General features: G+C 46.7%; 1 protein-coding gene across 1 annotated transcript; it reads left to right on the top strand.

Annotated features, from left to right (window-relative positions):
* The first annotated feature begins 28,657 nt into the window (after nucleotides 1–28,657).
* On the top strand, nucleotides 28,658–69,926 carry LOC142791329 (solute carrier organic anion transporter family member 4A1-like). Its single transcript, XM_075885482.1, has 10 exons — nucleotides 28,658–29,865; nucleotides 42,042–42,166; nucleotides 43,744–43,843; nucleotides 45,082–45,203; nucleotides 57,116–57,283; nucleotides 57,863–57,952; nucleotides 65,519–65,714; nucleotides 66,864–67,011; nucleotides 69,023–69,228; nucleotides 69,902–69,926. Exons 1-10 carry the CDS (start codon nucleotides 28,658–28,660, stop codon nucleotides 69,924–69,926), a joined length of 2,388 nt encoding a protein of 795 aa, XP_075741597.1.
* The last annotated feature ends 2,163 nt before the right edge of the window (nucleotides 69,927–72,089 follow it).

The following is a 72,089-nucleotide window of genomic DNA, read 5'->3' as shown; positions in this document are numbered from 1 at the left end:
AAGACAAGTTCATGCTATGCTTCGCTTGACTAACTTGCTGTGAGTGGAAGAAAAAGGAAGTAAAGGTTTCTGCGCACGTGGTTCATAACACCAACAGATGTGCCGTGAGCTGAAAAACAAACTTGTATTTTCGGGCATTTCATGTGTCAGCACAAGAGGCTTTAAACAATCTTCAAACACACCTATAGTTTGAGTCGCAATCGAGTGGACCATTGAAGAGTTACAATTTATGAGAACCAAGAAATCATCCACGTATCTGAATACTTTGATGATATGCGAGCCTTCTGAATTTTCTGCAGTATTTTGTCCATTTTTGCCAATAAAAGATCACTGAGTAGAGATGCTATGCATGAGCCGATTGAAACACCCTTTTTCTGCAGATAAATGCTATAATTACATTGAAGGAAAGTAGAGGTAAGGTACAGCAAAAGCAGCTGTTCAAGAAAGTTTCACGCACTGATACCAGTTTTTAACTGGAAGTTCGAATCCCCGAAGAATTCCATGTTACCCCTTATACATTCTTATACCTCATCGTGAGGGAGAGAGTAATATAGGTCCTTTATGTCAATTGAACAACCGAAAACTATTAATTGATTTCACTGTTTGAAAAATTTTATCAGTGCCTGCGAGTTTTTTATTAGCAATCGGTTATTATTCTTTAGACACTTTAGTTGAGTCTGAATAAACAAGTCGAGTGGCTTTTGCCACGTACCACTTTCTGTCACAATAACACAGAATGGCATGTTAACCTAATGTGTTTTGGCAAAAAAAAAACTTGCTCAGCCCATTTTTGTCACTTTTGCTAACATGCTGTGCTAACTGTTTCTACTCTAGTTTACGACACATTTCCTTGGCCTGCGTTTTTACCATATCTAGACGAATGACGGTACAACATTTGAAAACAGAGCCAGTAGGTTGACCACCTTTACTAGGTAGAGGCAATTAGGAAGAACGGCGAAACCACCCTCCTTATCTGACGGCACGACACAAAGTTCATTGTCTCTCAGAAACTTGGTCGTCTTCTGCACCGGAAGGTGGGTGCTGGTAGGCTTACCCCGTAGGATCACGTCGACGCCTTCTGAGATGCATCTGTCCGAATCCTCTGGTGAGGCGCGGCCAGCAATCGAGCGCACCATTGAAACAAGCTCGGGTGCTGACCTTTCTCAATCGACGGCGAACTTCGAACCTAGGGCAAGGGTGTTGTGGACGTAGTCTGGCAGGACGACATCACTGCAGGAGTGGACCACACCTGATTGCCGGTGCTTGGTTGAGCACTGCACGTGAAGGCTAGTGAGCTCACGTGACCACGAGCTGTTTGCATTGTGTTCGATTCAATCGCAGTACTCTCGTCATTTTCTTTTCTTCACTACCAGTGTAAGATCTGTTTGTTGAAGCTGGAAATACAGGGCTGCATGGTACTTGCGCTCTTGTCGGTGTCATTCATACTGAAGAATTTGCACACCCGTATGCCATGGCCGATAGAGGGGTGATAACGTCCAAACAAGGCTCTAACGTCTAGAGGGAGCTGCTTGGTGCGAATGCAGAAAGTAATAATGCGCGCACGGTAAATGGAGACCGCGATGAGGATTACGAGGACTGAATGATGAAGAGAAACACACGAAAAAGAGCCCGAATACCTTGAAATGTAACTTAGAAGTGTGGCAGCTTGGGATAGTTGGTATGGCATGACGATAGTTATAGCGCGAGAACAAAACGACGACACAGAGACAGGAAGGACAGGAAGGACACGATCGCTAACTTTCAACTGAGGTTATTGCTCAGAGCGCTATAATATATAGAGGAGACAGTAACCATTTGACAAAAACTGTATGGCACAAAGAGCTAAACACACACTAAACGAAAATGACCTGAAATAACCTCAAAAACTGGGTAAACCATTTGTCCTCTAGCGCACTACCTTTCCTGGTTTTTTTTTACTACCTACTATCGAGGTAAAAATTTACTCTCGTGCTGACTGAGTTTTTGAACGTAGGGAGAGTAGTAATTATTTACCCCAGTGAGGTTTTGAGCGAGTATAGGGAGATTAAATTTTTACTGCCTTCACAAGATTTTTGAGGCGATTTCTGGGAGTTATTTCCTGTGGTAAAAAATAAAAATTGACAGGTGCATTCGCCCAGAGTCGACAAACTTATTGAATAGCAGAATTGATAGAATTTATTAAACGGCAGAATTGGTGACACATAGATTCACATACAGACATACAGCAACATACAACAAATGCAGAATAATACACCACTCGAACAGACGGCACGCGTTTTCAACTACAGTTTGACAATCCGGTATATATAGGCACGACTTTCTGACCGGCCCTGTAGGACCGGTAGGACCGGTAGGAGACCTCTTTTTTTGCATTGATTAACAACAACGCTTGAAGCTGCAAGCGTAAACTTAAGGTGGGCTGCAGGGAACTAAATGTCACACCGACCTTTTATTATAAATCTACCCAATCTCACCTTTTTGAGTATCCAATGATTACTTGGCACACCGAGCTCTCGGCCCCACGTGTGTTAGCACTGCTGATGCACAAGTGCATAATATATACCTAAGTACGCACAAACCATGGTAGCTCAATGATTTTCATTAAGCGACGGTGCACAAACACTGTAGCAGCACGTATTCATCGCAACGGGCGTAGAGGAGCGGTGCACGCATGCACACAAGCTTCTTACCGACGGCGTACTAGGCCTTTTCGAGGAGCACGGCTATCCGATGAAACACAGCTGGTGATCACAGAACACATATCATGCGCGAATTTCGTCGTTATTTCACACACAAATGAACACGTGACCGCTATCTTACGGGGACGGGGCGGTGTATGCATACTTCCAACGAAAGACCACCGTCCGGGTATTCTTCGTGCTCACCAGCAGCCGCTTGTTGGTTCCGTCTGCGTCGTATCGGCTTCACGCTACATGTTTGAGAACTGTTGGTACATGAGGTGGGCAATTCGGGCAGTACTTTACTCATGCAGACATCGCTTACTATGGAACAAAATATATGCGATGCTTCCTTCACCTGCCCCGGCGACACACTCCCACTGGTCACTGGCGGCCGCGGCTCGGGGCCGACGACAGAGTGAAGCATTTTGCCTACTGCTTCTCCAGTAGGCAAGCACGGACGATGACACCAGATTGATTTTGTTACCACTGGCAGATCTTCGCGATTCGGCACGGAAGCGAAGTATCCGCGACGTGCAGGTTCGGAGGCACTCAAAATCGCACGGTCGCTCGATGATGTAGGAAACACGTGAGATCCATCAGCCCAACCAGACACACAGATACCGAGCTTCTTGTACCGTCTCTCTCCAAAGCCCCTGCCGAGCAAAAGCCAACAATTTGCGAAAAGATGCAGGACAACTTTCCACAGCAGGTTTTCTTTCTTTTTTTTCTTTTTTGAAAGCCCGCCCCCCCCCCCCTCCCGTCTTTTTTTTTTCGTTCACAGAATGCAGTTGTCGCTTGTTGGGCTTATGCTGCCCCCAGTTCCAGTGAAAGTGCGTTGACTCGAGGTCAGTCTTGAGGCACGGCGATGCCAAAAAAAAAGAACAAAAAACATCTGTCGTCCTCGCGTACCTTCAGGGTTCACTGAGAGCGTCACAAGGGGGGTATGGAGCAAAAGCCACCAAAGCACCTGCACCTTGCAGTCACGTGGTAATAAACTCTGAAACGCGGGTTAAAAATCACGTGATATAAAACTCCCTACGTGGTAAAACTGGATTTTGACATCCTTTTCCTACTTGCCTGAGAGGTGGTGGTAAAACTATGTCATGTACTATCGTTTATTCCTACACGAGGTAGTAAATTTAAACGCGAGAGAGTTTTCAGAGGTCATGAGCCGCAAAAAACCCAAACTCGGATAGTTTTTGCTTACAGTGCATGAGTAGGAGAAAAGCAAGAAAAAAAAACAAAAGCACAGAAAAAGGCAAAGTCTATAAGGAAACGAAACAGAAAAGTAAAGGCAATATAACTCCTGGCACACACCAAAACCTTCGAGGAACCTTAGTTCCTTCTCGGACAGAGACACGGATGGCTTGCTAATGCAAGACACCTGTTCGCGTGCCATCTACGCGGCCTCGACAATGCCTCAGGTGCGCTCATCTTTGGGCGTGTAAAGCGTGGCTGTGTCCTTGAAAAGGGGCACACAGTTGCACTCAGTGCAGTGCTGAGCAAGAAAACCATCTTTCCCAGTTCTAACATTGTTAGCGTGTTCTCTCAGCCGATCGTTCAGACACCTTCCGGTCGTTTCGACATAACAAGCACCGCATGAAAGGGGGTCCTATAGACAACTTCCTGGGAGCATGCCGCATACCTGTTTCTATGCTGAACTCTGCATTCTGTTGATGACTGCATTTTCAGGAGGTTTGTAGATTTGGTGAGGCTGATTAATTTGAACGGTGCAGAGAACAGGACACGAACTCCAACACGTTTTCTGATTTGCGTGAGCCTGTGTCATAAGACAGGCTCAAGAAAGCACAGACTGTTTTGATAACACAGGCTTTCAATTAACACAATCACGTTAAAAATCGAGTGGATGCGTAGCAACACGGATTGCAGGTGTCTGTAATGATGAATTAGTTTACCGGTGCAAGAGGGTGACACTACCCCGCTGACCAAGAGAACTGCGAGAGGACAGTGGATAGTGGGCTCGGCATCTGTCGCTGCGGACCAAGAGTTCATTGGTTAGATGCCATGTTGATGATAAATTTGTCTTTTACATCTGGGTGTGTACATTTTTTGGACGTGATTTTCGTGAAAGAAATTCGTTATTAAGGTCTCGGTGGACCCCGGCAAAAGTTACTTTAGTGTGAAAAAAAAAGTATGCATCAATATGAGTAAGCAGAGTGCAAACTAATAGATTGGCAGTCCACCGAGCGGATCCACCGCTCCCTCATCGCTGGCAGTTCATGGCTGGCGGTGCCGTCGTCGGCACCAGTTACTCCGCAATGAGATTCCCCAGCCTGTGCACATCACCGTCGGCACCGTCGCACGAACCGCCGCTAAGTATCGCTGCACTTTCACACCTCATTATGTGTCCTAGTCTAGCCAGTTCTTGTTCGCATATACTACAGACCGGGCTTGCGAACATCTCGGGACATGTGGCACACCATCGCTGGGGTTTGCGCGCACTTCACTTGTAGGTGGCGGAGCAACACCGACTCCGCTCGGGGAAGTTCTCGATGTGGGGCCGGGTATTCTCTTCTTCCCTGTGTTTCCTGAGTATCGCGCCGTAGTTGACTAGGGGTTCGGGGTCTTGTTCGTCGCCAATATCAAAAATGGGTGATCCAGTGGCTCGAGGGGGTCCTGGCCAGGCAGAGGAGAACGGAAATTCGTGACCCACCAGCGCGGGGCGAGGGATATCCTCTGTCTGGTCAGCTTCAACACTCGAGCTCTTGGTCCAGTGTTTCTAGGACTGTATAGACTAGAACATTAGAATAGTAGACCGCGCCCTGCGAGGCCAGCCCCTACCCCACGCAGGATCCTGTGAATAAAGTCTTTTCTCTCTCTCTGCAAACTATGAAACTAGTCAGTCAGCGTTTTTTTTATTGGTTGAGCTGCGCGGATGGACTAAAGACGAATAACGAAGGAAGACAAACTGCGCTTGTTTAGTCTCTTTTGCGTATCTCACCGCACTGTGCGGTTCGACAGAAATGCATATATATGCCCGTGTATAAACATAGAACGCACACAGCAGAGGTGTTAGCACAGCCTTATTCACAGCCGCTGGTATGTGAAAAGTACTCTAAAAGCACGGATAATAGAAAAAGGCTCATGCATGACCCATAGACTTGCCACAAATACAGCATGAGTGTCACGGTGCTTGTTTCAGGTGTACTGTTATGCCTGCGAGTCGAAAGCGAACGTCTGTGCCTCTGAAAAAGGCAATCTGTGTCAAGGACATCCCGCAAGTCCGCCTGAAGCGAACAACTCAACGGCGTCAACAGGCGACGGCGCCTTTCTGGCATGCACGTGCAGTGAGTCACCTCAGTAAGCGAGCCCGTCGAGTAAACAACCGGCGTTTTCCTGTCTGGGGGTCTGACGCAATGAGCGGCGACGTCACTCGTCCTTGGGTGCAGCCACCTGCAGCGCAGCCTCTCCAGATTCGATGAGAAAGAACGACGTGGCCTAGCGGCGACCCCCATTGGAGGAGTCTGACCTGATGACCAGCGGCGCCTCTGGTTGGACATTTGGGTTGGAGCCGGTGCATATAAAAGAAGCCCTGCGGCGCGTCGCGAGGAGGAGACGTGTTGGAGAGCAGACATGTGTGGCGCAGCAGTCCTATTTGAGAGCAGACCTATGTGTTTGAAAGGAGAGCTCGGCTCTTCGAGTCTCTGTTGGCCCCAGTGCCGAATTTGTAACGCCTCTGTATATATGCTGTACATAAACCTTGTTTAACTCACCGTCGTCTCGTCCGCTCGTCTATCAGCTCTGCGCAGAAGCAGTCGCGAGCTGAGAAGCCCACGCTACCAAACGGTTGGGGACCTTCCCTGCGGAGTTCGAAGCAGTGGCGCCTTCGGGACCGTGTTGGCGTCGCCGTCTTTTGAAACAGTGGTTGCAGCGAAGAGATTTCGAAGCGCCCTTCGTAACGTCGTCGCAACAATACCTATAGAGCAGTCGTAATTTAATACTGCTGTTGCTTCTCGGGCGGGCTGCTCATCCATAATCGATGTGTGTGTGTCGGCCCTGCTTCTTTTTTAGATTTGCCGTGCTGATAGACATTGCGATTATGAAGCGTCAAAGACGAGGACACTTCTGAGTTATGACGCATCAGCAAAAAGATGCTTGAGTAGCTCGCTTGTTTGTGTTGTGTCCAACCACGCTCACCGGAACACAGAAAGAATGAGGAGGTGGCAACCACGAAGGCGTATGCATAATTGAGCATCTGAGGCCTTTTCTCAAAGATATTTATAGTAAGTAGATGTGCGGAGTGCACCGCATGGAATCGGTAGGGACTCGATACAGGAATGATGTTTGAAACAAAGGGGAATAGATTTTGTGGATAAAGCTCAAAATAGATGAAAGGACAACGGACCACATAAGTTCTGGAGACGGGTAGCCAAAGCTCTGGTTCATTGCCGTGAAGTTTACGAAGAAAGCAATCGCAGGCGCGTGTGAATCTTTCCTTCCTGTGAAAAAAAATGTACCTCTTTGACGGGTGATGAGAGAATAATATGTGATTGTGATTATTTTCCGACATAAAATCAAGCAGTTGAACTGAAGTTGCCGCAGTGTGTTATGTCGCTGAAAGCACATGCAGTTTTTCGGCCGTGGAAACATGCCATGTGGTCAGTACTTTCAACCTCTCCACAGAATATATATTCAGCGGAAGCCACCTATATTGCACGTGACAACAACCATTATCACATCAATGCAAGCACTTTGTGGGGTCCTACTTGTATGGTGGTATCATTATTATGTCATCGGCTTTCTTTTATTGTAACAAAAGCAAAACAAGTCTTTTCAAGAAATAATCGTATTAATCTTTCTTTTCATGAGTTATTTGCTTCTTTAAATTGATTGTTCGTGTATACTTTATTACACATTCACTTTTCTAACATGTTTGTTCATGTAAAATTGTGACGTCAAAGCATATTTGTGGCGTAACTGCAAGTGGCTCCTCACGGGAGGCATTGGGCGAAATGTTGTTGTCCCCCCTTGACAACAGCATAGAAAACTGCGCAACTGTTGCAAGAGTGCTGTGGTAATACTTTCACTGTTGATTTTAGAAATGGCAAGTTTTTTCTGCTACTTTAGAATACATTTATGAATATCTGAACTTTCAAAAATGTTTCTTTTGCCAAATGTTTATTTTATTTATTTATTTATTGAACATCATGACGATCTTATTAGACTTGATTGCAGGAGGAACACATGTTAAAATGTCAAATAAAAGTCAAACAAAAATTTAACGAAAGAGATACTCTATCATACACTGAAAACAAGTTTGAACAAGACTACCTCGAGGCTCCTGCAATAACTATACAATACCGTCCACACATAGCCACATCAATTTGAACAGTAGAATATAAATTTCGCACGATAATGCGCATTTGCAAATACGTACATATAAAACATGAGAGGGAGAAAAAATACAGCTAATGAGCCACAGCCACTATATTTGAATACACTTAGTGTAACACTACTTAATGTCGTATACATATTAACAAAACCGCAAAATGGTTGAGAAAAAAGACGGCACCACAGAAAAGCGTGCATGTATGGACAAAAGCAAAAAATGAAAGTAATAAATATAAGGGGGTTTATTGAATAAAACCAACTGCCTAGGTTCAAGAGGCGTCAGTCAGTGTCACGAGCTCAGCTCTTCGTCGTAGTCGTCTTTCAGGTGCTCCAACTAGATACTGTCTCTCTCCCTCTTCCCCACTACATTTGCCCCGGTGGTGAAGAGGAGCCATCCTGGTGACTCACGGCGAAGCAAGCACAAGGGGATCATAGTAAGGTTTTAGGCGGCTGATGCGGACTGTCTCACGACCACGGCATCGTCTGTTCTCGTCAGGTGTCTTTGGTTCGACGACGTAGTTTACCGGTGACGTGCATTGAACGATGCGGTACGGACCATTGTACTTGGGTGCAAACTTTCGGGAGAGGCCGGGGGACTGGAATGGAACCGAAAGCCATACAAACGAGCCTACGGGGAAGCTGTGGCAGGCTTGTCTTGGTCAAGTCGTTCTTTTTGGAGACTTTGTGTGACGGACGTAATAGAACGCGCTAATTAGCGGCACTCTTTGGCACACTGAACAACTTCGGTGGCTGGGCGGTATTCTGAAGCATCTGGGTGGAAGTAAGTATCGTGTCAAGCGTAGAAGAGGGCTCACGTCCGTACAATAGAAAAAAAGGTGAAAACCCATTAGTTGCTTGCGTGGCCGTAGTATACGCATACGTCACGAAAGGGAGCACCAAGTTCCAATTAGAATGGTCGGAGGATATGTACATAGAAAGCATATCACTGAGCGTGCGGTTAAAGCGCTCTGTCAAACCGTTTGTCTGTGGGTGATAGCTTGTAGTAGTGCGATGAATAATATTGCACTCACTGAGAAGCTCCTGGACGACTTGCGATAGAAACGCACGCCCACGGTTGCTACCAGTTCACTTGGCGCGCCATGGCGAAGTAAAAAGCTACGCAAGATGAACAAGGCGACATCAAGAGCAGCAGCGGCTGGCAAAGCAACGGTTTCAGCGTAACGGGCTAGGTGGCCAACGGCCACAATAATCCAGCGATTTCCTACAGGAGTACAAGGTAGTGGGCCGTAGAGGTCGATGCCGATTCTATGAAACGGCCGAGCTGGACACGGCAATGGTTGTAGTTCGCCAGAGGCATGACAAGTTGTTTTCCGTCGCTGAGACTTAGTGCAGGAGCGTATGTACTTGCGAACGTACGAGTACATTCCACGCCAGAAAAATCGCTGACGAAGCCGGTCTTAAGTTTTCAAAACGCCAGCGTGCGCGTTTTGAGGGTCTGCGTGGAAGTACGCGGACATGTTGGAGCGCAAATGGCGAGGTATAACAAGAAGCCATTTCCTACCATCCAGCTGATAGTTGCGACGGTACAACATGGCATCCCGTATTGCATAATGGGGAATTAGCCGACGTAGTGCACGAGATAGACGCTGGCGTGGTGTCACCGAAGACGAGGAGAGAACATCGATGAGCGAGGCTATCCAAGGGTCCTTGCGTTGTTCCGAAAACATATCAGCGGTATCGATGCTGCCGATGGTAGCTTCGGCGAAGGAAACAGGTGCAACGGCTGAAGGAAGGGGCGAACGAGAAAGAGCATCTGCGTCGGGGTACTGGGATTCCCCACTACATGACACAATTACGAGCTTCTTAAAATACGTACACATGCACAAATAAAAAAGAATACGCAGTCGATACAATTCGTGTAAAAAAATTCCAACATACACAAGAGCATTGTTTAACCATGCTGATTCCTATTCAATGTAATGAATAATTGTCTTATCTGAACGAGTGACAAACAACTTTTGCACTCCTTTCATTCTGTCTAGGGTGTCTTTTCTTTTTTCTTTCTTTTTTTCTGGTGGGTGGTCTCGATATTGAAAAAAAAAATCTTACTTAAGTCATCGATTCTTGGCCGATCACCCTGAGTGGGTATGAGCCATGGCTGTGGAATCATCATCATCATCATCAATTAGGTACATTCAAAAGAGCACGGTACTGCATTGCACCTTTGTATTCGCGTTTGCAATAGGATAACTTTAAAAAAATTAAGGAAAAAAGGAGCTTACATATTGTTCGGATAATAACACTGCACAGTAAGGTATAATTTCTAAACAGGAAATGACGACAGGAGGAGGAGGAATAAATGAGGAAGGACAGGGAGGTTAGCCAGTTCTGCATCTGCGTGGTAATCAGTGCTTTTTGCTATTGATGAGGATTAAATTTTGATAGCTTTCTCTTAGCCATATGATGCTGACTCGTCATGGGGATCTAGTGGTTAAAACACTGCTGAGACGCAGGTGACAGAATTGAATCCTGGTCATGGCGGCTACATTTTCTATGCAGGCAAAATGCTTCAGGCCCATGGGCTCAGATTTCGGTGCACATCAAAAAAGCCGCGGTGGCGAAAATTTCCGGAGCACTCCACTCCACTCTCATAGTCATCTCGTGGTTTTGAGGCGTCAAACGCCAACAGTTATTATTATTATTATTACTAGCCAAAGGATCGCACCTGTACCGGCCTAGGAAAATTTCACTGAATCAAGTTGTTTCTGCCTGTTCCAATCCGTAACCAGACCCGTCGCAGGAAATACGTGTGTCTGCTGGAGTACGTAGGTCTCGGGGCCGTAGAAGTGCGCAGTTTTCCGTTGTGGAGCGGCGGAGGAAGACAAAGTTTCATCGTTGTGCTCCCTTCCTCCATTTCTTCACTGTTTGTAGCACGAAAAAAAAACAAAGTTTGGAAATGGACGCAAAAATGAAAGTGAAGAGACTACGTGTTTCTCACTGCAGATCTGCTTTTGATACATTGTAGGGTTAAAGGTGCGAGGTGAACTGTCCCTGGAATGCAACGACAGTCACCCTCGGTCGCCAGTGCCGTCAAATAAATGCAAGGCACCATAACTCTGTGCGCTGAACTTCAGGACTGTGCAACCAGAAGGCATTCGTCCAACTGAGTGAACCTAATAAGCAAACTTTACTTGGCCTTTCCCATACGGCCTTTCCTGCCCCCTTTTTCCACATGGGGGCTCAAAGTTTCTTACAGTTTTCTAAGGAAATTCTGGCACTGCAATCATCCAGCCACCATGGAAATTATGGGTAGCATGCGAATATGCCTGATCTTCGTGCTTACCGCTTCAATGTCACTTATGGCATAGTTTGTTGTGGTGTTTGCACGCTTGTTTCAGATAAAAGATAGATTGCTTTGAAATTCGTGAGCTCATTTGAATTGGATGTCATCATAAGGTGGTGAAGTCCAAGAGCTGAACATTTGCCGAACTTAGTCTTGAGACATAGCAGCTCCAGATCACACGGAGCGAAACGGAGCCGGAAGGAAGAAGCTTGGACAAAACTGTGTACAGACCTTAATTCCCATACCGGCCGGAGCACATTGCGTTTCAGCTCCCATACAGACCACCGCAAGAGTTCCCTCTAGTAGATATCGTATGCCCGTGAGCCCGGCAATCATCATGGTGATTGTCATTATCATCGCCACAGAAGCATTTGAGTCGCGTGAACGCACTGTGCCAGCTCATGCGACAGCGCTTTGCAGCTCGAGCTTGTGCAGGTCACGCGCGGCTCGCTCGTCGTTCGCACTACGAAGAAGAAAGCAGCAGTTTACGCTGTCCTGGCCATCATCCCCTTTGGTGGGTTGCTTCAGGAATCTAAGGGCTAACCCACCACTCTGCTGATCACCTGGTAAGCTCAGATAGAACGAAAAGCGCTCGGTTGGCGAGCTTGTAGGCATGTAGGTTTATAGCGGGGACAATTCGGCCATTCTAGCGACGCAGGCGGCGCCATGTATCCGTGCTCCGAAGCTGTCACACGGTGATAAACTGCAACGCTAGTTAGGTCTCTCAGTAGTCATGAAACAATGAACGAGTCATCACGTTCTGCAACGCTTACTTGCACGCTCGCGACATCACCGTCTCGTCCGTCATTTCGACCTAGCGCTGCGCCGCATATAGTCGCTGGAATCATCGAATTGAGCGTTGCTTAGGCACACTCTGCGACTATAGGTTGAATCGGGTCGACTTTAGACTCAGCTCAGATGTGCACGCCCAGCTCCTTTAAATGAATAATCAACCCGCCATGGTGGTCTAGCAGTGATGGTGTTCGACTGCTGACCCGCAGGTCACGGGATCGAATCCGGGCGGTGGAGGCTTCATTTTCGATAAAGGCGAAATAGCTTGAGGCCCGCGTAGTGAGATTTAGGTGGACGTTAGAAAACACTTGATCGTCAAAATTGCTGCAGCCCACCCCTACGGAGTCTCATAGTCATATAGTGGCCTTGAAAGTAACGCTCAGATATATCCATTCGGAGATCGTCATTTTCGGATAATGCAACAGTTGTCGCTATCTGTCTTGAGGCCTTTTCTTTGCTTAAACGCCACACTCTCCGTACGTACAGGTCACGAGCGGTGCGTGGGCCGTCAGCCTCACATGACATCTCTAGTAGGCAACCGAAGGCAATTTAGATGATGATTCCTATTGTGCCCCATCATAGATTACTGGAGAGAGCTGCTGTGTTCTCAGTGCGTATGAATCTGCCATATTGCCGAATTCACCTCCTGGCAAGTTCTCATTCACCCAACATGCAGCTACTTGCGACTTGCTGAATAGAAACTGAGTTAAAACTCAGTAAAACAATCTACAATTTCAGAATTTCCGCATCGAATTTTTCAATATAAATTTGGGTGCACTGAATACCCGGAACTCTGCACCTGGTCCAATAGTCTCAACAGCGGAGTTTTTTCGGAAACGCTCAACTTCTTTTCATTTACGCATAAACAGTGTGCAGTGAAGTGGAAAGCAGGAAACAAAATTCCGGCTCGTCTCGTAGCTTTCTAGGGTGCATCGCCGGCGGATTGCCGACAATGCATGTGCCGAGCACAACGCTCTCAATTAGTTTTCAATGCATCATTGTGCATTCTGTGCAATATTACGACGCGATACGTAAATGTACACGTTGCTAATAGATTGTTCACACTTTGCATTCCATAACGACGGGTTCCAATGAAGCGACAAGCGTGAACCTGCGATGTCGTGCGGTCGGTGAGAAACTCGGCGATTGTTGAGTCGTAAATACATTACTTCTGTCGTGCTGACATTACTGTGCACCTACACTCGCAGGTAGCTGGACAGGATGGCAAGTCCGACGCAGAGACCTGGCGAGGAACTTCCTCTGGCTGAAGACAGCAGCCACAAAGCGGCGAAGAAGTCGCACAGACACAAAAAACTGAAGAAACCTAGGCACAAAGGTATCATGCATTGATTACTGCGTATTTCATACGACGGCGACGGCAAGTATGTTTCATGCAGCTAGTGTATGGACAAAACTACTGTTCTAATATGCACGCTCCTCAGTTCTTCAGTTAGTCATAGGCATGAAACGAAAAATTGTTGCCCAGCCGTGCTTATGAATAAACAAAGTCCTGTGTGGTGGTTCGTATAGGTACACATAGAGTATTCGTGGGCATATCCTGGCTACCAAATGAGTAGGTTACAGTCGTGCGTAACGTGTATTCACATCAAAGCATACACTTCACTTTTGTCGAAATGAATTGTACGATACCACATGGTGTGCATATAACAAGTGGCGGCCGTTGGCGTATTACTCTGATGTGGAGCAACGCTTGACTTTAGATTGAAGTCATATGAGTGTATAGTGTCGTTTATTGAAGTGAGATAATGGCGAGCGGGGTATATAAAGAGATATAGATAGCTAGCACTGTAAACACTGTTCATGCTGCCCTAGCATGACAATATATTATCACGTTTCTGATGCTAAACTTGCTTTAATAGGCTGTTTGAGTAGACCAGCCAAGAAGCAGCTCAGGTAGATCTTATTTATTCTCTTCCACTAGTGGGTTTCACGCAAGCAGACCATGAGGCAATAGCCCTCCTCTTTGAAAGCATGAACTCTATGCTCGTAAAGTAGAAAAAAAATGAAGGCATGCACACGCAGATGTAGAGAACCAAATAGCGAGAGAGCCAGTACCCGCAGCGCAAATAAGAAAATTGCCCCAACACTTGCGCCAAGCGCAAATGAAAAAGGCATAAAACGCAGATGAATAAAAACAGTAGCAGCAATGCAAAGTCACGGCACGTTGTAACACGTGAAATTCAAAGGGCTACTGCCTGAAGTAACGCTTCAGCCGAACGACATGCATGCACAGTTTCGGGCCGAAGCCGTTAACGAGAACACACTGCGCCTTCTGGAAATACCTCGTAGGTAAGGTCTGTGGCACGTCTTATAACCTAGTACGGTCAAAAATAACGACTTAGAAGTTTTTCGGATTAGCATGAGCGCCGGGCGGGGATGCGCACCCATGCTCGGTCACCAGTGTGGTAGGCGACGTTTTGACGGCGGAAGTTGTAACGTCATGCGTCTGCACCTTGTTGGTGACTGGTGTTTATGCGAGCTTGCTGACGAGCTTCGTCGGCGTGCTGAGTATATTGCTCAGCGTCTGGAGCAAGCTTATCGCTTTGGTCGCAGGGAAGCATGGCAACGAGCATGGTTCGCGCATTGCGTCCGCAAACAAGGGGGAAAGGCGGACATCGCGTTGTTTCTTGCGTTGCCGTATTGTACGCAAATGTGATGTATGGAACAACCTCGTCCCAGGTTTTGTGTTGTACGTCCACGTATATCGACAGCACGTCTGCTATGGTCTTGCTTAGTCTCTTTCAGTCCATTAGATAGCGGGTGATAAGCCGTCATTTTTCGATGTTTTGTGCAGCTTAATTTCGAATTGTGCTGCATAATTTGCGCTCTAAACGACGTCCCTCTGTCCGTGAACACGCATGATGGGACGCCTTGTCGTAGGATACTTTGGTGAGAACTTCGCGGCTTCAGAGGCCGTGCCACGGGGAAAACTATGGTTTCACCATAACGAGTGAGATAATCTGTCACAACTATATTTCATTCGTTCTCGGAGGAGGACAAAGAGAAGGGTCCGAGAAGGTCCATTCCACGAGGTCAAAGGGTATCTGCGGTGGTTCGATCGGCTGGAGCAGACCCGCGGATCTTACAGGCAGAGTCTTGCGGCGCTGGCACCCACGGCAGTCTTTCACATAGCGACGTAGAGTATAGTTGATAGTCTCCGCCAGTAATACTGTAGGCACACTTTGGCGAGATGTCGTGAATAGGCCAAATACACTGACGTGGGTTCGTCGTGGCACGCAAGGAAGATGTCATTACGCATGTCGGTAGGGACAACGTGTAGGAAGGCTTTGTCACTACCACGAGCGTTTTTCTTGTGAAGAATGCCTCTTCTTAGACAAAAATTCCCAAGCATTTCCCCGAGGGTGAACATGGTTAAGTGCGAATGCACGGGGTGATGCTATGAGGGGTATTTATTAATTCGCACTATTATATTTATTAATCACACTATGGTGCCTTTATGGTGTAATGGTTCCTGGGAATCGCAATTTGATCACACGGGGGAGTTTACGTTAACTTACTGGCGAATGCCAACGGATTTTAACTTTACTCCCCCTCATAGCATCACCCCGTGCATTCGCACTTAACCATGTTCACCCTCGGGGAAATGCTTGGAAGTTGTATTACTGATGATGATGATTAAAGTTTAAATAATGAATTTAAGGGTTGTTTGTCATGAAGCATTTGTACACAGATACATTATATACGAAGTATTATTTATTTACACTTCACGACGCGTCCGGACGAGCAACGTCCAGGGCTCGCACCCTCTCCCGCGCGGCACGTTCACTGGCTCGAACGGCTTCGGGAACGTCCACTTGCCGTTGACGATTGCGAGCGGCGTCTTGACGCCGGCCTTCATCGCCATTCTCCACGTGAGGCTTGCGTTGTCGTTCCGCTTCTTGGGCCGCGTTCGCGGCTCGAGGCTGACGCCTCATCTCGGCCTCGCGAGCGCGCAGTTCACCATCCGCTGCACGCTTCGCCCGCTTGTCTTCGGCCTCGCGAGCGCGAAGTTCGGCATCCTCTGCACGCTTCACCCTCTTGTCCTCGGCCTCGAGAGCGCGCAGTTCGTCATCCGCTGCACGCTTCGCCCGCTTGCACTCGGCCTCGCGAGCATGCAGTTCGGCATTCGCTTCGCTTCGCCCAATTACGTTCGGTCTCACGAGCCCTTCGCAGCGCCGCCTTGTCTTCCAACGTCGGCGAAACCACCGCGGTACCGTCCCCTCCAACGACGGGTGCAGTGCTGGCATTCGGTTGTACTGCATTCGTTGTTGATGGTAGCGTAGCCTCCGGGACATTCATCGCACGACCCGCTCTCGACGGGAGACTGAGAGAGAAGGCGGGCGCGCGAGAGAGAGGATGCGCTCGCAGCTGCAGCGAGCGAGGAGAGCGGAGGAGTGAGCGAAGGGGGAGGGGGTATAAGGCGCGTTACTGACACCGATATCAGCGTCGCGTCCTTGGTTATTCGGTAGAGCGTCGCGCTGCGGCCCGCCAAGTCCTCTTTCTTTTAAAGATAGAGAGAAGACTGCGGACGCCGCCGATGGCGGTGGATGGTTTGGGGTCGCTTATAAAGTGTATTCACACTTAAAAGGAGGACAGCTCGCGAGCGATGTGTCGAGGAACCTGGGAGTTCCGGCCTTCCAGGAAATCAATAACTTGGCGTAATTCTTGGTCTACCCGCTTCTTTTCAAAGCATTTCGAGCACTGGCGGGGCTATGGGGTAGAATACTTGACTGCCACGCAGAATGCCTGGGTTCGGTCCGAACTCAGAACGCGAATGTAAGGGACGCGAGTACTGAGTGATTATTTGCGCTCTTTCAGAGCACTCGGTCACGCGCCAGTGCGAGTTGTCACAAAATCCAGATGTAGATATACAGGCCCTAATAAAAACATACAAAAATGTATAAAGAAAAGCAACTATCATAATTAAGGTTTGTATGCAATAGATATGACAATAAAGTACGCCATGAAACAAAAGAACAGATATATATATATATATATATATATATATATATATATTATATCTCTTGTGGAAATTAGCGTAAACGGCAATTAACATCCTAGAAACACATCGAAAATTTGATCTTTAAGGTGCCCTGAGGGACCCTATAGTCCTTCAGGGTAACTAACACTTGAGTACACTCGAATATCACCGAGGTACTTGTTTCAGTGTCATCGTAAGTGTTCTTGCACCTGTAATGAAATGTTGGTTAACGCACATAATGCTGACACTTCTCGAGTGTCATGCGCTCGTAGTATGGAAGATATTATTATTGAACTGAATTGAAGTTTATTTGTCCTAAAATTCTTATAGGAGTTGGAGCAGAGGCTAAAGGCTATATAGCCTGACATGGGGCGTCTGCTTCTAAATACAGTTGGCACGCAGGCCGCTCAGTCTGTCACATATGTTTTCAGAAATAAGTATATAACACAACAATTAACACAAAGAAATAAATAAATAACGCAATAAATAAACCATAACACAACAAAATTTAGTATCGTCTCTTTGCACAGTTTCAGGGAAAACATTAGAAAATCACTTCATCACAAAAGCGTCAACTGAAAAGAAACTTCATCAGTACAAAATGTAAAATAAAGCATAAGAAAAGAAACTACAACACATAACTCAAATTGATAGATAGGATGTAACAAATCAAGTACAGAAACTTTAATAAGCATACTCATTATCATGGTTCATTAGGATGGACCTAATAATGGTGTTCGAAGGTACGGAATTGAAATTTATGAGACCGCGTAAACGATTTAACATTGTGGGTATTTGATACTGAACGTGTTGCTTGCCATAACTTGTCCTTATTGCTGGGATTTTCCGGCGTTGCTGACGCATGGTATAATGAGTGTTGTCAGGCGGGTTCTGAAGACACTGTGGCTTGTTTTGTTTAAATCACTGCAGAAGTTTGAAATGATACAGTTTTGTTACCGTTAGTAATGCGTATTTTTCAAAGAGTGGTTTGGTTTTCAAGTCCCTGATAATACTATGGTATTGATCGAATGCTCGCAAAACCCTTTTTTGAAAAACTAGTAATTTTTGATAGTTTGTGTAGTAGTACCCCATACCAAGATACCGTATGTCATTTTAGTGTAGAAAAGGGCATAATATATTTCTATTTGTAACCATTTTGGTAAGACTGGGCTGAGCTTATATAAACATCCAACGGTTTTACTGAGTTCTACCGTTAGTTTTTCTATATGTGTGTTCCATGTCAAGCTTTCAGAAAACCATACACCTAGGAACTTCCGGCTGGTGACTTGCTCTATCTCTTTGCCCTAAAAAAAAACAGTTGAACTATAGTAACGCGGCTTATTAGGTGGGGCAAAGACAATGTATTTCGTTTACTAAAATTTAGTTGCAGTTTATTCAAACTAAGATACACGGACAACTTTCGTAGGTAGTTATTAACATGGTGTTCAAGCTCTAGAATAGATGTGCCGCTAAAGAATGTGTTAGTGTCATCTGCATACATTATTAACTTAGGAGAACATGGGATATCTCACAGGTCGTTTATATAAATTTTGAACAATAGAGGACCAAGAATCGACCCTTGGGGTACTCCTCTTGTTATGTTTAAGTAAGTCGATGCACTTTTGTTGACGCAAAAATATTGATGGTGGTTTGTTACTTAGTCTTTCATTAACTCAAAAAACACACCACGTCCACCATACTTGCTAAGTTTAGCCGGTAGTACTTCATGACATAGCGAATCAAACACCTTTCTAAAGTCTATGAACAAACCTAGTGAGTACAGTCTATGTTCGATGTTTGTGATCAGTTCATGTTTAATATTAAGCAAAGCTGCTTCACAAGATTTATTTTTTTCAAAACCATATTGAGCCACTGTGATCACATTATACTTGTCAAAAATTTGTACAAGCGTACGTTTACTGCATCCTCAAATACCTTAGATAAAACAGGAAGAACGGATAATGGCCTGTAGTTTGTGAATAGCCGTTTATCACCACCCTTGAAGACTGGGCATACTCTCGCTATTTTTTGGCTGTCTGGGAAAATGCCAGTTTCGAACATTCTATTTATTATATAAACAATCACTGTAGCTATAACATCAACTACGTATTTTAGCGGAGTTGCCTTGATCTCATCAAAGCCAGCGGCTACGTTATTTTTAATCTGGTTTATTAATTGTATTACTTCCTCTGATGTCACTGGGGATAGTGACACGGAATTTATAAGCACACACTCTCCTATTGTAACACAGGGAGCTATATTGCTATCGTTTTTGTATTGTGCACTGGTGACAAAGTAATCATTCATCTTATTCGCTGCGTCACTATCAGATAAGGTACCTGCATTAGTATGAAAACATAGCGCCGGTGGTTTTTTTTTCTCCGACATTAGATTCTTAACCTCGTCCCACACCTTCCTAGAGTCATTTTTTTTATTTTCATGAATTATTTTCATATTATGTTTCCCTCGCACGCTTTAAGTCGGTGTTCAAACCTATTTCGGTATTTTTCAAACTCTGACAACGCCTCCAAGTTCCGTGGCCGAACAAATATGTGGTACATTTTATTTTTTGTTTTATTCATTTTCAATAGCTTTTCATCAATCCGCAGCTTCCTTGCACGTTTGGGTTTTGATTTTCGCAAGGTAAATGGAAATGCTTGATTATAACATAGTCTAAGTTTTTCGAAAAATGCCTCGTATGCTGCATTTGGGTTTCTTTTCTCAAACACGCCTGTTCAATTGACTGATTGAATATGTGAGCGAAACACTTCCAAGCCTGCAGCACTTAATGCTGCGAGATAAGGCTTCCACTGTGGTTTCGCGTTTGACTTGCATATTTGGCAGTAAGCAAGAAATTGGTAAATGGTCGCTTACGTCAGCCGTTAGCAGTCCAGAAAAACAGTCTCGGGAATGAATGTTTGTTACACATATGTCGAGTGAAGTTGCACTCTTTCCTGTTAATATTGTGGCTTCCGTAATAAGATTGGTGCATGCAAAGGAGTGTATGATTTCAATAAACTTTTTAGCTGCAGTGTTACTCGATAACATATTTATGTACGTCCCCCATTATTACAAAAGGCATCGAAAATTGACATAGAAAAGAAAGCATACGCTCTAAATACTGAAAAAAGTCTAGTTTGTTGCCCATTGGTGGTTGATATATTTCTACAACTATTAATTTCTGTAAACGAACCGACATACATTCAACGCTGCTGTTTATTACTGAAAACTCGGAAATAATTGCATGCCTTAATGACGTTTTAACATAAATTGCTATGCCATCACCTCTACCGCTTGACCGCACGAAACCATTGTATGAGTAACCGTGGAAATGTGGTGGTTTTTCCGCTTCTGTTAGCCAGGTTTCCGTGTACATCAGATTATCAAAGCTGTGGGTGATAGAGGCATACGAGTCACTAAGTTTTCGCTCTTTATTTCTAATACTACGCGTGTTTAGGTGTAGGGTTTTAAACGGTTTAGAATCACATGAGAAAGTTTCGTTAACAGTGGCAACATCGTAATAGCTACACGCTTCAGGACTGTAAATTACGTATGCGACACTCTACAAGTACACTCAGAAGACCGCGCACTACATTCCTTCGTTCATCGTCAGTGTCGCCAACGCATGCAATCCTCAACACAGGTGAGTTTTCATCTTTCCTTGCAGACATTTTGCCGCCTGCAGTCGACACAAATTTTCATCGTAGTTCCTTTTTACTTTGTACTGTGGCACAGAGAAGTTGCTAGCCATAGCCGGGTTAGGTGTTCATTCACATAAACTCTGGAAGGGGATTGGAATCCAAGTTGCTTTGCATCTAATTTTGATTTCTCCACTTTGCTGAGGAAAGCATCTCTCTTTGTTCTACGGATGAACCGGACTATTATGTTTAATTCATCATGCCGAGCAGTAGGCACACGATGACAAACATCAATGTCAGCTTCCGTTACTTCCTCCTGTATGACTACACCAATTTGTTTGATTATATCGACTGGTTCACCTTCAAGCGGAATGCCCTTAATCTCAACATTGTTGGAACGCTAATACTGTTCCAGCTCTTCTAGTTTGTTTGTCAGTTTCATATTTTGGGCACGAAGTTCTCTGTTTTCTTTCAATTCTTCCTGTAACTGCTTCGTGATTTCCCCAATGCCCTCAAATTTTCCTTTTAAGCCTCTGATTTCTAGCCTAAGCTCATCCTTGAAATCTTCGAAGACTTTTGTCATTTCTTTAGCCATTGGAACAGCAAACCAACAGTAAAACGTACAGCAATCCAACATCAATGACTATGCAAACAAAACAAGCAACAAATTGTTCGGAAGCAGTGCACACTTCTAAAGCATAACAGAATTTTTCAAGAATGCCGCTTACCTGTAAAAGCAAGCGCAATATTTAGGTGCTGCTCAGGCGCGCACCGCTGCCGAACTGTGTCGAATCCTCGTAGAGCTGGCCCTTTTAAGCCGTGGGCACGTGAGGCAATCCTCGCAAATGTGGGCGTTGGCTCGTCTTCCACGCGTCAACACAGCTGATGCTGGCAATACCCTGGGCTCGTGGCGTAAATCCGTCTTAACTGGGCATGGCAGCAGCAGTTCCTCTTGTGGGTCCGACAACATTGTAAAGGCAAGCGCGATATTTAGGTGCTGCTCAAGCACGCACCGCTGCCAAACTGAATATCATTGAAATGAAAACCAAGCGTACTAACTAGTATTTTTTGGTAAACTCTTCGCATTGTCACATTGTTAGGCAACATTGCACCCTCACATTAAATTGTTCTATCACTAATTAACAAATAAATTAAGGCATGTTAATAAGCTGTGAACGCAGATGTTTAAGTTAGACAATCAGTAACGAATTTGTTGTCATGCACAGGCTTTTCGAAAAACTGTGGTCTTGATCCTCCGTGATTGTTTTTGTGGCCATCTCGCGAGAAACGTTGATCACGCAGCTTTTTTTTTCTTGAAGGCATGGATCCAGCCCAATCGCCAGGGTCTGCCAAGAAGCGCCATCGGCAAAAGCGTTTGGAAGATGACAGCGCGGCGTTGTCTGGCGGGCAGGAGTCGCCGTTCTCGCACAGCGGTGAAGAGCAGTTCGCCAGTGTGTCTTCTGGTGGTCCTGCTAAGAGCAAGCACCTGTCACCGTCATCTCCAGAAGACGAAGGGCCACTCACCAAGGACTTGTCCCCCGGTGACGACACCACAGCCAGGTACTTTAGGGTCTACCAACCATTCACATTGAGCGCTGTTCCAGAATGAGCGCTATAGGCACTCGTCGCGCAAGAGATACCACAATCCTCAAAGATATCCTGCATTTGTAATTTTATCTTCAAGAAGGCGAAAACTTGAGATGCCTCATCATATGCGAAAATTGACCGCCAGCGGCTTCAGTGGCGCCGGTGGTCCGTGGCGTCAGCGTCAACACGAGTGATACAAAAGATCATGTGATAATGTCATCATATAACGTGAATATGTTCTTTGGAGTGAAAAGTGGTGACGTAGCCCTGTGGTTACATAACGTAGCATCAACTAACACCAGCGCTTGATCAAAGGTGTGTTCACCACAGAGCTGAAGCAAAGCCAAGTTAGGTGTAGAAGCACTGCAATGCCTCCGTGATGCACAGTTGGTGATGACACATTAGGTAACGGCAAGACGACGTCACCACCTTTGGCCTCAAGAAACGACAATATGACGTCATCACGTGTAGAAGCCTTTCAATTCCCCTTATGCTGAAGGCCCTGCAGAACTAGGTCAAACGTAGCAATTTTTCAGGGGGGGGGGGTGGCAGAAATGGTTCGGTACACCGCATAACAGGAACAAGATGGCTTTCACCTTGAAGTCATCCAGACCTCAAACAGGGTTTGCCAAGCTTTGGTACCTTGCGCCAACTGGGCTACTTTTTTAGGTTTGTGGCTGTAAAAAAGAATACAAACATGGTTGATTCCTCCGTCAGAGGAATTCGTATAAAATTAGAGTAAAACTTGTCCTTACGGAAATAGGTGAATATTTGCTGTACATTAATATAAGAGAGCTTGTATAATACTCAATTATTGCTCAAACGTGCATGCAACCACGCTGAAGTTTGTTTGCAAATCTCCAACGTCCAACGATGAATGATTAAACGGAGCCTTGTAGCAGCTGTAGTTGTGAATAGTAAGAGTGTTTTTGAATAAATAAGTGTTGTGAGAGCTAGAGGAGCGTCACTGCCTGGACGACTTCGGTTAATGTCGTCATCCCGCGGCGTGTTAATAGTTATACACGACGGCAGAACTAGAGGTGAACGTAGCACGCCTCTTGTCTCCTTAGTAGCCCAACCGCGATTGACCAAGGATTTACTCAGTGTGCGTGTAAGGTGCTGTTACAGCAACGAGACGATAGAGCGCGTTGCAGAGCTAGCTTTAATATGATTGGATGCTATGAGCGATGCCAAGGCTTGGGCTAAGGTTGCCACCTTATGGTTTCTTGGGGCATTGATATAATGTTATTTTCTTTCGAAAATAGGCCGAGCTGGAGGGACGAATAGTAATGATGCAATGCAGGAGCTAATCGTGGCGACCACGGTCATTATTAATTACTTCCCCATCGACCCAGATTGCTGTCAGAGTAAAGCCTGAGATTGAAACAGTTGTACAACCATCCCAGACTGCGACCTTGGTGCAGTGAATAGCGTGCACTACTGCTGCTGTTGCAGAGCGAGAGGTCATTGGTTCAACACCTGGCTATAACATTTCTTCGTGATTTCATCGAGTACATTTGCTGTCGTCATTTCTGTGATGAAAAGAACGTGAAAATTCGGTGTATAAGAAAAGCCCCCTGCCTATTTGGGTTTTTCGATAACTTTAGTTTTTTTGTTTGAATCAAATTATCAATATCTTGTGACGTTACAACCACCAGCATTCCGGTATGCGGTGTCAAAACTCGTTGAGTAAAGTATGTTTTCCGCTCTCTGAGCTGGACACCCAACAGACACATGCACACGCACAACCACGAAACAGTTTTGGATGAGTAGTTAGGATTAAGAAAAAAACTGATTTTGTCATTTTTTAAGATTAGGTATGAACTGCGACTCAATAATATTAATTATTCGATCTTCATCATCACGCGAAAAACGATTGCAGAAGTGACTCCCATTTAGTCTTCAATCGCAGCAGCTGCTATCTTTAGCAGCACGCTCATAAAGTACTTAGTTTTATCGTAGCTAACCTTTCTAGCCTTTCCACGAAAAGCCTCGTAGAGCGCCTGATGAAAACATTACTTGCGCGACAATGCAGAGGACTTCTTCATGGTTCATGGAATGATTGCTGAAGTCAACATGATGACTTTGTGCATTTGTATTCAAAATGAGTATTTAGAAGGTTATCTATCTATCTATCTATCTATCTATCTATCTATCTATCTATCTATCTATCTATCTATCTATCTATCTATCTATCTATCTATCTATCTATCTATCTATCTATCTATCTATCTATCTATCTATCTATCTATCTGTCTATCTGTCTGTCTGTCTGTCTGTCTGTCTGTCTGTCTGTCTGTCTGTCTGTCTGTCTGTCTATCTATCTATCTATCTATCTATCTATCTATCTATCTATCTATCTATCTATCTATCTATCTATCTATCTATCTATCTATCTATCTATCTATCTATCTATCTATCTATCTATCTATCTATCTATCTATGCGCCTACGACTTTTAGCTTTCCTGGCTGTCTCGATAATGGTATCAATGCGAAAAAATAGTATGGCATAACATGACTGTATAGTGATTATAATTGACTAGGTATAACACGAAAATTATGACAGGTATGTCATGAATGTCATGATTTACATTTCATGGTCCTGCTGCCATTGCGGTGGTTTTGTTCACATAGCATGTTGCAAAACTAGTATGGTATGGCATGACCTTCATAGGGTATTTTCCGCCCAATTTTTTCATAGGATGACGTTGAGTATATCTGTGGAACTCGTATATCTATGTAACAAACATTACATATGCACAGCATAGAACCTTCAGGGTACGGAAGCGTCACAAAGACGCCGGCGGTCGGTGTACTCTTATTGGTGTACTTTATTTATTTATTTATTTACAACGTACTGCAGGCTCACAGGGCCCAGGAAGAAGGAATGAATTTTCAAAACAAAATACAAAAATTTTTAGAAGGTAAAAAACCAGAACAAACAAACACTTACAACTCAATTTCAATTTCTATATCAGTAATTGTGTCCATCGACTCAACTGATTTTAGAAATGATGATGGCAGTGCGTTCCATTCGTTAATAGTGCGAGGGAAAAAAGAAAATTTGAAGGTACTAGTTCTTGTCTGATATGAAGTTAGGGTTTCATAGTGATGATGTCTGGTTTATCTTGACGTTGACGGTGTAGATAAGGATCGGGATAAAAATACAACTTGTTATTTTTCAAGAGAAACGAAATTTAAGCCTGAGTAATTTTCTTCGTGATTTCAAAGTCTATTCAATTAATACGTATATTTGCTGTTGGTGAGTCGGTTTTACGGTATTTAGAAAAAAAAATAGTTTTTACAGCTTTGCGCTGAACTATCTCAAGTGCTGCTATATTGTGGTTGGTTTGCGTATCCCAGACAGTGCAGGCGTATTCCAATTTTGGCCTAATTAGCGCTTTATATGTGTGAAGTTCGGTTTCTGTGGGCGCCTGCTTTAGTTTGTGTCGTAGAACACAACGCTTGCGAAAAGAAGTAGCACAGATGTTAGCGGTATGGGAATTCCAACTGAGGTTGTTAGGTATGGTCCAACCCAAGTACTTATATTCATTTACCTCAACTAGGAGATCAGCTGGAAGACTGTAAGCATAAAAATGTTTATTTTTTCGTAATATGCATGTAAACTGTTTTTTGTTAAATTTAACTTCACATCCCAATTTTGACACCAAGAATGAACGTTCTGAAGGTTAGTGTTCAGAAGTTTCTGATCCTCCCGACAAACAACCTCATTGTACAATATTCAATCATATGCAAACAATCGTATTTGAACCAGCTCTGTTACTACATTAATGATGTTGTTTATAAAAATTAAGAAGAGGAGTGGTCCCAGTACGCTACCCTGTGGTATACCTGAGGTAATTGACAGGCAACGCGAGTAGCGATCATTAATATAAACCAAGTGGGTGCTTTTGTCTAATCGCACAGGGGTCCCGTTAATTATGAAAGAGGGAAACCAATATATTTTAGTTTGTGTTGTAGCTTTTTGTGTGAAACAAAGTCAAATGTTTTCTGAAAATCTAAAACAATTACATCAGTTAGTCCAGGTTTTTCCAGAACGCTTGCAAAATTGTGAATTACAGTTGTTATTAAATCCCACCATTTTATACAATTATTGGCAAAGAAAGGAACGTCTCGGCACTAGCGTGATTGCTGACGTTATGTAGGATGAGAATTTGCCCTCGCACCAGTACTTTCGTCCTACCTGAGAAGCACATAATTTTGAACCACTGCTCAACCTACACGAAAAGAATTCAGTCCACTAGGTATCACTTGATTCAAATTAGAAAAAAAATGCGGCTTACGGTGCTACTTGCTGACTGTTTCGCATCAAGTCAATTTTTACGGTGCCTGAAATTTGTATATTTTACAACCTGCACAATTTAACCTGCTGACATCATTACGTTTGTTTCAAAATGCCGTAGCAGTGAAGCATAAATAGTTGTATTTCGACAACTCTGTCATAAACAATATGTCCTGTTGCATAAAAAATATTGAAACAATAAACTTTTCGCTGAAGGCTTGGAAATAAATTATTGTACTTGATTTGTCATCGTGCTTTGTCACCTCGTCCTCTTTCTAAAACGAATGAAATAATCTTTCTTGAACAAATGTTCTGTTTTGAGAAATTCATATGTATGTGCTCGCGGCTTCGTGCTGCACATATGTTGCTAATAATGAACCCTTTCGGATTAGCATACTTATTGACATTTACCTGTCCAACAATGAATAACGTGTTAAAGCAAGATATAGATAACATAGTTGACCCACAATACATTGCGAGCATTCACTGGCCAACATTTACAGAAACATTAACCTTCATTTGAGCTTCCTAACATGCGGAAGCTGTTGCGCTGCCTCGCCGTTGTCAACCGTCAATTTACACATTTCGCTCCGAGGCCGCTTAACGACGCTCGCTTATTATTCTCCCCCACTGCAGTAGTGTCATCATTGAGGGCGTTGTCAAAGTGAATGGTATCTGCGCTGTTTGGTCCGTTGGTTTTGGTTTCGCCAGCTGAATTAAGCAGATTTCAACACTCCGCGGTGATTACCAGTGGCCGCTTTTCCAAAATTTTAATGTGGCCATGGACTCTTCGTAGTACGGTCTTGAATTCATTATCTGAGTCGATCGCCTATCACCACTGGTTAGAAACTCCATTTTCTTAACTTCTATAATCACTGCCGTAATTATTGTTTGCAACCACTTGAAGATGACTTCTGCCGCAGGAAAGGCAACGCCGCGAGTATTTTTAAAGAGTATTGGACACGTTTATTGAAACACCCTTTATATTGAGTACGATATGTGGTGAATGAGTTTGCAGAAGAGGCAAGTTAAAGAACTTGGTCGATAATTTTCGGTATGCTGCTTGTCTCCATTTTTGTATATGAGAATAATTTTTGCCCCAAGCCAGTCGTCTGAGACCTGTTTTTGTTGCAATGATGCAATAAAAATTATTTCCAAGTACCTAGAAACCCATTCAGCGAATTTAGAATTCCGTCTGGACCGACACATTTTTGTTTTTTATGTTTAAAAGTAGTGACAGTATCTTCATAGCTGATTCATGTTTCTTTAAATGATGTTTAGCAGGAATAGTACAGCTAGAACATTTGAATAAACTGTCTGGAAGAACTCATCATGGTAGGAGGCAATTTTCGAACAGTCGGTTGTGGTTTTGTCGTGAACAACAATGCTGTATTGACTGGAAGCGACTTGTGACAAGTAAGGCTAAAACTATTGCGGGTAAGACCCCATTAAGTCCACAAATATTTCCTCTTACTATTTCTCTTTTGCTTGTCCAAGCTTCATTCGCAGTGATGCGGACAGGGCAGTTACTTGTCACGACTTTTCGGTTTCCTTTTACATATATTTTTTGGTTAAATGAATAATCTCACGCCTTACCCAAGGATTACGCTGATTTCTTTTTTTGTAGTGGTACAAATGAGTTTACAGCTCGAGTGCAAGATAATGGCTCTCGATCTTGCCCGCAACACATAGGCGTCATCGTCAGAACTCAGAGTTCCTTGACAAATTGATAAAAAAATCTCTAATACTCGTATCGTCAGCTTTTGCAAAATCGGGGACGTGCACAGTGGATTCCTTAGCATTTGCAGCAGCAACATTGATTTTATTTTACTGCAATATTTGATATTTTCAGTGAAATATTCATTTATTCTTAGTGGTCTTACGACTCCAGATATATATCTATTTAGGTACAGTAGTCTCTTGACTGAGCTTTCTGTGAAGCTCTTTACGTGTGGTAATAGATAACGTGGAGGGTCAGTATGCTTCTGAGGGTTGATATGACTGCGCTTGTACTTGAAACGGTGAATGCCAAGCGATATGGGATTACTTTATCTCTCACGAACAGAACTGGTGGTGCAGCGGAGGTTAAGGGTGCGGCTGCCCTTGCCAGGCCTGACCGTCTCATCAGTCCAACGTCAGCATCGGCCGCTCAAAAACAAAGTGTCGAACGCAAGGGCCCCAGGGCTGCAGACGTAAAAAGAAGCGACAGCGAGAAGCGGTCGAAAAAGAAACGGAGCAAGAAAAAGCGCAGCAAAGGCGCACAACTCCAGGTACCGTCCGCTGCTGAGACGATGCTCTCACCGTTGAGCCTAACAAGCCAGGAAGAGCAGGAAGCCCTTTCCATACAACTCAGCGGTGAGGTTGCGACACCGATAGATTCGCTCTCACTGAAGGAGAAGTTGAAGTCCTCCAATGAGCCTGCTTCGTCATCGGGACCCCTTTCACCGATGGTGGAGGAGGTGAAGTCGAAGTCCTTCAATGAGTCGGCTGCGGCCTCGGGGCCACTTTCACCGACAGTGGAGGAAGAGAAGTTGAAGTCCTGCGATGAGGTGGCTTCGCCTTCGGGACCTCTTTCGCCGATGGTTAAGGACGAGCAGTCGAAGTCCTCCGATGAGGCGACTTCGCCCTTGGGACCTCTTTCACCGACTGTGGACAGAAAGGCGGGTGAGGAAACTCCAATCCACACGGGCGAATCGCAGATTCCACGAGAGCCAATTCCTTTTAGTTCCATGAGCCCGTCGCCACAGAAGAGTGACATAGTGACAGTGGATCGGCGTAGGCACGAAGTTCTTTGCGGAGTGATGGGCTTCTACCCGGGCTTCCTGCAGAGTTACAGGACGCCCCGCTGCGCACTCACCGTTCTTTGCCTGGTATCGTTCACGCGCAGCTTTTCCATGACCGGCGTCATGATGGTGGTGTCGCCGACGCTCGAGCGTCGGTTTCAGCTCAAGGCCTACGAAAGTGGCATGATCCTCAGCAGCAACGACGTGGCCAGCTGCCTGACCATGCTGCCTGTGGCTTTTCTGGCCACTAAGCGCAACAAGCCGCGCTTCATTGGCTACGGCGTCGCCATGTTGGGACTGGGCAACTTGATCGTGGCCATGGCCCACTTTTTGGCGCCGGGTTATCGCCTGTCGGCGTCAGGGACCGACCTTTGCCCAATGACAGGCTTCAGCTCTTCGTGCAACAAGACCGGAAGCATCAGGTACGCTGTTCAGTCAAACCGAAAGGGGCTACAGACGTTTCTTTTTGGGCTTTGCTAATCAGTGTGAACGAGGCCCCAAAATCGCAGAAAGACGAGCACTTGTGGTTCATGCTTTTCAACTGCTATTTCCCAATGAGTAATTTGGTTGCATGGAATCCAAGTATTACGCGGGGCTACAATTTCCGCTGATGTAAAGTAACGTTGTATTAACTTCTGAATATCTTCAATGCAATGAAGTTAGCAGGCCTCTATTGGAACTTGAACTTGGCAACATTTAACGCTAGAACCTTATCTGGTGAGGCAAGTCTAGCTGTACTGTTCGAGGAGGTAGAGTGTAATAGGGATCAAGCAGGTTAAGAGAAGAGATAAGGCCTATACAGTGCTAAAAAATCACCATGTCTTTTGCTATCGCGGCTTGTCTGAGAGAAGAGAACTTTGAGTGGGCTTCCTTATTCACATAAACATAGCTGGCAACATATAGTATTAATGAAAGGGTGGCAGGCATTGTATTTAACCTATTAAGAAATAAAAGATGAAGGTGGTACAGGCTTACGCGCTTACATCCAGCCATAATGACGCATCAGTTCAAAGTTTCTATGAAGACGTAGAATCGGCAACGTTTAAGGTAAAAGCACAGTATACTATACGAATAAGAGACTTCAGTACAACGGTATGGCATCGGAACTGAAAATTCCAGAGAAGAGCTACGAATGAACTCGCAGAACGCAATAATTGACGGGTTTTGAATAGCTTCTACCGAAAACGAGCGAAGCATGATTGGACATGGAGGAGCCCTAATGGCGAAAATAAGAACGAAATAGACTTTATACTGAGTGCACACCTAGGCATCGTGCAGGATGTGGAATTGCCTGGCATGGTACGATGCAGTCACCATGGAATGGTATGGTCTAAACTTCGCCTAGACTTGAAGAAGGAACGACGAAAACTGATACGCAAGAAGCCAATCAAAGAGCTAGCACTGAGAGGGAAAGTACGGGAATTCAAAGTGTCGCGTCAGAAGAGGTACTCGGCTCTTATCGAGGATAGTTAAAATATCAGAGGAGTTTTACAGAAACCTGTGCAGTGGCCAGGACAACCACCACCTTAATCTAAGAACTAGCAGTAAGCCAGGTGACACCCCACCAGTAATAATAGAATAAGTCAGAAAAGCCTTGGAGATCATGCAAAGAGGCAAAGCTTCTGGTGAGGATCAGGTAACATCAGATCTACTGAAAGATGAGGGAAAATTGTGTTAGAAAAACTAGCCACTCTTTTTTAGAGTGTCACGCAGTTTATTCACGTACAGACCTACTGGAAGGCCGAGGAACGCCAGAAGAGCGAGGAACGCCAACAGGCCGAAAATACAAAACAAACGCAAGCTCGGGTCGCGCGTGCACCAACGCTGTGGCTTGCCGTTTCATGCTGCTTCTTCGTCGTTTCGCATAGTTCCCTACATTGGCCCCCGGTGAATAGCGTAGCCAACCTGGCGACTTAAGGCGTAGCCACTATAGCGGGGTCGTAATACGGCTTCAGGCGACTCACATGCACAATTTCTCGGCCACGACGGCGTAAGTCATGAGACTGTGTCAATGGCTCAATCTCATAATTGACGGGTGACGTACGGGCGAGAATGCGGTAGGGCCCGTGGTATCGTGCCAGTAATTTCGACGAAAGGCCAGGAGTGCTCGGTGGAACCCAGAGCCAAACGAGAGCACCAGTCGTGAAAGTAGAGAGATGTCGGCCGGTGTCAAGCCGTAGCTTCTGGTGGCCTTGGTCCTCGGTTGTCAGAGAACGGGCCAATCGTCTGCAATCTTCTGCGTACCTGGCAACATCAGAAATTGCAGTGTACTCAGAGGAGTCGGGCGTGTATGGGAGGATAGTGTCTAGCGTGCCCGATGGTTCGCGTCCGTACAACAGAAAGAAAGGGGAGAATCCTGTTGTCGCGTGCGTAGCGGTGTTATACGCATACGTGACGAATGGAAGGACAGTGTCCCAATTAGTCTGGTCTGAAGCTGTGTACATCGTCAACATATCACCGAGAGTGCGATTAAATCGTTCTGTGAGGCCATTCGTCTGCGGGTGATATGCTGTCGTCAGGCGATGAACCATGTTGCACTGAGCGAGCAACGCTTGAATGGCGTCAGACAAGAAAACACGCCCCCGGTCACTCAAAAGTTCGCGGGGAGCACCATGGCGAAGAACAAAGTTGCGCAAGATGAAAAACGCAACTTCCCTCGCGGTTGCTGCGGGTAGTGCTGCTGTCTCCGCGTAACGCGTGAGGTGGTCCACGCCGACAATTATCCACCTATTTCCAGAAGACGACGTGGGAAGTGGTCCGTATAAGTCGATACCAACGCGGTCAAACGGACGCGCTGGACAAGGCAGAGGCTGAAGTGTACCGGCAGGGCGTTGAGGTGGGACTTTACGTCGCTGGCATGCAGTACAAGCACGTACGTACTTGCGGACAAATGTGTACGTGCCGCGCCAGTAGTACCGCTGACGTAGACGGTTGTACGTTTTGAGAGCGCCAGCGTGAGCGCTTTGCGGGTCGTTGTGGAAAGCAGTACAGATTTCCGAGCGCATGTGGTTGGGTATCACTAACAGCCACTTCCTACCTTCAGACGTGTAATTCCGCCGATAGAGTAGGTCGTCTCGAATAGCGAAATGTGTGGCTTGACGGCGGATAGTTCTTGACACTAAATTAGCTAACGGATCAGTCAAAAAGGCGAGGAGTTGGGAAATCCACACATCTTTGCGTTGTTCCTATGCCATGTCTGTGAAGTCGATTGGTGTTATGACAGCTGAAGAAGGTGACGAGGAGGCTGGGTCAGCCGGTAGCGGCGAGCGGGATAGCGCATCAGCGTCGGAGTGCTTGCGGCCGGATCGGTATACAACACGAATGTCGTATTCCTGTAGGCGAAGCGCCCAACGACCAAGGCGCCCCGACGGGTCTTTGAGCGATGATAGCCAGCATAGAGCGTGGTGGTCCGTAACGACTTCGAAAGGGCGGCCATAAAGGTATGGGCGGAACTTCGTCAAAGCCCAGACAATTGCGAGGCACTCTTTCTCCGTGACGGAATAATTACACTCGGCTTTCTTGAGGGTTCGACTCGCGTAAGCGACCACGTATTCTTGGTGCCCTGGTTTTCGTTGAGCCAATACAGCACCAAGACCGACACCACTGGCGTCGGTGTGGACCTCCGTAGGCGCATCAGGGTCAAAATGTCGTAGAATTGGAGGTGATAATAATAACCGCCGAAGCGCGGTGAAGGATTCGTCGCACTCTTTTGACCAAGCAGAAATGCCTTTGGAAGTTGTCAACAGGTTGGTAAGAGGCGCGATGATGGAAGAGAAGTTGCGCACAAATCGACGAAAGTATGAGCACAGGCCGATAAAACTTCGAAGCGTCTTGATGGAATTGGGCTTCGGATAGTCGGCCACGGCGCGGAGTTTCGCCGGATCCGGGAGAACACCCTCTTTGCAGACGACGTGACCCAGTATGGTGAGCTGACGTGCGGCAAAATGGCACTTCTTGATGTTAAGTTGAAGGCCAGCAGAGGTGAGACACGTGAGAATAGCACGAAGACGAACAAGGTGAGTGGAAAAGTCGCGAGAAAAAACGACGATATCGTCTAGGTAGCAAAGGCACGTGTTCCACTTGTAGCCGCGAAGGATTGTGTCCATCATCCGTTCGAAGGTAGCTGGGGCGTTGCAGAGTCCAAACGGCATGACGTTAAACTCATACAGCCCATCAGGTGTTACAAATGCAGTCTTCGATCGGTCAGGATCAGCCATTGGAACTTGCCAATATCCTGAGCGTAAATCTAAGGAGGAGAAATATTCTGCCCCTTGCAAGCAATCGAGAGCGTCGTCGATGCGTGGCAACGGGTACACATCCTTCCGAGTTATCTTATTGAGCCGGCGGTAGTCGACACAGAATCGGATAGACCCATCCTTTTTGCGCACAAGTACAACAGGGGATGACCAAGGGCTCTGCGATGGCTGGATGACACCACGCTTGAGCATATCGTCGACTTGTTCGTTGATAATATGGCGCTCTTCCGCTGAAACTCGATATGGTCGTTGGCGTAAGGGAGCATGAGTACCGATGTCAATGTGGTGCGTGATGTTCGCTGTGCGACCCAAAGATGGTTGAGCGCAATCGAAGACAGAACGGAACTCTCGAAGAAGGCACAAGAGTTCGCTTCTTTGTGTCGGCGATAGCTCAGCGGCAACAGAGGGCTGGAATGAGTCTGGCGCGGGCACTGTGGCCACAGGTGGCGTCATAGCATTGAGCTGGAGGTGAGGTGCGTGTTCGGCGAACTCTAGAGGGCGCAAGAGGTCAACGTCTTGTATGTTACCCAAACATTCTCCGCGAAGTAAGGTAACTGGCGACGATAGCGAGTTCGCGACGAGCATGGCGGTAGCACCGGATTCCACGGTGAGTACGGCAAAGGGCAGGTGTAGGCTACGGCGGCGGGTAAATACGTCAGACGGAGTGAACAAAACAGTTCCGGCTGGAGCGGCCGTACAGGTCAGGGCTACAAGGGCGGATGTTCTCGGTGCTATTTCCGTGTCTGCAACAACGACAAGTTTGTAAGGTTCAGGAAGAGAATCCACAAAACAAGAGGTTGGCAGCGGTGTAAGGGCAACTTCTGCACGTGAGCAATCTATGATGGCCCGATGACGCGAAAGAAAGTCCCATCCAAGAATGACTTCGTGGGAGCAGGATGCCAGCACAAAAAATTCAATGGCATAAAGTTCACCTTGGATAATGACACGTGCAGTGCACACAGCTGTAGGTTCTATGCACTGCGAGTTGGCCGTGTGGAGCATCAGGCCCGAAAGAGGTGTCGTCACCTTTTTCAACTTGCGGCATAAGGGCTCACAGATTATGGAAACGGCGGCCCCTGTGTCGATAAGCGCTTGTGCGGCGGTCCCTTCAACATTGACGTCAATAACGTTTTGCGGTGAGAAAGATGGAGGCCTTAAGCAGTTCGAATTGTATGCAGCTGTTGCCTCCGGAGCTGCAGCGATCAGTTTCCCTCTTCCGTAGCAGGTCGGCGACGCATAGGTGACAGGGAGCGTCGTCGTGGCGATGGTGACCGTTGGTTTGCGTAGGGTCGAGGACCGTCAGTGGTGTACCTTGATGGCGTCCTAGACGACGACGCCATTGGCCGGCCCACGGCGTCGACTGGAGGGGGATCTCGGCGACAGTGGCGGGCGACGTGTCCAGCGATACCGCAGGTGAAACAGATGGGCCTATTATCTGGCGTCCTCCAAGCGTCTGAACGACGATAAAATGGAGCTGGAGATCTCGCGTAAGGATACGGCGCCGCAATTGGGGTTGTAGGCACGACATAGGGTGGCGTGGCAGGTTGAGCATACGGCATACGCTGTTGCGTAGGCCGAGCAGCGACGGCGGCGTACGTGAGAGGCGTTGTGACTGGTGGTTGCTGATGCACCGGCGGAAGGGCTTCAGCGACTTGGGTCCGAATGACGTGTTGGAGGTCCGGTGCCAAAGCTTGCGTGGGCTCATGTGTCAGTGGCAGCAGTGACAGCTGGCGCGCTACCTCTTCGCGGACGAAGTCCTTGATTGTCGAAAGCAGCGGCTGCTGGTCGGTAGGATGGGCAGCCAGGTGCAAGCTTGCGAGCGTGTCTGGCGTCGTGATGGCTTGACGAGCAATTGCGCGCTGCCTACGCAATTCATCGAAGCTTTGACAGAGGGAAACGAGGACAGCAATGGTGGGGGGATTTCTCGCGAGCAACATCTGAAAGGCACCGTCGTCAATGCCTTTCAATATGTGCTTGATTTTTTCTTCCTCAGGCATGGTAGAGTTGATGCGGTTGCATAGATGCAACACATCTTCAATGTAGCCCGTGTAGGTCTCGCCTGGTTGCTGTGCACGGTGACGTAAACGGTGCTCGGCTTGAAGCTTGCGTGCCGCAGGTCGTCCAAAGACGTCCGTAATAGCCGTCTTGAATGCAGACCACGTAGTAATGTCAGCTGCGTGGTTATTAAACCACAGCTGCGCGGTGTCCGCAAGGTAGAATGTGACGTAGCCAAGCTTGCTTGGGTCGTCCCATTTGTTACTTGCACCGACTTTGTCGTACCTCGCCAACCAATCTTCGACGTGCGACTCAGTGGAGCCCGTGAAGATAGGAGGGTCACGTTGAGGATACACGGCACCGCAAGTGACATGGACGGTCGAAGGTCCCACCTGGAGAGGCGTCTCGGTGGCCATGTTCGTGTCACGTAGAGGGGGAAGCTTACGGGAGCGAAGTTCCAGGTTTGTACGGGAGTCCACACACCTCCACCAGATGTCACGCAGTTTATTCACGTACAGACCTACTGGAAGGCCGAGGAACGCCAGAAGAGCGAGGAACGCCAACAGGCCGAAAATACAAAACAAACGCAAGCTCGGGTCGCGCGTGCACCAACGCTGTGGCTTGCCGTTTCATGCTGCTTCTTCGTCGTTCGCATAGTTCCCTACAAGAGGTTTTTCTTGACAAGAAGAGTACCAGAATCTTGGAAGTATGCTAACATCATCTTAATACATAAGAAATTATATGACAAGGACTTGAAGAATTACATGCCGATCAGCTTGCTCTCCGTAGTATACAAGCTATTTACAAAGGTAATAGATAACAGAATCAAGACAACATTAGAATTCAATCAACCAAAGGAACAAGCAGGATTTCGAACCGGCTACTCAACAATCGACCACACTCATACTATATATCTTGTAATAGAGAAGTGCTCAGAATATAGCCAACCACTATACATAACCTTCATAGATTACGAGAAGGCGTTTGATTCAGTAGAAATATAAGCAGTTATGCAGACACTGCGGAATCAGGGTGTCGACGAAGCATATATAAAAATCCTGGAAAAAATTCACAAACGATCAATGGTTACCGCTGTTCTTCATAAAAAAAGCAACAGAATACCAATCAAGAAGGGCGCAAGGCAAGTGGGTACGATCTGGACAATGCTATTTATCGCATGCTTCCAGGAAGTTTTCAGAGGCCTTGAATTGCAACAGATAGGCATAAAAGTTGTTAGAGAGTACCTTAGTAACCTGCGCTTCGTCGATGGCATTGCGTTGCTGAGTAACTCAGGGGGCGAATCGCAACTCATGATTACGGAGTTAGACAAGGAGAGCAGAAAGGTAGGCTTTAAAATTGAGCTACAGAAAACGAATTTATGTACAACCTCGGTAGAGAGCAGTGCTTCGAGATATGTAATAGTGTCTAAAAGGCTATGTCTACTCAGGACAGGTAATAACCACGGAGCCGAACCACAGGATTGAAGTCACTAGAAGAATAATAATGGGGTGGAGCACAATTGGCAAGCACTCCCAAATCATGACAGTTATATTCCACTATTCCTCAAGAGGGAGGCATATAACAGCTGCATCTCACCGGTACCTAGCTACAGAGCAGAGACCTGGAGACTTACGAAAAGGGTTCAGCCTAAATTGAGAACAACACAGTGAGCGATGGAAAGGAAATTGGTAGGTGTAACCTTAAGAGACAAGAAGAGAGCAGAGGGAATCAGGTAACTAACCGGGGTTAAGGATATCATAGTTGAAATCAAGAAGAGGAAATGGAAATGAGCCAGGCATGCAGCGCGTAGACGGGATAACAGCTGCTCATTAAGGGCAACTAACTGGATTCCCGGAGAAGGCAAGCGGGTTAGGGGGAGACAGAAGGTTAGGGGGGCAAATAAGAAGTTTGCGGGTGTAAAATGGCAACAGTGAGCACAGGACTGAGTTGACTGGCGTAACATAGGAGATGCCTTTGTCCTGCAGTGGACGTAGTCAGACTGATGATGATGATGATTAAAATGATTATATATATCCTCGCTAAAGACACTACAACACAACAGACAGCAACAGCTAAAAAGTTGCGCAATTTCTAAAATATTCACACCTTTCAAGAGCTGAACACCGTACATTCTGTCGTATAACCGACGCACGATGCAGGTACTACAGACAACTTGGAGCATAACTATAGTCGAAATGCCGCAATTCTGGTCTGCAAGGTAACTGTGTGTCTGCTGACTGCTGTGCTATATGCAAGCAATTACAGAAGCTAGTTGCGTGGCTATACGCGGATTTTTTTTTACGCAGTTAGTTGTCGGGGGTGCACGAGAGCAATGTGTCGAGGGTAAGGCAGCTCTTACAGAAAAGACAGACTTATTACGCTAGGGTTGGCAAACAAACCACGTATCGGGAAAACGTTGCCGTTTGGGCTGGAATGGTGCAATAATTACGACGCAGCGCTGGGGCCACGTTCTGCTTTCCAATAAACATTCGTGACCATCGCTCATATTTTCCCAACAGCGAGGGAAAAGAGATAAAGAAGTCCGTAAGAGCGGAAGGATAGAGAATAAAACGAGGAAATCGCAGGGAGAGGGGAAGGGGAGCTGCGAGAGATGGCCAGTACGTTGGTCGGATATATGAGGCTTTAGAACGCGATTGTGACAATATAGGACCATCTTACTAATTTTGATCTTGCACTATGTCGAATAAGGCAAGGGGGATCACAGGTGAAGTTTATTTCTACTATACTTCTGTGATTTTCCCGAGAAAACAATTTCTCAAGCAGTCTCCCTGGCCGCTTGTTACGTATAAATTCTGAACGTGATGCTGTCGGCTGTTGTTCAAAAGGAGCCATGTTAACTTGTGAAATATAAATGTGAAGTAGGAGCTTTTTATCTACGCCTTGACTGCGTTGTTTCCAAGTTTCTGTCCTAAAATAAAAAAAGAAGAAACCGAGAGTCACGGGGATTCAACGAAAGTGAAAGTGGTTCAGGGGTAGAAAAAGAAAATATTAAAAAAGGTCAGAGCTTTGCCGCAAAGGCGAAGCAGTGAACGCGATAGCAACTGATCGGAGGTAACGCGCAGAATAGAAAGCAGATCAAAACATGCTCCACGTTTCCCACTCACAAATGACGCACGAAACGTACTCACAGGTAGAGATGCACGCGAATAAGCGTCTCAGTTGTTACTTCCCTGTGTCTGAAAAGCACACACTTTTCGCAAATGGAGACTACAATGATTGCAGTGACTTTTGTGCGCGTGGTAACTACAACAGAATCGTTCCAGGTAGAGCCCGAGGCCACCAGCGAAGACGTACGATCCACCCCTCCTCCCTACCATAGAGAAGGACGTGCGAGAGAGCGTAGCTCTCCTTCTCCAAGCGGGGCAAAGTACGCGTGGGAGATAAGAGCGTGTGCCGCCGCGTGATGTGGCGATGCGCGCTCACGAACTTCAACGTTTTTTACCAGACTTTGAAGCTCGCCATTCAAGCAGAACAGTCGAAGACAACTGGACAATCTTCAAAAACAAAATAGGGGAGCTAGCAAGAAAATTCATACCTACAACTACATTTTGTACGTCTTCCCAGAAACCATGGTTCTCAAAAACCTTCAAAAGACTAGAAAATAAGAAAAAACGGTTATTTCGCGCTGCCAAGTTAAAACAGAGTGCTCACAACTGGGAAAAATACTATGCGGCTGAAAAAACATACTTGCTCGCCTTACGCAGCGCCAGGCGCTCGTTTTTTCACACAGATTTACCCAAGATACTTACTAATGACCCCAGAAAGTTTTGGAAAATAATTAATCCACAGGAAACGCGCAGCATTACACTGAAAAGTGAAGTGGGCGACGTTATCGGTAATTTTGAGAGCGCTGAGCTATTCAATACTGCTTTTTCATCTGTGTTTACCCACGAAACCCCTATACCATTCCCTGTGTTACCAATTTGTGTACCGTCTTCTATGTCGCGTATAACTTTTATGCCAGACGGTATAATGTCTGTCATTGAAAAATTGAAACTGTCCTCTTCAGCAGGTGTGGATGGAATCAATTCGAAAATTCTTAAAAACACTAAATGTATTTCTTCAGTGATTATGTCGCTAATATTTTCACAGTCACTTCACACCGGCCACTTACCAGCCGACTGGAGGACGGGGAAGGTCACTCCGGTTTTCAAATCAGGTAACAAAGACAGCCCTCTAAACTATCGCCCCATTTCTTTAACAAGCGTACCCTGTAAAATCATAGAGCACGTCATCTTTTCCCAAATCATTCATTTTCTTGACGGCAATAACTTCTTCCACCCCGCACAGCATGGTTTTCACAAAGGTTATTCTTGCGAAACCCAATTAGCCCTTTTTGTTCAGGATTTGCATGCCAATCTTGACATTAATCTGCAGACGGACGCCATCTTTTTAGATTTCTCGAAAGCATTCGATACTGTACCCCATAAGCGGCTCTTAATGAAACTTAGATCCTTAAATATACATCATGACATAGTAAATTGGATTGAGGAATTTCTAACTAACCGCTCGCAGTTTGTCTCCGTCGATGAAGTACACTCTAGTCCCGTTCCAGTAGCGTCAGGTGTCCCCCAAGGCTCCGTACTCGGGCCCCTTCTCTTCCTGATTTACATAAACGACCTAGTTTCATGTGTCTCCTCTTGTATCCGTTTGTTCGCCGACGACTGCGTAATATATCAACCAATTACCAACCCCACTGATCAAGCCGCTGTCCAAGATGACCTAAACCACGTGCAAGAATGGTGTGACCTGTGGCTCATGAAACTTAATCCCAACAAATGCAAGATCGTTTCATTTCACCGCCGCCACAACCCCCTTCTGTTCCCTTATGTAATTGCTAGCGTTACCCTCGAACACGTGCAGTCATACAAGTATCTCGGTGTCACCATATGTAATGATCTAAACTGGTGCACGCATATTACTAACATTATATCATCAGCGAACAAATCTCTGGGTTTCCTGAAACGTAACCTCCGGCACGCACCTAAAACTGTCAAGCTACAGGCCTACAAGTCCCTCATCAGATCCAAATTAGAATACGCATCCGCAGTCTGGAGCCCACACCAAGCCTATCTGATCGACTCACTCGAGGCAGTTCAAAACCGTGCCATCAGGTTCATTCATTCTTCATATTCCTACAATACAAGTGTAACATCACTCAAAAAAGAATCGGCTATTTTAAACCTTGACATTCGCCGCCGCATCTCTAGTCTCAGCCTTTTTCATAAGTTTTTTTACAGCACCCTTCATCATCCCTACATCGCCCCACCGGCCCGCATATCTCACCGCACGTGTCATTCGCTTCAAGTTGCCCGGCCGAGGATTAAGACGACCACCTTTTCTATGTCGCCCCGCAGCGGTGGTCTAGTGGCTAAGGCACTCGGCTGCTGACCCGCAGGTTGCGGGTTCAAATCCCGGCTGCGGCGGCTGCATTTCCGATGGAGGCGGAAATGTTGTAGGCCCGTGTGCTCAGATTTGGGTGCACGTTAAAGAACCCCAGGTGGTCGAAATTTCCGGAGCCCTCCACTACGGCGTCTCTCATAATCATATAGTGGTTTTGGGACGTTAAACCCCACATATCAATCAAATCACCTTTTCTATGTCCTTCTTTGTTCGGACAGCAAAAGACTGGAACGACCTTCCCCATGATGTCGTCACCACTGAATGCTCATCATCATTTTTTAATTGATTATGTGTCCACTTTTCGTGATAAAAATTTGTGGCAACAAAAAAAAATTATATGTTAACCCACCCCTTATGTAATACCCCCTCGAGGGGTCTTTAATGAAAATAAAGTTATGTTATGTTATTGCCCCAACTTGCTGATAATGCTCAAAACACAATACCCCCCCCCCCCCCCCTCCGAGATGTGCGTCAGCAGCGGTAAGTGGTACAAATAAATAGCTTGCCGTTTGAATGGTGAAGGACGTGCTTCTCGGCGGTGGCTCAGCGGTTAACGCCTCGCACTCACGATTCAGTGGACCCAAGTACGAATGCACGCACCGGAGTGTTTTTCTGGGTTTTCTTTCTTTCTTGCATTTTCACATATATAAATACGTATGCATATACGGTGAGCGACGGCGCCGTTGACGCCGGCGGCAAAATAGAGCCGAGAGTGCCCATATAATAGCTATTGCAATAAAAAGCATGCCTACAGTAAAGCATGTACTTCTCTCGAATAGCCGAATTAAGCTGTTACTTCCTTCATTACTCGCCTGTATGGACTGAGCGTCGTTCGAGGACACTGAGTAGAGCTGCGACGCAGCAGAGGAGGCTTCAGGATCTTAGGTAATCACAAAAAAATTCCGTACTTTTGATTTGTGCAGGAACTACCGCTTCATTTTGATGGCCGGACAGCTCATCAGCGGACTCGGCGCCACTCCCATAAACACGGTGACCATCGCGTACTTGGACGAGAACCTGCCTAGGCGTCAGTCCAGCCTCTACATAGGTGCATTCATTTCTGTGTATGCTCAAGACATTATGCATAGGAATTTTTTAAGGGGCGAAGCTCCTTATAGCGGCACCCGTTCGATCCCGTATCCGTTGTAGTGTGTAACAAGTATAACAATTTGACCTCCAAAGTGGTGCCGGTATGAGATTTCTTCTTTGCGTTCTTGAACAATAAAAATAGTGCTCAATATACATGCCAATGCCTGCTAATGGGGAATGAGAGACAGGAGCATTCGGCTTTTAGTCAACGCGCACGCTGCGATCCCCATTAGCAGCCATTAGCATGTACATTGAGCACTATCTGACAAGAAAGGGTTGCTACGTTATACTTGCTGGGCGTAACCTGCTTGGTTTTAGAAAGGTTTAGCGAGCGTTGGGCCGCAGTGCCATGAATACAGTGAACTAGCATATACCATGAACTCGAGGTAGTTAAAAGTGGGAAGTAGACCTGAAGCGCAAGGCGTAAGAGAGTGTGCGTGTGCCACCTCTCATTTAGTCCTTGGAATGTCCGCTGGATAGCGGTGCTTCTATATGGGGAATATATGATGAAAAGATGCGAGATGGTGGTACTTGGAGTGTTGAATAGATGGACGAACGGACACAGAGACAGATGCATGGATGGACGCATGAACGGACGCAGGGGTGGATGCATGAACGAACGCAGGGACGGACACACGGACGGGCGGATGAACGCATGGACGGTCACACAGTCGGACGTATGAACAGATGCAAGCAAGAACGAATGGACGGATGAATGCTTCGCCCCACTTTCCTTCATTCACTCTGTAGATATGCTGCCAATTTTTCTTGTTCTAAAATTACCGCGGAGGGAAAGGTTCAATCGATATGTGAACACCAGAGGTGTAACCGTGTTGGTCAAACTGTTTTGAACATTTCCAAGTCCGATATATATAGCTTTGCGTTACTTAACATTGCTTAAATGCTTGGCAATCTGCATTTGTGGTTGCGGTACTTATAGAGCTCACTGTCCAGCGTTGAGTTCGGCCCTCAACGCATTACAGTGAGCTCTTTTGCCACTGTTCTGATTTTGCGAGGTTTTCGCTGTAGCTTGCTCAATCTCATATCAGTCTGTTAGCATTACATTCGTGGCGAAACATGGCGTACGATGCACTTCCACGCAGCGGGACATATCTTCGTTTGTCGTCCACCACAGTGCCACTGTTGCGAATTCCCTTTCCAGTCGGCAAGTCCTGGGAGTGGTGTTGCGTTTGAATGAAGGTCCAGAAACTTCAAATAATTAGTAAATCATGCCATGTAACTTGATCTTTTCTGTACAGCTCAGTCTCATTTTCCACCACGATGACTTGACAGAGCGTCTTGAAGTAGATCATGTGTTATTTCGCGATGCTTTGGTACTAACAACAATTAGCTTGGTCCTCTGCCGAGACTTCGTCTCTGTTCGAAACCAGCACCGACAGCGGAATGTCTGCGAAACTAGCTCTTAAAGCTATCACCTTGAATTCCTAGACTTGACGAAACGACTAATACTTATAGTTTGTTTAGCGCTGTTCGTTCCAAAAATATTAACGCCTGACTGTCATGTCATGTGCGCAGGCATCTTCAACAGCATGACGATTGTCGGGCCTGCCGTCGGCTTCATCGTGGGTGGTTACACACTCACCTACTACGTCGATATATCTACTGACGTCTCGAGGTATGTATGCGCCACCCCTGACTTGTAAAATATAAGAAGTGACGACTTGTGAGGATTATTCGTTTGACTTGAATATGCAACGAAAAAATGTGGCGACTAGAGAAATCGCGTACCCGTGTGAGAGCTCAAAGCATATGTCATCTCTGTCATCGCTGCACTTGAAATGTACCAGTTATGTCAATGCTTGGCATTTGCTGTGACTGCTTGTTCGATATGTCCTGAGATTACAAGTTTTGGCTCTTGGATTCTTCCTATTAAGACAAATTTAATGCAGTTTCTTGTGACTTTGAGACGTTCATGGTAATTTCTAAGCCCCTACGTCCGACAGGACGTATTTAGTGACAATTTACGGAGTGCGAAATTTCCTTGCAGATGGCTTATAAGTCGACAGAGGAGCGCTGCGTCAAAAGTGCATCATCTAAATAACCAACCTTTATGCGAGGAAAAAAGTTGATGGCAGGCAGCAATATAGTGTTATGTAACAATATAGAATAATCAGTATATAATTTAGGCCTTTTACTTGCCAAAACCGCGATATGTCTGAGGTCACCGTAACTGAGGCCTACGGAAATTTCGGCCTTTTGGTATGCTTTGTGCCTGCACCGACATTTTGTGGTACACGGGATTGAAATCATTTCGTCTCTATGAAAATGTGACCACCGCGACCGGGAACGAGCCCGCAGCCTTCGCAATAGCATCAAAGCACCGCGACCAGGTACATTACCTACCACCACAGCGGACTACACCCAAATATGAGGGCGCCGGAGCATTGGTGGAACTCTTTGCCTAACGACAAAGCTTGCTTCGCTAAGGAGCACAGCATTCTATAACGCTGTACCGTTGAACAAAATGAAGGTGCTGCATAATTGTATAATGTCAATAGGGCAAGTTTTGCTAGGGTTAATTTTCTGAGTACACGCACTTCGGCTTCATCATCAGCCTTTATCGATGTCACACACAGGTGAAGCAACCAGAGGATGGTTGCTAACTAAGAACCACCGATTAAAGCACGACAAAAATTTTACTTTTCAAGCGCACGAGTTATCAGAGAACTGAAGAACGACACGTGCATGGGCAAGTGTCCGCGTCGTTCTTCCGTCCCTTGGTAACTTGTATGACAGTAAAGAAATACGGATTACGAACACGCCCAAGTTTCTGCACTTTTGAGATAAATGCATTTAGTGCGAAATTCCCACAATCAATACTGGACTAGAACCGCATCATTTGCCTATTTATAGCATGGGCCTTACTTCCAAGAGCCCTGCGTGGGTCGGCGCGTGGTGGCTCGGTTCCGTAGTGACCGCTGTCTTGGGCCTCACCCTCGGCGTGATGACCTGCTCGTTACCGAAGTATCTTCCTGGTAAGGAATTGCAGTTGCGTGGGTCAACGTAAAACACACATTGCAAGTGGTGCTTCTTCAGCTAGTGTCACGAACAAGGTGTGCTTTTGGCGTAATTGGTGAAGGTAAGACTAAGGCACAGCGACTTCAAACGGGAGCTTACTCGTGACAGAAGTGTACTGAAAAATATTGGTTATTTTATAAGCCTTCTTGCATCGCATGATGCACTGAATCCCATAATCGAGTTTAAGGGCGTTAATTTTTATGATAAAGGAACATGTGGTTCTGTGGGTCTTCATGCTGCTGTGCGACGGAATTTACTTCCGGGTGCGCAGTCGCGGTCCTACTTTCAGTTCGGTTTTTTACACCGAGTTCACATTTCAAGTCGTGTTATATAGTGAGTGTTAGGAAGTAATCTACGGCCGGCTCGCTCACAAATGATCTCGTGGAGACCGTACATACCCCACTGCATAAAAGCGGTTCAAAAGGCTTATACAGAGACGTTGCGTAGTTACGAAATGGACGTGTGTTAAGAAACGAACATGCGAAGCAACTTTACTTTCGGTCACTTTTTCTCTGTACGAGTAATAGTCGCTTCTGATATTCGCTAAGAAGGGATAGTGCTGCTGATGTTCGCTCAGGAGATAGTGCTGCTGAATAGCAGCATGTAGAGCATTAGGTTTAACGTAGCAGTGCGCACCTTCTGTGCAACACTCGACGCTGTGAGGCATTTTCAGCATATTAGGGAAGAAATACTAGCTGTAAAACCGTATGTCAATTGATGCCTTACCATTTCTTGGTCACTGTCTTTGCGACAGCACTATTAGGCTTTGCACTCGTATGTAATGCGTTAGTATACACTCTTACTTTCTAGATACCATCGAAGTCAAGAGCAAAGGCGGAAGCATGCCAAACGATCCGGTCGACAGAGACGCCGGTGTAGCGATGTTTACCTGCGAAATGACCTTGCATCGCTGCTCACGATCTGCAATATCGCTATCGGTTTTAAAACGGGCGTTGTCTTGCAGAAATGGCACACTTGAAACATCACTTTATTCAATGCGAAATAATTTTACGTCACAAGGAAAATGTACTCAACGTTTGTCACACCGCCGCAAGCGGTGATGTCAACATATTCAGGCTCGCGCCATTCCATCGGCTCGAAACGTCACAAAATGTCATCACTCCGGCTGCCGCATCGTCGCATCGCACGCCGCATTGCACAGAAAATCGCACCGTCAGACTCAAGCTTTAGGCTGCGCTCACATTTGAGAGCTAAAGAAGAAAACGAAAACGCCAGAGCAGCCGGAAACCCCAACCGTGCACATGGAAGATGTTCACATTCATTCTGCCCCATCCAGCCGCCGCTGCCGTTGATACCATGACAAATAATTCGATTTCGCCTGCTTTCTGAGCACTAAAGTTCGTATCAAATTTATGTATTCACGCAAAGTAGTGAAAAGAAACAGCTCGCACTTTTATAAACCTTGGTTCCGGAAACAAGGCAACAGAAACGACACGAGCGATCGCTCCGGCAGCGGCGGTGGCGCATTCAGCTGGCTGTATGCAAACGCGAGAGACGTTGGGGCATGCCGACTCGCTGCCACGGCACCTTCTGCCTCCAGAGTTCTCGGTGATCTTAATCCAAGTCAGGCCCTTGATGAGCGCGTCCTCGTTGAGGACATTAAGCTTCGTCGTGCTGCACGGGTAGTTTTCGATATGAGTCGATGCGAGCCACCACCGACGCCTGTGCCGTCATGTTGAATCTGCGGCCAGCTGGTTAGGTCATGTGGTTTGATCTAGCGCAGGCAAGGCTGTGAAGAAGAAACCGGATCCGGTATTGCGTTGCGGGAAAATCGTGCTCGGACCAATTTTTGCGCGTGGCTTGGTTTTCCGGCTGCTTTGGTGGTGAAAAGAGCCAGTTTCCAAGGAGTTTCGCTGGTTTCGCTCTCTTTGCGGCCGAGTGTGAACGCGCCTTTACGCTGTCCTTCCGTTCGCACCGCTCCCGTCGCCGCATGTGTTGGAGCCGTGTCAAGTAGCTCACGCCCTCCAGCAGTGCGCGATGACGTCTCTCTCCCTCGCGTGTCACGCGCTCAACACGTGTCACTTCTCTCTCGCTTCACTCTTTCTACTATCGCAAGGATCGAGTCCACTCCTCACGTGAACATAATCTTACCAACACCGGCTAAATTTAGTCGGTGGTGGTGGTGAAACATTTAATAACCAATAAATGGTTACAGAGAGGTGATTGGGTTGGGGCCTTATTGGCCCGCTACCCTCACTGCACTTGGTTAGACCCCTATTCCGGAGCTCTAATGGTAAGCAACGCCGCCCGCGCCCATTGAACGAGGGTTTTTTGGGCCTTCAGATTTTGACAGCCAAGCAGGGTTGCCTCCCAGTCCTCTCTCGTGGGGTTGGGGTTGGGGGGGATAGATGGACTGGACTGGCATGCCCAGACGATATGGAAGGTGTCAGCCACCTCACCACAGAACTGGCACGTGCCATCAAATGATGAATTGAAATGTTTTAGCACCGCCGGGCACAGTATGGTATTGGTAAACAGTTTTAAAAAAAGGCGCTCGTCAGCCCGATGCAGTCCCTTACAAGGGTCTGGATAGCACCGGTGCTCCTCCTCGTAGTAATTGGTAATATCTTTGAGTGAGAGGGCCGAGTTGTCTGATTGGGAGTAGGCTTCCAAAGACAGGGAGACAGCCCGGGAAGAGAGTGCGCGGGCGGCCTGATCGGCCTGTTCGTTACCCCTGAGTCCTTGGTGACCGGGTGCCCAAACCAGATTTCGTGGAGTTGGATTAACGTATAGGAAGCTAGGTTCCAGTATGCGCTGAGCAAGCGGTGAAGCCCACCCTAGCTGATAGTTCCGACAGGCCCCTCATGAGTCGGTGATATGTTTAGAAGAGGGATAGGTCAGAGCCAGAGCGATGGCAATCTCCTCCGCGTGTGTTGCGCTGTAGGCTTTGAAAGTGAGCCCGTTTACGTTGTTTGTGTTGTGTATGACTACGGCCTTATACCACCCCCCACGGTGCGGGCCGGTAACGTCCACGTAGCACACGTGTTCCTCTTGACCAAAGTGTCGCTGCAACACTTCCGCGCGCGTCTGGCGGCGACCACTGTGGTTTTCTTTGAACATGTGGCGGGGAAGAGTCGGACCCGGAGGGTGCGTCTCCAAGGTTCTGGCACTCTCACCCTTTCCTCAATATAGTAATCGTGTTTGATGTGTATTCAGTCCAAGAGGCCGCGACCGGAATGGGTCTGTGCAAGGCGCGTGTATTGGTTGACGAGGTGAGTTTCTCGAAGTTCCCGGCGGGTATTCACCACGCCTACGGCCAGTAGTTTCTGGTTGGACGAGGGGATAGGAAGGTTGAGGGCCCGCTTGATAACTTTACGGTGGATGACCTCAAGTTGATCATCCTCGTGTTTGCGTAGGTGCAAGTAGGGAGTCGAGTAGAGTGTTCTACTCGTTACGAAAGCATGAGCAAGCCGCATTGCATTCCTGCTTCGCAATCCGCCCCGCTTGTTGGAGACCTGGCGGACCATACGGCCCACCTAGTCTCCCATTGCGTGAAGTTTGACTATTGTGGTGTCGGCCTTGCGTTGGTGGTGTATGAAGATGCCAAGGACGCGCATATCCTTGGCCTCACGGATCGGTCCCGAGGGAAGACTGATATGTAGCTGAGTTGTGTCCTGAGGGGAGGGACGTACGTGCACAAATTCTGACTTAGCCGGGGCACACTGGAGTGCGCAGTAGGTTGCGTAGTCTTCGACTACAGTCGCTGCTGCTTGCAGACATGACTCCATAAGACCCAGGTTAACTTGCGTGGCCGAAATTGTGATATCATCCGCGTACAGTGCGTGATGTATCCCTGGTAGAGAAGCCAATTTGGGGGGAAGATGAACCATGGCTATATTAAATAGGAGGGGAGAGAGGACCACACCTTGAGGAGTTCTCCTCGAGCCGATGACGTAAGGCCCAATGTTCCTCATCTTGTATGCGTATGTAGGCTTGATGGTCTGTAAGAAACTGTCTGACATAATTGAATGCTTTATAACCACAGTTGGTCTGACTGAGGTGGTCAAGGATTACCCCATGCTTCACGTTGCCGAACGCCCCTTTAAGATCTAAGGCCACGGCTATCTTGTCATTGGGGGGGGGGGGGGCATTCAACAAGATCTAATATGTCATGGCGGAGCTGTAGAAGTATACCCTGTAGAAATATTTCTGTAGAAATATTTCTATTCAAGAGGGAGAGGAGTTTCTCCGTCCCAAATGCTATTGATATATTTAAGGAGCGTGGTGTAGGCTGCGTCGGAAAGATAGGCCAACAGTTTGACCATAACCTGGTCACGCTTAGGTGCAGTGCCACGCTTCATCTTGCGTAAGGCAGCCTGGAGGTCGTGGAGTTGGAATAGGGTGTCCAATTGCGTGTTCTTTTTGCCTGCGTAAGAGTATGCGGCTGTCCGGGGGTCCTTGGTGATGCACAGGCATCGGTCCCTGAGCGTTTGTGCCAGTTGTGTTGTCGTTCCTATAAAATTGTGCATGACCTTATGTAGTGACGTTGAGTTTCCGTGCGTGTTTGTGTTGTATCGATGAGAGCGTGAAACAGGCGCCACGTGTTGCGACCAGACATCTTGCGTGCAGCCGTGTTGCACCTGTAAACCCAGTTAGTGTCGGCTAGCTGAGCAGCATATTCCGCAGCTTGCTCCGTGATTTCTAGGATGCGTTTCTTGAGGCGTCTGTTATGTTTCTGTTTTTTTCCATCGTTTGGTGAGGCTGCGGCAGGCCTGCAAAAAATGGAGGAGGTGGTTGTCTACGTCAGTTTGAGTTTCCGTGAGCTGCATAAGCCGTTCGTGTTGTTTCAGTGTAGACGTCAGTGATTTAGACCAGGTGTCGTATCCCGACTGGAGAGGGTCAACGATAGGTAGAGAGGTGCGGAAATTTGTCCAGTCTGGGATAAGAGCTTGTGTAAGAGGGTGTTTTAAGGGATGCATGTACACGGTTGTGTTTAATACAGAATGATCACTACCGAGAGTGTCCTGTGTGTTCAGCCAGTCGGCATGGCGTATGTTGCGTGGAATTGTGAGGTTCGGGCAAGTATCTCGTTGAACAGAGTTGCCTACACGTGTTGGGCTAGCGGGGCCAGTGTGGAGGGTGAGTCCAAGTGTAGAAAGCAATTCCGCAAGTTGCCTTCCACGCGTGTCCTCTCGCGTGTAACCCCATAACCTGCTTGTGGCATTGAAGTCGCCGACGATCAGGAGGGGGTCCCTTCCTGCCACCTGCATAGCTTGTGTGAAAGTTTCGCTGAACGTGACGTCCTTAAGCTTTGGGGGACAGTAAATGTTTAAAATATTAACAGGTGGGTCATATCACCTTATGGGCAGCACCGGCACCATCGTGTATGGGAGAGGCGGTGTTGTGGGGAGTGTGAATTCCTGGGCAGTATATTGCTTGTGAACAAGTATACATGTCTCCGGGTTGTGTTCAAATGTAGTGTAATTAGTGAGTTTGACGTCCGTGCCGGGTCCCTGAAGCGCAAGCATGGCAACAAGGAACCTAAATGTCTCAAGATAGAGGTGAAAATGAGCCCACTTCTTGTGGTTCTTCAGACCTCTGCAGTTCCACTGTGTTAGTAACAACGGCTGAGCTGCTCTGGCTCGCGACCTAGGGTTGGGGGCCATGTTCGTAGATGAAGACTGGGGTTGTGTGAGATTACTCAGTTCACTAGCACCCTGTGCAGACGTGCTGGACTCTTCAGAAAAGTCAGACTCATTTGGAGTCACTATGTTGACCATAGCACGTTACTTCTTAAGTTAGAAATCTATGGTGTTCGAGGCACTCCCCTGGCTTTAATAAAATCATATTTAGCAGAACGATCACAATGTGTGTGTTTAGGTAACCATCACTCATCTTCATTGCCTGTCAGTAGAGGTGTCCCGCAGGGAAGTGTATTAGGGCCCCTTCTTTTCAATGTTTTTATAAATGATATTGTTAATATCAACAAGTCGGTAAAATTTATAATATATGCTGATGATGCCACGGTCTTGTTTTCCGGCGCAGATACAGATAGGTTGATAGAAAGTTGTAATCGTTTCTTTTGCAATATTACATCATGGTCACTATCAAATAAACTTAAAATTAACCCTAAGAAAACGAAGGTTATAATATTTAGAGCTAGAAATAAATTTCTGAACGTTAAACAAGATATTATTTGTGCAGATCAAAAAATAGATATTGTAGAAGAACACAAAATTCTCGGTGTAACATTTTCATCTCATCTAAGTTGGGACTCTCACGTAAGTCATTTATGCAAGAAACTTTCTTTTACAGCGGGAGCTCTGTCGCGTTGTCGAGAAATTCTCCCTACACAAAAAAAAGTCAGCATATATCAAGCACTGTTTCAATCACATATAAGTTACTGCAGTCTGGTTTGGCTTACTACAACTCAACGCAACATCAACAGAATATTGCTTTTGCAGAAGAAAGCTGTCCGTCACATTGCCAACACTGGTTATTTATCACCGACATCGACATATTTTCGCAAGTACAGTATAATTAAAATCCAATATATGTACGAGTTCCGTATCCTACGATCATTTTACATATGTTCTTCTTCATTTAAACAATTTATTGAGTTAACTGCTGCACTGCAACGCAACAGTCATGCTATCAATACTCGTAATGTAGGAGGATGGCTCATACCGCGCTTTCGCACTGACTATAAACTGCAGTCATTGAAATATAACCTCCCATGCATTCTTAAAAAGCATAATCATTTACATAAACCTGCGCTAAATACATTACGTGAAATATTTCTGAATTACTAATGTATTTCAATTATTTGTTAATGTTGTACTACATTTCACTGTATATTGTTGTATATGATTAGCTATCATGCTTTCTATTATTATATTGTGTTGATATTAGTGTTTCGTGTAGTTTACTGCTAGAATTACAGGTGTACTATTGCTTGTACTATTACAGGTGTACTATTGACTGTGTTCCTTGTACTTGTAGTATTAAAAATTTCTTTTCTGTAAATAAATTTTGGTATTCTGTTGGTCTTGTTCGTTGTTAGAGATGTGTTTTAGTCAAAAAATCATTCCCTGTTACGCTTACACAGATATTGTTATATGCTTTGTTTTTGTAAATATTTTTGTACAATGTGTGATATATCTTGTAATTTGGTGCAAATATTTTTACCGGTCACTTGTTGCCATGTCATTGGTCTTCTGGGCCCTAGTCAAGCTGTTTCATTACAGCTTTTAGCCCAGGAGACCATCCAGAATGTAATGTTTTCGTTTATTCTGGAAATAAAAGAAATAATAATAATAATAATAATGTTGAATTTTGAGGGGCGATTAACGTCCCTAATGGTCCCTACGTGCTTAAGGAAGCGTCGATTGTCTTGTATCCTCTTTTGGATAATGTGAGTTACAGATTGTGTCACCTGTGTGATGACAGTCTCCATCTGACGCGCTATGGTGTCGTGGATAATTTTGGGGAGGTCAGCCAATTGTGTTTCTATTGCATTGACCTGGGTCTCCATGGCCGGTACGCGACTCTCTACAGTAGTAGGAATCTCTCTGTCTGTTATATTTTCCTCTTCGTCGCTCAACGAGGGCAGAATAGTGGGATTGGTTCTGAGCGAGTCAATTCCACTCGTTAGTTTTCAGTTCTGAGATCGCAGAAGGGTGAGCTCATGCCTGAGTTTTTGTGTTTCGGTAATGCTTGTGGGAGAAGAAGGTGGAGGGGAGGGAGACGAGGCGACCTCCGCCCGATTGCCTAACTTGGGTTGGTTGCGAGCAGCGTTGCCAAATGGAGCGCCGAGAGCCGGTGATTCCGTCACGCCAGGTGGTAGCGTTGCCGTTGCTGCTTTGCCAGGGGTTGGCGCCTTGCCACTTGACTGGCGCTTCGGTTTTGTTGGGGTCCCCGATGTCCTGTACCCTGGTTGCTGAAGCCTGATGAATATTTCGGTGCATTCGCGGGAGCAGGTGAGGTGCGGACTCCCGCAAACTATGCACGTTGGGTTGCATTCGTGGGGGGGGGGGCATTCCCTCAGGACCAGCGCCCACGTTTTGGCCACAAAGGCTGCATCTTTCGGTGACCGGGTTGGGATAGATATCCGCCCGGTGCCCCAGTGCGCCACAGCGGTAGCACGCCGGCACTGTTTTCTTGTACTCCCTGACGAGAGTCTGTTCGGCGTTATAGTGGAGGAAACGTGGAACGTTCCTTCCCGCGAAAATCAACACAGCTACGTTGGAGTTCCCCAGCTTGCGCGGATGGACTAGTTCACCACCATGCCACTGTACACTATGTTTCAGGGACGTACTGGTTTCGAAATTGTGCACAGAAATCACGCCACTACGCACATCACCGGTGAGCTTCAGGTGACCGCGAAGCGGCAGTGGTCCTTTGCTGGTGTTGATTTGAAAGTCCGACAGCAGTTTCTGAACCACCTCGTTATTCTCCGTGCCACAAATGATGATGTTTTGCTCCCAATTGGAGGAAATGGTGATCTTATTTATGTGCTGCCTTCCGATGAGTTTGGAAATGGCAGCGCTGAGCTCACCTTGTTGAAACGCTGTCTTGAGGGCTACTGTGATGCGTGGCTTGAGCACGATCACGTAGTCGCCACGATAGATCCTGACCGTTGGTTTCGGCGTCCACTTGGAGACTAGTGAAGTCTTTTGTGGTGCTTTAGGTGATGGAGCGCGAGCGTCTCCAGTGGTTGGATTGTTGAGAGGAGTTTTCAGTGCAGACGCTCCTTCCGCGTTTCTTCGGCGGCGACGTCGTCCCTCGACGAGTTGAAAAATGTCGGCTTGCTCCGCCGAAATAGTGTATGGGCCATCGTCTGATTGATTTGTCGGCATATATGACCACGACAGAGTCGTAGGGTCGTAGCCACGTTGTTCAGGGAGCGCCATGTTGAGGAGTTGACCAAGGGGCATCTCCGCATCCGGCAGCGGCGGAGACACAGCCGTGAGGCTTAGCTAGCTCGTTCGCTATGTCGTGATGCGAAGTTGCTCGAAGTGGCCGAAAATTGGGCGTACCTGGGTAAGATTGGTGTCTCCAGAATCTTGCTGACTTCGCAGATGCAGTCGCACACGTTTTAGAGCAGCCACTTTGAAAAAGCACGGTTCCAGGCGAAAATCGACGGAACCGATGAGCGTCACGTCTGATTACTGCGTCACGCCGGCCGCGTAAAATTTAGTCGGTCTTGATCTTATTCGCGCCACCTCTCTCCATCTGTCGACGAGAAAAACCACCAGCGGGCGGGTGCGTGCAATGCGCGTGCTTCGAGAATATCGCGGCGTCGACAACGTGGTGAGCACGCCGCTGCTTGCCGCGCGGTCGCGCCGACAGGCAGGGCGCCGTTGTAGCATGCTTCCCGTTAGTATGGGTGTACTTTTCCCGGTTGTCGCCGGCGTTGCTAGTGTTAGCGAAGCTGATGGCGTTCGTGAATGGTGACGTCAACACCGACGAGGCGCGAGCCAGGGAAGCCAAATGCAAGCGTCGGCACCAGTGACAGCGACGAGGAGCGAGTCAAGAACACTGATAGCGTTCGAGAATACAGACGGCACGCGGGTAAAATCAACACCACCTAGAATATTCCAGGTGGTGTTGGTAACACCGACGAGACGCGAGCCATGGGAGCCGAGTGCAAGCGTCTGCAGCGCGTCCCCCCCCCCTTGTCTTTGCGTGTCAAACGTCCCCCCCCCCTTGTCTTTGCGTTTGAAACGTTTACTCGAGCAAGCGCTACATAGCGTTTTGCTTCAAACCATTTTCTATCCCCCGTGTCGACGCCCGTTTTAACCGGGTCCACACCATGTGCACCGCTGCTACTTTGCATCTTCGGAGAGATGGTCTTTTTAGGGGCGAAGCTCTTCAAAGCAGCACCCGTTCGTCTCTCGTCGTAGTACGTAACATATCTTACGCTTTGACCTGCAAGGTGGTGCGGGTGGGAGATTTCTCCTGTGCGTTGTTGAACAATAAAAAATTCGCAGCTGGTGCGTTAAAGAGCCACTCACCAGGTTTGACAATTTTGAGCTGACAAGCGCAATGCGTAGACGAGGCGTTCATGATCACGTCTACCAAAATTTGCAACGCTACGCGCCGCGAAAATGGGTCAAATTTTAAGATGAACGCTGCACCCCCTACCCTCTGCCGGCGCACGCCTGGAGAATGAGGGCATGATGTGGGCGTAGGAATCGCCCTACGCGCACAAGAATGCAATGACGTTGGTCGTCTACGTAGACGACTCTGCTCTGACGTTGTCAACAGTATAGCACGTGACATGGCAAAAATTATTTGACACAACATGCGTAGTTTATGTATTTGTTGTTTTAGGAGATTAATAAAACTTGAAATAAATAATGAGACGCAATTAAAGATTGTGCGCGTTTTCCTTTCATATTTTTCCCGTGAAATGCTACGGGATGCGGGGCTAATCTGCCGGCGTTTCGCATGTTTTCGTGTCCCCGCGGTCAGCGCATTGAGCAGACGATTGCCGTGGAACACTCCTACGTGTTCGCGCACTTATTGTGCTCATCTACTCTACCGCGTCTAAGCCAGCGTTTTGAACCATCCCGCAGAAACAGGCAGAAGACCACGAAATGAGGCTGGTCAACAAAGCAACGCTGCTCGCGTGGTCGGGGGTTGAACTTGTTAGGGCACGACATGCGCACATCGCCTCATGGCCGGATGCTGGAGAGGGTGGGGAAGAGATTTGGCTTACGAAGGCTACGCGGAGGAGCAACAAGTGTTTCGAGCTCGTCTCTCTTTTACTCGTTTCACGCCGCGTCAAAAAACTTGTTTTCTCCGTTCGTGGTGAACCGATTAAAAAAATTCTTGTGGAAAGATGTTCCTCATCGAACACCGAACAACTTCCACTGTCTAATCAAAATTCGGTATGGGGCCTGGTGAGTGGCTTTTTAGCTAAACGCCGAATTCTCCTGTCTCTCATTCCCCATTAGCAGCCATTGGCATGTATATTGAGCACTACCTGACAAGAAAGGGTTGCTAGGTTATACTCGCTGGGCATAACCTCCTTGGTTTTAGAAAGATTTAGCGAGTGTTGGGCCGCAGTGCCATGAATAGAGCGACCTAGTATATAACATGAACTCGAGGGGTTAAAGGTGGGAAGTAGACAAGAAGCGCAAGCCGGAAGAAAGTGCGCGCGTGCCGCCTCTCGTTTAGTCCCTGGAATGTCCACTGGATGGCGGTGGTTTTATATGCGGAATATATGATGAAAAGATGCGAGATGGTGGTACTTGGAGTGTTGACTAGATATACGAACAAACACACAGACAGATGCATGGACGGACGCATGGATGTCTGCATGGACGGATGGACGCATGCACAAACGCAGGGGCGGATGCGTGGACGAACGCAGGGACGGACGCAAGTATGGATGTGTGGAGGCACGAACAGATGCATGCACGGACGGGTGGATGGACGCACGGATGGTCACACAGGCAGACGCATGGATGGACGGAAGCAAGGATGAATGGACGGACGGATGCTTCGCCCCGCTCTCCATTAGTCACCCCGTGAATACGCTGCCTTTCTTATCGATTTCTGCTTCTTCCTAAAGCTTTTCAAGTGTAACTCAGGACGAAATCAACGAACAAGCAAGCAATTATTCGAACCGCATACAACTCGATTTTTGACACCTTTAGAAAGATATGAAAGAACAAGGATGTGTGGTCATTACCACGTAATGCATGAGGAGGGCAAATGAAACGTAGTGTCAGCCGTTCTAGTTCTCACTGCGTTCTATCATACTACCATTACCGAATATGGCCTATTGATAAAATGAGTCTACTTACTATCAAAGACTACGAATATTTGGCTGAAAGCTGTATCCGCTATTCAAGCATTCCGCTCGCAGTTGTTCACTTGAAATGATTCTATTTCGCAGGCTATGAGGCCGCCCGTGCCGAGAAAGGTGACCAAATACCTGTCTCGGTGTTTAGCATGATTGGGACGACCGATTTCGGCCGACGCATCTCCGACCTGCCAAAGGCCATACGACGGCTCCTGACCAACGTGCCCTTTCTGTTTTTGTGCGCCTCATTTTCGTTTAGCCGTGAGTGGACCATTCGCGTTGCAACGGTCTCCTATCATTTCTTTTGATGACATGAGTCCAGAACGAGCGAAGTTGCCGAAAGAATAATTTTTCGAAAACGTTCTGTAAGCATGTCGCAGTAAACGTTGAAGGAGTACTGAATAATCAATTTGCTTGCCCTTTCGTCTATTTTTTTAAACATGTACAAAAGTTTATCTTTGTTATTCTCTTTTTAATAAATTTCTCAAAATTGGCACAAAAATGAGGGGAGCACCAGTATTCTGCCTAAAGGGCGTGATGTCTCCATTTTACAAAGATTGGGGTCAAATTTCAGCTAGAAGTCGGGTCGGCAAACAAGTAATGATGCGATTTCGTTTTGGTTTTGTTATATTATATTGTGCTTTTATACATTACCCCGTATTAGAGAAAACAACAAAAAGAACGTAGAGTTTTCACTAAGACAGACTTTCAATACTTATGCGCGGCCTATTATGAGCGAATGTGGTTTGACGAGTTATGCTTGATTGTAAATGCTCTGTCATTACCGGACACACGGCCGTCGACAAAGGAGATCGAAAGGGGCACCTTTTTTTATCGCAGAAATGTTCACCACGGGTCTTATCGCAATGATGACGAAGTTCTTCGAGTCGCAGCTAGGGTTACCGTCTGCCAGAATCGCCTACATGATCGGTAAGTAGTGGCACACTCGAGAATGTCGCTTTGGATGCGAAGCATTTCTTAGCGAATGGCAGGTACCTTTAGCACTTCTGTCTACGTACTTATCTGTCTATACAACAAGTGAAAACTATGTTACATCGATGTTAAAGCTTTCGTCACGGAGCACCAGCAACCCGGGCCCGCTGCATTGAGCATTAGCCAGACTCTGGCTAATGCGACTCAACAGTGTTTTTCTGAATTAGTGAATTCGGCGCCTTTTATGAAGCCTAAATTGCCGAAATTGCTGTGGAGGGAGGAAGGGACTTCTGGGCGGTAACTCAAAGAGGGTGACTGTTAGGCTCGTCTGCTTCGACATAGAAACCACCGTCAGAGCGCAACTAAACATGACTCCCCTGTCCTTCTGTCTTCTTCTGTCTCTTCGTGTGTGCCGTGCTTAGTTGCGCTCTTACGAGGGTGGTAATACATTTATCGCTGTTACATGCACCACGAACATATGACGGATGTGCGCCGCTATGGGACGCCACCCTGCGATGACTTGTCAAGGATAAGCAAGCCTTTCGATACTGAAACCGAAAGCATTTTCCGAAAGGGTATATATATATATATATATATATATATATATATATATATATATATATATATATATATATATATATATATATATATATATATATATATATATATATATATATATATATATATATATATATTGTAGGCATCTATTATGCGCTTTATCCTCATCTGAACAGCAGTCAATCATCATCATATGTTCTGGCTGACAATCATGATCTTCTTGGAACGTGCGCTTCTTCTTCGGGTCCGTTGCGCTTGTTCGTTCCCGAGTTCACGACCAATAAACCTCGTTACAATCGAGTCGTCATACGAATAATGCGCCGACAATACGGGTCAGCCTGCTGACGAGAACTGAAGGGTGTTTCATCGTCGATTCGCGGTTGGTACAGCGAGGCGAACAAGGCAACAGAAGTGGGAGTCACGTCCGCACTGGTGTCGTTGGAGGTAGCAGCTGGAGTTTCGAACGACGCCGTAGGTAGTGGGCAACCAGAAAGAGCGTCAGCGTCTTGATGTTTTTTGCCTGAGTTATAAATAATCTCAAACTGATACGCCTGTAGGCGTAAAATCCAACGACCCAAGCGTCCGGACAAGTTCTTTATTGTAGAAAGCCAGCATAAGGCGTGGTAGTCCGTAATGATGGTGAATTGACGGCCGTACAGATAAGGACGGAACTTTTGTATGGACCAAACCACAGCGAGGCACTCCTGCTCAGTGATGATGTAGTTTTTTTCGGTAGAAGTAAGCACTCGGCTAGCATATGCGATGACGCTTTCCCGTCCAGAGTTATCGCGTATGGGGAGAACAGCACCTATACCGCAACCGCTGGCGTCGGTATGCAGGAGTGTTGGGGCGGTGTCATCAAAATGGCAGAGTACAGGCTCTGACGTCGAAGCTTTCTTCAATAGGTGAAACGCCGACTGACATTCCTCGGACCACACAAAGGGTGCATTGGATGCAAGTAGTTTGTGAAGTGGCGCAGCTATTGAAGCGAAATTTCGAATGAAGCGACAAAAATATGATGCGAGGCCAAGGAAACTTCGCAAATCCTTGTCTTGTGGGGCATGGAAATCGAAGGACGGCAGTGATCTTTTCGGGGTCAGGGCGAATACCGTCCTTGCTGACGACATGACCGAGAACCTTGATGGATTTGGTGCCGAAACGGCACTTCTTAGTTTTGAGCTGCAGACCCGCACCTGCGAGGCATGTTAGGACGTCATCCAAGCGCCTCAGGTGCTGAGCAAACGTTGATGAAAAGATGATAATGCCATCAAGGTAGCAGAGACATGTCTTCAATTTCAGACCACGCAGGACGATGTCGATCAAGCGTTCAAACGTCCCGGGCGCATTGCAGAGCCCGAAAGGCATCAGTATTGGCCATCGGAATTAGTATTGGCCATCGGGGGTTGCAAATGCCGTTTTTCTTTGTCGTCATCGTGCATGGGAATTTGCCAATATCCCGAACGCAAATCAAGGCTTGAAAAGTATTCGGTGCCTTTCAGTGAATCAAGGGCGTCGTCGATGCGTGGCATAGGGTATACGTCCTTGCGTGTGATGTTGTTAAGTGCCCGGTAATCAACGCAAAAGCGCACGGAGCCATCTTTTTTTTCGTACCAAAACAACAGGGGATGACCAAGGGCTAGTTGATGGACGAATTATTTCTCGTTGGAGCATGTCAGCGACGTTTTCTTCGATGATTTTTCGCTCAGCGAGAGACACGCGGTACGGGTGGCGATGTACAATAGATGTTCCCTCCGTCTGAATGCGATTAGCTGCAGTGGTAGTTCGGCCCTACGTTGAGGAGCAGGTGTCGAAAAAATCGGCGTGTTTTGTTAATAACGCAAGCAACTGCTGCGCCTGGATAGCTGTTAAGTCATCACTGATAAGAGCTGTGAAGGGAGAGGATGAGCCAGGCTTACGCATAGGACGGTCGTTGGTAGAGGCAGGTTTAAGTGGCGTGACGCTGACAGGCTCAGCATCCACAACACAGGCTACTGCAGTGCCCTCTGGCAGGAGAACTTTCTCTGGCGTTTCATTCGTAGCAATGACGAGCGCGGAGCCATGGTGAAAGCGTACGACACCTGATGCAAGGGCTACGCCTTTTGCGTCGCAAGTCAACGAAGGGGACACTAAGACGTCACCGTGGTCGATGTCCTTAGAGATCAGGGTCACAATTCGTTCTTGATGTGGCGGTAGTTCGAGATCTTCGCGAGTGAACAGGCGTAGTGGCTTGTAGACGCCTTCGTCGTACATGGAGTCCGTATTAGTTAGGTGCAGAATCCGTTCACCACAACATATAGCGGCTGAAGGAGATAGGAAGTCCCACCCTAGAATTAGCTGGTGAGAGCACCGGGTAAGCACAGTGAACTCGATGTAATGCAAAATGTCATCAATAAACACACAAGCAGTACAAAGAGGAAAAGGGCGGATAGCTGGTGAGAGCACCGGGTAAGCACAGTGAACTCGATGTAATGCAAAATGTCATCAATAAACACACGAGCAGTAAAAAGAGGAAAAAGGCGGATAGTGTTCCCCTGGGCTTCGACTAGATTGGGTCCATTATAAGGTGTCATTACTTTTTTCAGGCGTTTGCACAAATCATACCTAATCACAGAAACTGTAGCACCAGTGTCCACCAAAGCGTCCACGAGAATTCCTTCCACCGTAACAGAAACCATGTTGAAGTGGCGTGCTGGAGGAATATGAGTCCTACTGTTACATGCAGTTTCTCCTCCGAAAACTGCATCATTTAGTTTTCCTACCGGTTGTCAGTCGTAAACGAGGCTGGCCGAAGTGGAGAGGAGGAGCGACAAAAGGGTGAAGGTGATCGGCGTCGGCTTGAACGGTAAGTGTTCCACGTCTCAGTCGACGCGGGCGGAGATAGAGACCGCTGCTGTCCAGATGAATAACGCCGAGCGTAAGAATACCAACTGGAAAAGTCCCATTCATGCATGTCGTACCCGCGACGCTTGTCCTGCTAGTGCTTGCGGCAGAAGGGCGATATATGGCCAAGATATCCACAGTAAAAGCATGTTGGGCGAGACGGGCGCCAAGGCGGGTAGTAGAGGGCGTTCGGCGCACCGGGAGATAGCGCACTCAAGTGGACAGACGGAGGGTCGGGTGGGATTGGCCGGAAGTGGACCGGTGGTGCAGCAGCAACCGGCGTGAATGTAACAGCAGCGGTGAAGTAGAGTGTACGTTGCGAGGAGGCGCGGCCGCAACTTGCGCGTACGTTGGAGGGCTAGACGGAGGTGGCTGTACGTAGGCTGGACCGGTGAATGATGTTAGTTCCTCCCTTACGATGTCACGGAGGGCCATGCTTGAAGGCTGTGTGACCGATGGAGAAAGTTGTGAGATGCCCATTGATTGAAGTTCTTCTCGTATGATCTCCCGTATCATAGCACGCAGGTCCTGGTCTGCTGTACGGTGTTCACTATTGCCCGACTGAAGGCGAACAGAATCAAGTTGGTCGAGACGCTGACACGTAGAGACGATGTCAGGGACAGTAGAAGGATTCTGGGCAACAAGGGCATTGTAGGCAATGCTTCCGATGCCCTTCAGGATGTGGCGCATTTTGTCCGACTCGGACATCGAAGAATTGACGCACCGGCAAAGCGCAAGGACATCCTCGATGTAAGATGTGTAAGACTCGCCGGTATGTTGTTGGCGAGTATCTAGGGCCCTCCTCGCTAGAGCGGATTGAACGGCTGGCGTGCCGAATACTTGGCGAAGCTGCTGCTTGAAGGCAGGCCAGTCGGTGAGGTCGATCTCATGGTTCAAGAACCATGTCTTGGCAACGCCCGTGAGATAAAGCGATACTCGGCGGAGCTTGTTAGAGTCGTCCCAGTGATTAGTTGCGCTTACTCGCTCGTAGTTATCGAGCCAGTCCTCCACATTTTCGCCGCGGAGACCAGCGAAGATCGGAGGGTCACGCTGGTGGTTTACGATGTAAAGAGGAGGGGCTTGGGGCGCAGAGACGGGAGCAGAAAGGGCATCCACCCACTCACTCTGAGACATGTTGGTGCACTGAGGGTCCAAGCGGCGGCCTGAACGGAGCTCCAGCGAGTAGGCGTTGTAAGGAGAGGTACTGGGAACGTCAATCCACCTCCACCACGTATGATAACTCGATTGTAACGAGGTTTATTGGTCGTGAACTCGGGAACGAACAAGCGCAACAGACCCGAAGAAGAAGCGCACGTTCCAAGAAGATGATGATTGTCAGCCAGAACATATGATGATGATTGACTGCTGTTCAGATGAAGATGAAGCGCATAATAGATGCCTACAATATATATATTGTTGGAAACCACAATTACTCAGCGCAATGGGAATACCTGCACTTTTTTTTCAAAATAGGAAAAACCACTAGTGGACTTGACGATGAATTTGTATGTGCCTGATGTGCCAGCTGGTTGTAAAACCTGTATAATAAATGCAAAAAAATTGGCAGATCCACGTACAGTGGTAATCGATGATTTGCGAAGCATGAATGAGAAATGTTCATATGTTGCTTTAAAATCAGCACAACGTTACGAGGTGGAAGTAAATGATGCCGTACATGACTTTCGTTTCATGATGATCATGTTAGGATGTGTCGTTTACCTTCGTCGTTTATTCACGTCACGTGATACCAAATTTAGTATATGTGGAGCCAATAAAACGGCCGCGAGCACGCCATGAGCGTGGTATGTTGTCATGTTCTTACATTACACGCGAGTCAGGATTATTATGTTTGCAGCAGTCATATATTTCGTCATCTCTTGACGTTATGTAACACCAAATTTGGTAAATGTGGAGCTAGCAAAACGGACGCGAGCGCATCATTAAAGACCCAATATACTCCAATGTAGCGTTGACGCTCGTGCACGCTGGGCACAGCGACGCTACGTTAGAAAAACTGGAGCACTTTATAGTCTAACGCCAGGGGTGACCAGCGTCCGCAAAACGGGAGCACTTTCTAGTCTGACGCCAGGTGCAACCAGCGTCCGCGCCACTCCGATGGACGCTGGTCGCGCCTGGCACGAAATGCGACATCCTACATTTCGCGCCGCTGCCATAGAGTAACATTACTCCATGCCGATTCGTTACGAAGACAACACTGCGTCCCCCTTTTTAGATGCGGAAGCATCTTATACTCGCGCCTTGTAGTGCGCTGTCCGCGCCGTCCCCGCCGTCCGCACCGCTTCTCGAACATTCGACAGCTGACGCGCGCGCATGCACCGTCGCGCCGTCGCCCACTCTTCCACAATCTGTGCATCCCTTCCTCCCCTACAAACCGCGCGTGCTTCACTCCTCCACCATCTGTGCACCCTTCCTCCTCTACACACCGCGTTCGACATCTACAATTCTCCTGATTCTCCAGTGGACGCGCATGTGGCGTCGCGCTTCGAGAACATTCAACAGCTGACAGTGCATGCGCCGTCGAGCTGTATATATACTCAAGGTCGGCGCTCGCTCGCTCAGTTGCCGCTCGTCGGTTGGTTTGTACGGCGCGTCGACGTCCAAGGTCGCGGTGAAATGAATTCCAACGAATCCACAAACACAATGATCGACGTCCCTTCGACCAGCGCCGCCCTTTCGCATAAGTGTGTACGTGTTCACTCATTTAACACCCCCTCCTACAACCACGTTAACCAATTTAGCCATCGACCCAAGTTAGTCGCAATTTAACACCCCATTTCACAACCACGTTAACCAATTTAGCCATCGACCCAAGTAAGTCACACTTTAACACCCCGTTAACCAATTATATGCTCCGCATCCTCCTCAGTGTTCCCCCGAGGGAAGCTGCGGGCAATTTTTTCGTGATGGAGGGACGCCGGGCGCGCTGAAACGCGCATGCGTCAAAGCAACGCAGCGCAGTGGTCGTCTGCGAGTATATGGCAGGACTGGCGCCTGGCGTGGCAACGCCTGCGTGACGCGACGAAATGAACGCCAGCGAGCACGCGCACCACGTCACGTCGAAATGTATAGGCGCCTTGACTGTGGCATGTATCATGTTTTCACATGACAGGCATCTCATGATTATCATGTTTGCACCAGTCACATACCTTCGTCATTCATTGGCGTCACGTAATACCAAATTCGGAATATGTGAAGCTAGCGAAACGGCTGCGAGCGCATCATCAGTGTGGTATGTAGTCAAGTTGTTACATGACATGCATGTCGTGATTATCATGTTTGGATGTGTCATTTACATATCCCACCCATTCGCGTTGCGTAATACCGAGTTTTGTACATGTGAAGCAAGCGAAACGGCCGCCAGCGCATCATGAGTGTGGCATGTAGTCATGTTGTTACATGACGCGCATCTCACGATTATCATGTTTGCACCAGTCACATACCTTCGTCATCCATTTACGTACCTTGATACCAAATTTGGTATATGTTACGCTACCGAAACGGCCACGAGAGCATCATGAGCGTGGCATGTAGTCATGTTGTTACATCACACGCATGTCATGATTTTTTGTGAGGGTATGTCGCTTGTGTTCGCCATGCAATCATGTCATACCATACCTGTTTTGTAACATGCCAAGTGAACGAAACCTCCACAAGAGCTGCAGGGCCATTAAATGTAAATCATGACATTCGTGACATCCGCGTCATGATTTTCATGTTATAATTAATCGAATACGTTAATACGTTCTTCATACAGTCATGTTATGTCATACCAAATTTGGTATCGATACCATTATCGAAACAGCCAGGAGAGCTAAAAGTCGTACGCGGCTGGATAGATAGATAGATAGATAGATAGATAGATAGATAGATAGATAGATAGATAGATAGTTAGATAGATACGCTCAAGGTCACTAAAGTTAGCTAAGAAATGCTTCGCGTTTAAAACTGTCTCCACGACAATGATGCGCTAACTATCGTGCATGAGAGACATCATAACTACTGTCAGGTTTAGTAAACATAGAACACTCATCTTTTGCACCGATAAACAAACAAGTACACCAATCGCTCAACCAAGCTAACTGGAGCCAATTTTTCTTTTCATAGGACCCATCGTGCTCGTCGGTGGCGGTTTCGGCGCCATCATCGGCGGAGCGCTAGTGAGCCGCTGGAACCTGGACTACGAGGGCATCATGCGGCTCTGCATATACAACTGCTGCTTCTCCTGGTTCGGCGTGCTCATCTTCATATTCAGCTGCCCCCAGGGCATTTACGCCACGCCGGATGGATTCGTCGGCGAAGTGTGAGTTTGCCCATGTGGTGACAACGCACAATCAAGGACGATGTTCTCTTCATGAAAGATCATTCGTTTATTTCTGACATAATCGCGTTTCATCAATTAAAACTGCTTCAACCACTCGTAGCAGACCACGCCGCCATGTTTAGAAGCATCGTGATTGTTTTCGACTGTTCCTTTAGTATTATGCACCGCAACCGAGCAACCGTGTTTATTATACAGATGTAACACGAGCCGCCGCTTTATACCTCATGACGGGAAGGGAGGCGTCAACTCCGCCCTATACTTGTTCTGAGTAGAATCCTTGACGGCATCATTCAATGCGCGGAGCTATGGTACACCTTAATTTGCACTGAAAGAACTGTTTACTTCTCATGTTTACTTCCGTAAAGTCTGGGGCCAATGGGAAGTTGTAGTGAAAGTGCGTCGTCGATTGATTTTCCCCTGCAGTCATGGTGAAGCACCAACGAAAGGGCAAGCGCAGGGGAGCAGCTGCAATAAAACTTGTCCCCCCCCCCCAACATAAAAGCAGGTGCGATAACTCGGACATAACAGTGGCAGGCGAAAATTGAGACTACTTTGGTGTCACTTGAGAGTAATCTGAGCGGCTGAGTGAACTAGTAGCGCGCCCCAAGGAGGAGCGCAGAAGCCAGCGGAAATGGGAGCAGACCGCAAAACAAAAGGAAGAATAATAGCCGAGCTAATGCTGCGCCTGTTTTAGCGGAAGCAGCTAAGCGCATGCATTGTTAGGTGGTCAGAAGTCATGACAAATCTTATAGAAGATCTAGAAGGCCACTACGTTTTCTTTGTGTAGCCGTAAATGCTGGGTGAGTGTCTGGGGGTATGGCGAATTTTGACAATTCGGACTAGCACGCTAGTCTCGATATTAAAGACATGTGTCACAAGAACTCGCTGAATCATCTGAAAAATGCTGTTTACATTTTAAAAAATCAAATATGTCGATCGTTTTCGGGAAGTTGTTCGGCGTTTCAACGCATTGGAGGGCCGTAACTTTACCCACGTGTTTGGGTGCTGCAACATTTAGACAAGGGGACTTGCATCTTTTGGCAATGAAACCTCGATACATTATTACACATAGAGGCACCTAAAAATATAAACTATTACTCCCGCCTCAAGTTTTTGGCTTTTATGCAGAGTGACCTCGAGCTTCAATTGGCATTGCAACGCTGCCTGCAACTGCACGACCAGCCTCTTGAACCCAATATGTGGCGCTGATGGCGTGGTCTATCTGTCTCCTTGCTTGGCAGGCTGTCAAAGGGAGCTTCAGGTAGAAGACCTTAAGGTAATTGGCTTTCTCAAGCTCTAAAATAGCCTTATAGAGCGAAAAACGTTCTTGAACATTCATACGTCAGAAAATATTTATAAATATTAGGCCTAAAACAGAGTATTTCACTCATATCTTTCTCTATTTTCAGTTTGTATAATATCTGCATGTCGCGAGGTACGTTGTGATGGCGAAGAATGCATAAGCCAAGCTTTCAAAGGCAGAACTCTTTGTCGGGTTAATGTTTGCCGAGCAAACTAAATCCATTGAAGTACAGCGAGTGTTATGAGCACGCGAGCGGACGTAATCGAAATGCCGCCCGAGTAGGAAGAGCATCTATGCTTTTTCGGCTGTCATTAAACACTACGTGTGATCTTTTCTAACCACTCAGAAATATATTTTACGTACTCAACTATTAGAGTAGCGCAAGCAATATGATTAGACTAAGTGATAATATTCGAGAAGAATGGAAAGTTATCAGTTTAAAGGCAGGGGTTTCAGCCTTAAGACAAATTGTCTTACGTACATACAAATATTTTGCGTGTGTGGACAATACCTGTAGCGCCTTGGTTAGAATTGTGATACCATTCAATCGTGCAATATTTCTTTAAATTGCGACTATTTCAGATAAACTTTTAAGGTATCCTACATTCGCCTAAGGTGACGCGAATGCAAAAGCCATAGTCTGTTTTTCCTTATTATTCGCTTGCTCTGGTCCTTTCACCAGCGAAGGCTTTCTGTGCCTAACGTGGTATAAGACTTCTTTCGGAACAGGAGACATTGCTACTTTTCCGCAACCCATAGCCCCCTCTGTCAGCTTAACTTTGGTCAAGTGTCTTTGTCATGAAATGTCATTGCCTCGATCATGTGTCATTATGGAACATCATGATGACGTGACACGTTTCGGTGATGTATGACGCCATAACCCCATTATGACCTTTGCATGAGTCGTGTTTACGCCGAAGCCTATGGTTAATTTTTGTTTTAACGAGGCATGTAAGGTTTTCGCCTTCAAAATAATGCGGGTAGGTTAACGGGGTATGTTATTGTATAGCACAGCTCTACTGCATCTGGCTCTCACACGATGCCTTGATGCGCATGCCAATTTTTTTTTCTGGGCCGTTTCAGTGAATTTTCTGTGAAGCGCGTAATGTGCATGTTGTCAACAATTGAACCTGACATAACTCATCCAGTAGGCCTTCCTTGGCCATGTTTTAAGAGGAAATAAAACGAAGACAGGAAGAAAGTACAATGAGGCAAAGTGGGCTGCACAAACGGAAAGTACAGATACGCGGTGAATGCTTGAGTGCCAGCGCCCCGTGTTGGCTTGCTGGGTTAGACAGGTGAATCGATTAAGCACAGTCAATACCCATGGGAGATGTTCTTAAATGTCGCACCGTAATTTCCTCATCCTCATCCTCATATTCCTCAAATCCTCATATGTTCTCATATTTTCTCATATTTTTTTCGGTCGTGTATTGAATGATTTGTGCAAATATATTTCTATAGTGTACTCTATGTAAATTACAAAAATATGTCAATCTGTATGCATGTATTATGAAGGTAATCTATATGTACTGAGCTATTTAGTACATCCGTTGGTGTATATTTTCTTTTGTGTATGGTTTGTACGCGAGACGTGGTTATTTGTAGTGGGCTCACATTTTTCCTTCGGGTCCTGTACTAAGTGATTTATTTGTTCAGTACATATATTTTTTTTTCCTTTTCTTGTTGTTGTTATTGTTGTTGTCTGTTTATGTACTGAGAACACCGTTGTACGCTGGTGCCAAAACGGGGGCCCGCAGCTTCGTCAAGCTATCCTTGCGATGGCTTTTTCTGCCGGCCTCCGGCATTGTGTACTATGTACATGATGTCAATAAAGTTCACTGTTCACTGTTCGCTGTTCAATTGTGATGAATAGTAATTGCAGCAATTCAAAGAATGCCAAGTAATGTGATTGTTAATAGTACTCGCGGCACATTTTTTTAGCATCGAAAGCGTTATATCCTTGACGTGCACGTTTATGCAGATGTACAGTGGCTGCACGTGCATCAACGGCACGGTGAGCCAAGTTCCCGGTTTGAGCTCCCACCAGCTGCTTCTGGAGGCCGTGCAAGCGACGCGTTCGCGATGCCCAACCGACTGCGTCCTGCTCTTCCCGTTCCTGGCAGGCATATTCCTGTCGCTCAGCGCGTGCTTCCTGAACGCTGCTCCGGCCACAGCGGCATCAATCAGGTATAATCTTATGTGGTTCCTAGAGAGAAAAGTGAACCCCGTAACTGTCTGCATCAGACTGCGACACCTCAACAATAGCTCACGAGAGATGGGGATAAGGAGGGATCAAAAGGATAGGATTAAAAGGTAAGTAGATAGGTAGTGGAAGAAGAGAGCAAGGCGCAAGGACAGCGAACAACAGAAAACGACGGAAGTAAAGAGGAGATAGGAAAGATGGACACGGTTGCAGGAGTCCGAGGATAGGGCAAAACTAGGCGAGAGCTCTTGTCGCCGTCAGGAGATGGCTAGGGAGGTGCAGTCGGCCAGAGCTGCGCTGTCGTCTGAGATCGCGGGAGGTACAAATGGTAGGCGCGAAATCCTGCGAGCAAGGGGTATAACCTTTTTTTTTCCCAAGGATGCAACTTATATAGCGTAATCCAAAAGATGTCACGCGCAGATGCTTTAACATGGCGGTTACAATAGGTTCAAATACTGTGAAAGGCAGTAGATTGTACTGGTTAGTATTCCCTAATGAACGAGTGTAAAGCGGTAGCATAAAGACGTGGGCAAGTGTCTGCCTTATGCCAGACGAGAGTTTATGGAGTTATCTCACTCGAGAAACCTTATGTTCATTGAAAGTAAATTAGGCAACAGAAGCCAGTTATGTTGAATTAAGTTTTTCACGTGTGTACAGGCTTTGCTATACTGAGGGAGGGTGACAGTCTTCACAGCGCTTCTTCCCTTCTTTTGGTTTATTTCGAAAAAAAAAATGCAAAAAAACGTGCCGGGCCTGTCAGTCATAGCAAATGCGAAAACAGTGACCTTTCTAAACCCTTTTTTAACACCCCTTAGATAACTGCTACTAGCTAACTCACAGGGTACCCACCACGCCGTAAATAATATTTTCGCGCAGCAGGTAGGCATTTACTATGCCATTGTTCATCATTATTCGGAGAAGCGTGGTAGCCGCTGCACACTTGCACGCAATTTTGTGCAATTTTTTCATGATGAGGTTGATACGATGAACAATTATGCCTAACGGTATTGTATTGGGATAGAGAACTCGACGACCCACTCGTTACGCCGTTCTCACTGTGTGACGCCAGGAAGTTTCTTTGCTGGTCCAAGACGCTTTATTAAACCCATTAACGCTATTACTTTACACACAATTACGCCCAGCATCAATTTTCGACATAGTTCCGAGTATACCGGCGTAGCCTAGCGGTAGAATACTGAGCTGGCACGCAGGGGGCCCGCGTTCGAATCTCAGCGTGCCCTTTGTATGTTTATGTACTTTCTTTTTCTTCTTTCGCGTGATAGTGGTTATGGACACCGGTCGTGGCGGTGGCGTGACGTGGTTGCCGCAACAGCCTGTCTTAGGTCTCCGTTCTCACAGGGGCGGGAATGGGAAATGAACAGAACTTAGCGTGCCGTTATTGTCAAACACCTGCATTGCTAAAGCCATAAGCGTATGCACGACGTTGGGGGTTGGCAGATGGCTGAGAGGGGAGTTGAAAAACCAGCCACATGATAGAAAGGGGGCGCTGCGATGACCCTTCACCTCCACCCGCCCCATCCTCCTGAAGGGGTACCCTGCGCACGCTTATGGCCACAGCTATCTTCGCTGTCTTTACACTGTGTAGTAGTAGTCGCCGTCATCGTCATCGTAGTAGTAGTAGTAGTAGTAGAAGTAGTAGACGTCCCGCAGCTGACGTGTTGAAAGGGTGTGGTTCATAAAGAAATAAACTAAAAAATAAGTACTGTTGGGGTTCAACATCATGCTCAAATCACCATATAGTTACAAGAGTAACCGGAGTGAAGGGCCCCGTAAATTTCGACCACGCGAGGCAGTTCGACGTGCACGTAAATCTAAGTGCGCTGGCCTCAAGCATTTTCGGCTCCATCAAAAATGCAGCAAAAAATATAAGAAAACGAAATAATGATGATGGTGACTTCCAATACAGAAAACTGGAAAAACGATTGGCGCGTTCATTGTCTACATTATTTGATGTTTACACTTACCTATAATAAACGAAAGCAAGACACCTGAGCACGTGAAAACATCATGTATATAACAAGGACTGTACACCAAGCAGACGACGGCAGTCTAGTGAAGTGAAGCATTGCCCGAAACGGCATTGACCGAGCCTGCGCATCACGGGAGTTCGCTCTGCCCAATCAAGTGTAGGCAGTAGTATTTAAAATCCGCTGGTTTTGCGCTAGCCACGTGATCGCGCTAGCCAATGACAAATATATTTACAGCTTCACTGTCCGAAGCTTGTCGTGGAATAGGCTAAACAATTCTGCATTACTTTCCCTTATCTTATTATATATATATATATATATATATATATATATATATATATATATATATATATATATATATATATATATATATATATATATATATATATATATATATATATATTGTAGCGAAGCCTCCGAACTATGAAATGGGTCGAACTCTTGCGTACCTTCTAGTGGGGCTACCCAACAAGGACGCCGCTCGCGCTGAGAGCCCGTGCTTTGCTGTGACTGTCGCCATTGCATATTCTCGCTCGTTGCCGGCTAATAAACGCCTTAACAATTTGGTGGAGAGTGCTGCGATCCCTGTCTATGCCTTTGGAGCTACGATCACGTACCCTGCCATCTGTTCTACTTTAAGCGCTCAGCAAAGACACAACCACACGAGACGCTAGCTAGCAAGGGACTGTTTATTGATGGCTGCCTCGCCGCGCGCGCGCCCTCTCTCAAGGTGGCCAGGTGAGGTGGGATCATCCCGATTTATTAAGCGGTGGCCCGCCTGGTACATCCTCCTTTTTCTTTAGGTGATGTAGTCGGCAAAGCGCGTCGGTGCTCTACGTGGCCTAGTTGATCTTCTG

Source organism: Rhipicephalus microplus, chromosome 2, assembly GCF_043290135.1.
Source record: "Rhipicephalus microplus isolate Deutch F79 chromosome 2, USDA_Rmic, whole genome shotgun sequence".
Classification (NCBI taxonomy): domain Eukaryota; kingdom Metazoa; phylum Arthropoda; class Arachnida; order Ixodida; family Ixodidae; genus Rhipicephalus; species Rhipicephalus microplus.
Note: the sequence above shows the minus strand (reverse complement) of the source record. Positions and strands in the feature narration are given on the sequence as shown.

Bases quoted from the DNA above. Each gene is read 5' to 3' on its own strand.
- LOC142791329 (XM_075885482.1), top strand. From the start codon at position 28,658: ATGACTGCGCTTGTACTTGAAACGGTGAATGCCAAGCGATATGGGATT. The intron at 42,167-43,743 runs GTGCATTCATTT...TCATGTGCGCAG, and splicing joins TCAGTCCAGCCTCTACATAG to GCATCTTCAACAGCATGACG. The intron at 65,715-66,863 runs GTGAGTTTGCCC...GCTTTTATGCAG, and splicing joins GATGGATTCGTCGGCGAAGT to AGTGACCTCGAGCTTCAATT.